Raw genomic sequence first — 53863 nt, forward strand, 5'->3', positions numbered from 1 at the left:
TGACAAAGGAGAGTATGATGACTTCTGTAATAGGGAATTGAAACCCGGATTGCAGAATTTGATGAAGGAAGAGGCGGCGGCAGCAGCAGCAGCATCATCTTCTTCTTCGTATTTGCCATCTGATAATGAATAGAGAGGGAGGAGAGAATGGGTATGCTTTTGCCTCTCTCCTTTTCTTTGCTACGCTTCTGTATCATATTCTTCTTTTTGATGTGCTTTTCTTTTCAGGGTGTACTTAGATCGGGCATTAGCTGTTACTACGTAAATTAAGTGCTATTCTTGTATCCAACAAGGGTAGATTGAAGTACCTCAAATGAATGCTCAACTCTCTTTTATCTTAGGCTCTTAACTCTCTGCAATGTTTGGCATTGGCTTATTTTCATATCAGCATTACAAATGGCAGGCACGGTGTATGCCATTTTTTGTATTCCATAATTACTGTGTAGTGGAAACTCTGGTATCTATTTCCGTATCAATCTGAAAGTAATAAACATAATCGCTAAAAGTCCTCTCCTTTGCATAAAATTCTCGAAAAAGCAATATGTTAATACTGCTCTACAGATCATTTTGCTATTGCGGTAATTTTCATTTGTACAGAACTCTTATTTTTGGTGTTTTGACTTTGATCAATAGGATTGAGGTAGTCAATGTTTAGACACTTTGGCTCTCCAGATATTTAGGTCCATGTAGTTTATTCAGTAACTTACTTTCTACCGCTGGAGTTCCTAATTTCCACTTAAACTTGAACACAAACATGTTCTGACCTGCAAAACTGACCTGAAAACTGGTGGAGTCTGGGTCTGGACGTTATCTTTTTCTGTGTCCACTCGCTACCTTTCGGAGTTTAAGAAGGAAAAGTCTTTTGTCTTAGCCTGTTGATGCAGTTGGCTATGCCTTACCTTCCATAGGAACAATAATAATGGCGATCCTGCCCATTTTGTTTTTCTCGCACGAATGGTGCGTAGAAGAAAATTGAGATTGATTTCCTTAGTAACCTCAAAGTGATAACCTCCTTGAATATGCTGAAAGTCCACCCATGTGCAGAAATTTCTTGAAAAGCATTATGCAATTTTCTATTCTGCAGCTTGTTTAGTTGTTTCATTAAGGTAAGTTCCTTTTGAAGTTTGGAGTACACCCATGTGCAGAAATTTCTTGAAAAGCAATACGCAATTTTCTATTCTGTAGCCTGTTTGGTTGTTTCATTCAGGTAAGTACCTTTTGAAGTTTGGAGTACACCTCTTATTTTTTGTGCTGACTTTGATAAGTCAGATTGAGTTAGTCAATGTCTAAGGTAGTTGCATCTTGGCAACTAGCTTTTAGGTCCATATTGTTTATTCGGCAGACGTGATTCAATGTGAAGTTTGTCATTTCCCGTCAAACTTACTTGAACGCAAGCATGTTTTGACATGTGAAATGGTAGAGGGTAGACATGGTGTCTGCGTCCATTTTGCTGCTAAAGTCTTTAAAAAGAAGATCCAACCACCTGCTTTGAGGTTCTTAGTTTAGATCATCTATGTTTCCTTGGACTTGGATGTGAATCTAAAATCAGGAACAAGAAAACGTGCTCAACACCGGGAAAGATCACAGAAAGCCCATACACAGGCAGGCATTGAACACAATTGAGCATTATAAAAAGAATTACTTTGGTTCAAAGGCTGGTTGAAAAGTTGAATTGAACGTCTGCATTCTTTTTGCTAAGATAGAGACAACATGAGAGAACGTGATAGAAAGATTTGAAATGTAAAGACTATGCACATGTTCATTTGTACCACTTGTTGAAATGGAGAATGATGTTGTTTTGGTAGTTATTAGCTTGGGCCTTTTTGGGCTGGTGGACTCTGGGCATTCCTATTGTGTGAAAGATCAATTTGGAAGACAATGATGTGGCGCCAGATTTAGGTAGACCCTAATATATAGAACATGAGCAGTCAATCTCTGCACCAAAAATTTTGGTGGGCTTTGATGGAGAATGAGAATGGCATTGCACAAAAAGGGCTATTTGGGAGAAATCTGTACAGTGTATCATTTTTTTTCCCCTTTTCCCTTCATTTGTTGGGGGCAAATTGGATTCGTTTGGAGTTTTGCATATCCTCTTGCCTGTCTATTAAATGCACATTGCCTAAACACGAGGACAGGCAATTTGGATCACATTGCAGCATGTGGATTTCCTACTTCTTTGTATTCTCCTTCCTATTGGACCATTGGAAGGACACGGAGTTTATCGACCGGGCATGCCCACGTGCCTTGGGAGTATGATGTCACGTCAACATGTTACGTTCATCTTTTCCATCACCATGGGCTGGCGGCTCATCTGTTTGGGTCGCAGTGAGGAACTGTACTAGGTTCCTCTTAGTGAAATAGTGGATCGCAACTCTAGAAGAACGAGGGAGATAAACGGGGAGTCCACCCGCCTGCCGCCTTGGAGCCAGGGTGGACAATTCATGTCGGGAGTGCCATGTTAATCGGCAACAGCATCAAATGTCACAATGAATTCGTTCTGAAAGGGAAAACGCGACCCATGATTCATCTCAATATGATGATTAAGGATGTCATCTCCGTGCACGGTGATGGTCGCCAGTTCTCCTCTTCTCCTCGGAAAGCTCGCAACAAATATGGTAGCCCTAAGGAAATCCTTCGGTAAATGGGGTGCACGCACCCGGTATGCATCTGTCCCTCAACATGGTTGGTTTAGGGCCATGCTTTAAGCTCTTCGAAAAATGGCTTCATGGTCCAGAGACTCAGTTTAGCTGTGATCTAATCCAATCTCGTCATATACTGTTAAGTGCCTGTGAAAGTTGAATTCCTACCGTTTCAATGATTTGTCGGTGGTCTTTTTCCTTTGATAAATCATTTGACGTTTACTATCAGTTAGTGGACTCTTCAAACTAATTTATCAAATTTCTAAGAGCCTGTTTGGCAACTATTCTGATTCTCTGCATATCTTCCCATATCCCAAAAAGAAGAAGAAGAGGAACATGTTTGCTAATATAAGGCTGCGTATGGTAACGCTCCAAAAAAAGTGTTTCTGTTTTCAAAGTGTTCTCGGAGCACTTTGGAAAGAGAAATGTGTATGGTAAAAAAGTGTTTCTAAAGTGTTTCAAGAACACTTTTGAGAAACGAAACACTTTTGGAGCGAGAAACAAGGAAAAAACAAAAACTTGCTTCTATGTTCTTGGAATAATTTTTAAAAACACATTTGAAACTTTTTTTTAGAAATAATTGGGAACAATTTTGTTTTTGAACACACTATCTTCTCTTTTGTTCTTGCACGATGTTAACATTTGATTTTTGATCATTTTATTTTATAAAGTTAATTAAAAATTCCAAAAAAATTCATAAAATTACAACATCAATCTTGGAAGCTTTGGCCAAGCCTTAGGAACCAATTTTGAACAAAAAATATTTTTCGTAATTTTTGACATTTTCGGATTTATTTTAATTATAAAAATATCCGAAAATCAGGAAAAATAGTATCCGTGGTCAGAAAAATGCGCAAAAATAGTCCATATTTGTATTTTAATTCCCTTTTCATTTTGGCCTCTTAAATTTTTAAAAATTCAGTTTGGGACCACATACCTCTTCATTGAACATAGTCCTAAATTGACTAAAAAGTTTCATTTTAAATTATTTTGGCCAAAATTTTTTACTTTTAGAGTCATGAAATGAGACTTTGATGCCTTGCATCTCATTTTAGTCTTCATGTTTGGAAAAATTGCACAATTGGACTAAAAGGACCTAAATGCACAAATATTTTTTTATTTTAGTCCACGGTTTCACTCAAAGTGCAATTAATATTTTTCTAGGGATCCCTGTTTAAAGGTAATCATATTTTTAACTACTTGAGAACATTTATGTATGACTCATAATTGTAATTTTTTCAATTTATAGAAAACATATTTGATGTTCTCGTTGTCCAATTCTAATTCGTCTTCTTTTTTAGTTTTATTTTTTAGTTGATCTCATCCATATTGTAATTTGATAAATCGTGTATAAATTACTTATACATATATTGGTCTAATTTGATTTAGTAAATTGAACAAATGAGATTTAATTTGATTTAGTAAGTTAAAAAGAAAATGACATCTTAATTTTAATATATATATATATATATATAGTCCCTTTAATTAAATGAAAAAATTAAGAGCAATTTTTTTGCAGCAACCAAACATGTTTCTTTTCTTTTTGTTCCAAGAATAGAAACTTTATGCAGCTACCAGACGCGTTTCTGTTCTTTTTTTGTTCCAGGAATAGAATTTTTTTGCAATTACCAAACGCGCTTTTATTCCCAAAAATCATTGTCGGGAACAGAAATAAGAAAAAATGTTTATGTTCTAAAAGTTGTTCCAGGAACAGAAACGTTACCATACGCAGCCTAGATGATTCTGATTATCAATTTCTCTAATTCTGTTTCTAGGAGAAGATTTGGAATAGAAACAAGAATAAAAAAAAGTTAATTCTTTGTTCCAAAATCACTTTTGAGAAATAAAAAGAGAATTACCAAAAAAGTCATAACCTATTACAATTGTGCCAATTCAGTCCATTTGGCCGGCCGATCTTGACGTGGCGCTTCGGTGCCAACATGATAATTTTTAATTATTAATTTATTTTTTGATAATTTTTTTTTTCTGTTTTGTGCCATTTCAGTATATTTAGCTGGCCAATCCGACGTGGCGCCACCGTGGCAAATTATTTAAAATATTTTAACATTTTTTATTTTAATAATATTTTGATTTTGATTCTTTTAATAATTTTTGTATCTTGTGCCAATTCAGTCAATTTGGTTGGCGGACGTTAACGTGGCAAATTTTTAGTAATATTTTAATACTTTCAAATTTTTAATTATCTTTTTTTCTTTTTCTTTTTCTTTTTGTTGGGGCTGGTAGCATTACCAACCCAGAGCTAACGATCTCCACTAGTCCTTGGGCTAGCATCGTGAGCCCTAAAAGAATAATTGAAAATTGAAAAACATAAAAATATTATTAAAAATTTTCCACGTGAGAGCCGGTAGCGCCACGTTAGCCTCTCAAATGGACTGAATTGACACAATTACAAAAATTTTAGGACTCAATTGGCAGAATAAAAAAAAGTTTAGGATTAAATTGACACAATTACAATAGGTTTAAGTTTTTTTATGGTAATTTCCCGAGAAACAAGACCAAAATATAAGTGTAAATTACCTATAGAGCTTGTGTTCTTTCTTAAGAATCTTGTATATGTATTTATGCTCCACGAAATAAATAGACTAATTATGGATTATGCATAATATGTATTCATTTTATTAGTGATAGTATATAGGTTGACTTTATAATGACAAGACGCAATTATTTAGCTTAAATAAAAAAAATTGGGAAGAAAAATTATTCTCGGGAACATAAATTTTATGCAGATATCAAATGCGTTTTAATTCTCTAAAACTCATTCAGAATTGGGAAAAATTAATTCTGAATATAATTGATTTTTTGGATCAAAATTATTGCCAAATGCACACTAACTTTAAAACGACGCCCACAAATTTAACACTACATGGATATTGGCGTTCACATAGAAAACTTAGATGTCATTAGCGTCCATGGTCTTGCTTTTGTAAATTGTAAGTTTTTTTTTTTTAAATGAGTAAAATTTGCTCCGCTTCATTGTTAACTACATAGATGCAGTTTTCTAGTTTACTATTTGTGAAAGATATTTGTGAAAGATGTAATCCCCCAAATCATTGTAAGTCTATGCAATTTTCTGGTTTCCAACCTTGCCTGGCCCATGGAATAAACTCATGAATACCGGAGACAAATATCCTATCTCACAAGTACGGCCACACTAGTCCTCAACAAGGAATTGCTTCTTAGTCTCTAGCCAACATGATTTTTTTTTATAAACCTCTTAAGTTGCAATTTTTTTTTTCGATCTACACGATCTACAAAGTGGTAATTGAACTCATTGATATGATCAGCATATGACACACTTCCACTCATCTTTAAGTTAAAGAAACGTCGCATCGAGTGGATCTTATTTATGGTAAAAGGCTTCTTGTACATGTCCAACGGGGCATTCAACAAATCCGTAGTTATATCTCTTTTACAAAGCATAGCTAATAAACAATTAATTGAAATTTATAGTTATTGACCAGCACAAAAAATATGGTATGAGCATAACAACCCTATTGTTCCATCGAAGAGAACTGATATTGATTCATACAAGATAAATCTAATAAATGATAATTAGGTGCATTCCGAGCTAACATCAGTAGAATAATACCGAACGGTTGTCTATCCAACAATTCTCCCTTCTTTCTGGAAAGGGCAAGTGTAGATTCCTTTGGTACAGAAAATTTTCAATTTGCATATTCCAGAAATTAAAGTCCAACCCATAAATCGGTCGATTTTCACTTTTTCTTATTTTGGCGCAATCGATTCGCTTCAGCTCGGTTAAACTTGGCTCTGATACTAATGGTTGTGGAAACAAGCGATAGAAAAATGAAATAGATAGAAAATATAGATCCGATACCAAATTTACGTGGTTTGGTCGACGTGACCTACATTCAGGGGAAGAACATAAAAAAAAAAAATTCACTATATATCAAGCGATATAACGAAGATTACAACGACACAAAATATTTACATTCATTATTTTTCACAAAATAATCTTTCAATCTTATGAAAGAATCACAAATCTCAGTCAAAAGATTTTATTGATTCACGAAAAAAATCGCCTCTCAGATGTTCTTCACAAGAAATCCACTTCATATGTATATATATACAAGAATGGGATCGGAAATAAGAAAATTATTCATACTAAGAAACCAACTCCAGCTAGGAAACTTATTCAAATTAGAAACTTTCATTTCGGGCTAAATACAACAGCGGGGGTGTTCTGTGGGGTTTTAGGTAGTTGGTGTATGCATTTCTATCCTTCAATTATGTAAGTACTTTTAGACCAAACATGTCGAGCCACCACCCATATGTTGGGGATTATCTAGTCAATGTCTGGACAACAAGAAAAAGAAAAGAAAAGAAATCCTATTATTACGTGTCATGAATTCAAAAGCTGTTTTGAGTGCATCTATTCTATTTCACCTCTGCAAATTATTTTCAGATTCAGAAACGATGTTCTCTCCTTTTTCAACAAAAAGACAAGGATTATCATGCGGTGGACACGCGCGTATTACAGAAACCCCAGCTCTGCACAGATTTGCATTTTTGGGAGCAGATGCTGTGTCCCGCCGTTTTCTATATGAGGAAATGACCAAAGAGAGAAGACAACAAAAAGAGCTTACGGCGCAGCAAGAACAAAGAGAGGCCCATGTCCCCCATCACCGTGCGCGTGTAGCACCTCGCGTCCCCACCCGCTTCTGACGACGGCGGCGACGAGGGGGAGGACGTGAGACGTTATGCCAAACGATCCGTATTCTGAACTGCGTGAGGTTTCGGTTGGTGGACATGACGAGGGGTCTCGCTTGGTCTCAGCAATATGAACAGCTATGGTCGTCCACCATTGTTCTTCTTGTCCAAGGCGTCAGATTCGAGAATGATACGAATGACTCGTGCGGTCGATGTACGGTGACTTTCGACTGCCTTAGATTATAATATGTACTTGCCGATAGGTTTGCTGCACCGATCACCAAACGCGATGGGGAGTGGTTGACAGCTCTGCACGTTGGCTTGTATGCATAGGAAAATTGTCCAAAAAGTCATAAACCATTTCACTTTTGCCGATTTGATCTCAAACTTTTAATTTTGCCAATTCAATTCTAAACCTTCTTACTTTTTATCAATTGAGTCCTATTGCGCTGAAAATCACTTACGTGGATACCAGCTGTCCTACGGGACACGGTCGATCTTGACGTCGACAAATTTTAATAATATTTTAATATTTTATCTAATTTTGTTATAATCTTTTATTTTTTTTTTCTTTTTTTTCTCAATGGCATACGAGAGTTGCCGGGCCTTTGTCGGGCACTAGGTGAGGGTTTGCCTGTCCCTCACCCGGCCTCCCCAGATTTGGGAGAGGCCGGCCTCCCCAGATCTAGGCAAGGCCGCCTTGCTTGTGGCTTGGGGCAAGGTTGCAATGGTCTAGGCTAGGCCAGCCTTGCCAGCAGTCATGATGGCCTCACCCAAGTTTGGGCAAGGCCTAGCAAGGCATCGTGGTCCTCGCTAGCTGCTGAGAAAAGGCAAGAAAAAACAAAGGGAAAAAGGCCAAAAAAGAAAATAATAATAACAATACATATTAAAATATTATTAAAAATTATCAACGTTAGCCTCGATCTCGCCATGTAAGACAGCCGGCGATTCCATGTTAATGATTTCCGGCCACTAGGACTCAATTGGAAAAAAATTGAAAAGGTTTAGGACTGAATTTGTAAACATAAAGGTTTATGACTGAATTGGTAAAAAAGTAATAGATTTAGGATTTTTTGGACAATTTTCCTGTGTTTAAGCCTTTGACGTCGAGTTCAAGTTTGGCCTATCAAAGATTGCTCATAGAATACATTATCTCATAAAAGGGTTCACGATTCATCTTTTCTTTCTAACAGAGTTGTCGAATCCTTCGGCACATTTACACATAAACCACATCATGTGTGCATCAGCTAACGCACCTCTTGTCGGATGGTGAGTGTTGCCTTCGAAATTACTCTGAATAAGAGATACTATGCTTCGGAATTTGCAATCTATCCTGCACAAATCAAGCAACGAAGTTTGAATTCATGAAGCATCACATGTTGCTTAACCAAAGGGAATTGAGGAGTAGTCATATCACCATTTGCAGCAGACACTGTCTAAGCAGATCAATTGGCAAATGATTTCATCTTAGTTTTGGTCAATTCCAGCTTCCTGGTGCTAATCCTAATCTGTGTGCGTATTATGATGGTTACACAAAATTCCTGTCAAATTAGCAAATTCTTATGCGCTCATTCTAACAATGCGGTCGATAGAGTCAATCACTGTTGATTTCAAGGAACTGGAAGGAGAAATGCATTGTCCATATCATGTAGTTTTCTAGGTCTAGCGGAATCCGGTGGCAGCGGTGGTGACTTCGCCATGGATTCAGCCAGAGTCAGATGGGGATAGATTGTTTGTGTGGCATACGACCATCCACAAGATGTTCTCCCAACCTTCCATTTTCCGAGATATAACTCCAACTAATATGTCGCCTAGTGTTCTGGTGTCTTTCCAAGAGTAAAATGTGGCCATTTCTTCTCAACGAAGTCTCAAGTGAGTTTTGTCTCAAGTCCCGGGAAAATATCGAAAAAATTCTAAATCTACTGCATTGGTGCCAATTCAGTTCAAAATTGTTCGATTGTGTCAATTTAGGCGTAAACCGTTTTGTACCAATTGAGTTCATCCGATCAATTTTAGCCAAAAATAGCTTACGTGGATGTCGGCCATCTTATGTGACGTGATCGATGTTGACGTGGATATTTTTTAATATTTTTTTCTAACAAAAGAATTAACTACTTTTTTCATTTTTTTCTCTCTCTTTTTTCCTTTCATTTTGGCCGGTTAGGGCCTTCGTGGCGTTGCTCGTGGGTGGCGAGGCCTTCGTGGCCTCACCCGCGGCCGACCCGAGGCCATCACGGCCCCTTTGGCTGCAGGTGAGGGCCGCGATCCTCGCCGGGGTAAGGGACCCTTGCAAAAAAAAAAAAAAAAAAAAAATAATTAACAATCTAATTTTTAAAAAATTTAATAAGAAATATCTAAGCTAGCGCCAATCATGTCATGTAGGATGGACGACGTTCAAGTCAGCAATTTCTGGTCAAAATTGGTCAAATGGACTTAATTGGCGTAAATACAAAAGGATTATGACTAAATTAATATAATTGAAAAAATTAAGATTGAATTGGCATTAATGAAGTAAATTTAGGACTTTTTTTTTTTATACTTGTTCCTTGGATATCGAGCTTTTCGAATAAGCAAAGGCCAAATTAGACCGAGCATTCAACAAGGCAAATTCACTAAACGAATTCAAAAAGCGACTAAAATGGGAATTATGTGGGTTTTTTTTTTCAATTTAATTTTTTTTAAAAAATATTTACGAAATTATTTTAAAAAAAAAACGTATTTAAGGATTTGGGCCTCACTTGGCGGGTGGTGTGCCGAGCTCGGCCCGCTCGGCGGCCGGGCTACCGAGCAAGTGGATGGATGGGCCCGCCCCCCATCACTTGGCGGTCCAACCGCCGAGCGAGAGGGGGGCCCCCTCGCTTGCTACCGCCGAGTTTGGAGGGTCCCCCCGAACCGCCGAGAGAGATTGCCCTCTTCCCCCCCTATTTTGCACACTTCAAGACCAAGCGCCGCAGGCTCACGGGCGTTGCGGCCTCTACGCCTATCCCCCCTCTTTCCCCTCTCCTTTTTTAAGATTTCATCTCCCTCGTTCTCTCATCCTCAAAATTTTCTCTCTTTTCCGAACGCTTTCTCTCTTTCCCTCTCCTTCGGACGTTCTTATTCCACCTCAGAATGTTCTATCACTTATTCTATCCTTCGGACACTCTCCTTCTCTCCTAGACACTCTTGTTGTCCTTCAAACGCTCTTCCTTAGACGCTTTTCTTTATAATTAAGTATGAATTTTTATTTATATGATTTATATGTTGTTAGTAGTACTTTTTTATGTTAATATTTTCGTAATATTTAAATTAATTTGGTACTTTCTCTTGATAGTTTGAACTACTTATTTGGTGCGTGCGCTCTCTTGATAATTTAAGGTAAATTTCATTGTAATTATTTTTTACAGTTTCGTAAGTATATATTTATTTATGTGGTTATTATTTATACCTGAATCATCTATGTTACCTATGGGTTGTTAGTAATTCGTTTTAAATTTTTGCGAATGTTTTAATAATAGTTATAATGTTTACGAATTTAGATATTCTTTAAAAATATTTGTTGTTTTAGGAGTTTAAAATAAAATTTTGGAAAAATAACAAAAAAATATCATCAAATAGCACAACACGAGAAACACGGGCCGGATTTGACTTGATTAAAAAGAAAATCAATGAGATTAAGGCGAATTTTTTTATTTACCCTATCTCCAAGTACGCTATCGTGTTTTCCTTCACGACTTTCTCTAGCGGCTCTATTTTAAAAATAAAAAAAGTTAACAGCTAGAGCCGCCATAGAAAACCATGAAGGAGAACACGATAGCGTACTTGAAAATAGGATAAATAAAAAAATTTTCTCTAATCTCGTTAAAATTTTTTGGTACTCATTTTCGCAATTATATCCATATTCATTTCTAGGTGATTAGATAGCTCGAGAATCGCAGGCCGAATTTGACTTGGTCCAAAAAATATATTTTTAAAATAATTTCAAAATTTGAATAATAAAAAAATCAAAGGATAGAAAATTGATTAAAAAATATTTTAAAATCATAGAAAAGAAAAAAAATCGAAAAAATTCATTCAAAACTCGAAAAAGTAGTAAATGATCACAATCAACTGACCATGGATTATTGTGGATATTTGGCCCCCGATTTTTTTTTTTAAATAACAATTTTGCCCTATTGGCAAAATCTCTCCCAAAAAAATTAAAAGAATTTCGAAAAATCCCGAAAAATAGGAAATTGCCACAATCAACTAGCCAAATCCTAATTTGGGTAATTTGATTTTTTGTGCTTTCGAAAATGATTATTTTGTCCCTTTTGATAAATTGGCTCTCGAATTTTCTCTATTTGCCCATGCACTTTGATTACACTTTCTCTAAACCCTTAGGGCTATACCATACATTTATTTCATTTGATATATTGATTCTTATAATGTTAATGTTGTTAATGTGTTCGGGACAATGTTTACTGAATTGTATGTGCGAAATAATTTGTAATTTCTTTATTTAGCAGAATGTCATCTACATTATTTACTATTGTATATTGGGGAGGTAGAATAATGCAAAAAGAATATGGACATGATTAAGAAGGTAGACAATCTACCATGTTGGATTTTGCAAACATATCGACATTTGATGAGTTACGTATTATGATAGAGAGCGTGTTGAATATAATACCCAACCAATATATTCATAAGCCGATATATAGATTCTCGATTTTAACACGGGATTGTGTCATATATGACATTACGGAGGTGCATGATAACTATACCATTAGAATGATCCAGTAATTTGCACTTCAAACTGGTGCTACGAGATTTTTACAATTTTATGCAACCGTAGCTGAACATCAAGTGATAAATGATTCAGTTGGGGAAGGTTTTAATGTTGGTGAAGATCACGTTGGTGTGTATAATCAGTACGTGGACTCCTATCATAATGATGATAATGATGGAGGTGATAGCGATGAAGAAGATGATGCTTGGATCGACACCGATGACAGTGATGAGGAATATGTCGGAAGTAACAATATGGAGGCTTACTATAATACCCATTGTAGTAATCCCATCTTACCATTGGTACATCCGCCGCCCTATTCAAAGATCGACTTTGATATGATGCAAGCGATACAAGAGCCAAGCCAAGGCACATGTTATTTGATCCATCAAAAGAATTTGATGTTGACATGTTATTTCCATCACCGGACGTGTTATAGTTGGCTGTGAAAGAGTACTATCCGATAAGAAATCATTATTTTCGTAGCGATATCACAAATAAGTCACAATATGTGATAAGGTGTGGTAATCGAAATGGACCGTGTGATTGGAGGATTTGCGGGTCTAATAAAGCAGTTACCCTATTTTGGAAAATAATTAAGTAGAATGGGTCATCGGCAACTTGATCGGAGATACATATGCAGCCGGATAAAAGCAATGGTTATCGCCCAACTAGATTTCGGAATCAAGACAACGATGGCGGAGATTCAAGACAAGCCGCACTTCGAACCTAGTTACCGTTAAACCCGGGCAGCTAAACAAATGGCGATTGCCGAAACTTTTGGAGAATGGGATGAATCATACGGTATGTTGAGAAAGTTCATGAACGAAATGACGGTAAGGAATCTAAGTTCTTATTTTGTGATCGATGGTCACATGAACCTTGATCAGAGCTGCATTGTTTTTAATTGGATGTTTTAGACTTTAAGTAGATGATTGAAGGCTTCGCAAGTTGTTGGCCTGTGATATTTGTTGATGGTACTCATTTGTACGGGAAACACCGAGGAACGCTCCTTCTAGTGGCCTCACTTGATGGCAACAATCATATATTCCCGTTGGCATTTGTCGTGGTCGATCGGAAAGATGTTGATAATTGGACTTGGTTTATGACTCTGTTGTGGAAATATGTTACTAGTAGGGACAATATTTGTGTAATATCATACACGTATATCGAGATTAAAAGAGTAATGGAAACAGCATGGTGGCGTCCTCCACATAGCCACCATAGATATTGTGTTTGGCATCTTGTAAGCAACTACAATAAACAAATTAAAAATGCCAAAGGCAAAGACCTTATTGAAGAGGCAGGTAAATTTTAAAATTTTAAAATTTGAGGAAAATATGTGTTTATAAATTTGATAACGAAGTACTAATTATTATTGTAATGTATTGCTTAAGCGAAATCAACAGTGAAAGTTCGATTGCATCATGAATGAAATTAGGGGTATGGATGCACGTACACCTGCATGATGTGACCAGATTTCAAGGGACAAATGGAGGAAGGCTTATGATGGAGAGAGAAGATATAGATAGATGACAACAAATTTAGTTGAATTAGTCAATGGCATACTAAAGGGTTATTGGGGTTTGCTAGTAAAAGTTATGGTGGAGAAGATATTCTATCGGTTGGTCTACTATTTTGACACGAGAAGAACGATGTATAGGATGCAAAAGGACTAAGGACATGTATTTACACATTTTGCGGGTTAGACGCTTGAGGAAAATAGTCAACGTGCAAATAGGCACGAAGTGACATGTTTTGATTCTGATGGAGGGATTTTCGAAGTTAAAACTGGACTCGACAAATCCAAAGGATTAGTGGGCCAAAAATAGATAGTGCGCCTCGACTTGCGAACATGCACATGTAAGAAATTTTAAGGGATTAAAATTTCATATTCCCACGTAATTGCAACTTGTCGAGCATATGGAATTGATTACAAGGCGTACGTAGATGAGTGGTACATGTTGGGTAAAACCCTTCAGTGCTATCAGTATATGTTTTATCCGTTAGGGCATGTTGAGTACTAGTCTAAACCCGACATGCTGTCATTAGTGCCGGACTCGAGTCGCATTAGGAAGAAAAGAAGGTCCTGTACATCACGTATACGTAATGAGATGAACTGGAGGACGCCGAGCAGTAGCACTTCCCGTATCCATTGCGCGATATGTGGAAAATCGGGGCATAACAGGATTACTTGTGCATACAGATCGACCTAAGAACAGGTCACAGATCGGCAAATTTATGTGAATTATGTAAATTAGCTATACTGATTTTTTTTTGTGAATTCTATAAATTAGCTATACTGAATAATGTGTACCATTTATATATTAATTTGTTATGATGTTATAATATCATAATTGCGCCATATTTATTTGTTCATTTGTTCCATATCTACATTAGATATGTCAATTTAATGATAGAGATAATATCACAATTGTATATATAGCACAAATGACTCACATTCGGTTGGGACCTCAAGATGATTCACTACTTGCACAGCAAGCCCGACATAGATCGGAGACCGTATGGAACGCTTAGGTAATTGAGAAATTTAGCGGTTCTTCTGTCATTCATAACAACAATATCAAAATTGAGGATAAGTACACTATCAATACCATAACTTTTGTACGGCGTTCACTTGAGTGCCATAACTTTCAAAACGTTCACTTAAGTGTCATTATAACTTTAAAAAATTGTTCACTTGAGTATCATCGCTGACATGGATGCCGAAAAGCTAACGTGGGCGCAAGAAAGCTGACGTGGCATGTCGAAAAGCTGATGTGGACGTTAGAAAAGTTGACGTAGCACTCAAGTGAACGATTTTTGAAAGTTATGGTACTCAAGTGAGCATTTTGAAAGTTATGGCACTCAAGTGAACGCCGTACACAAGTTATAGCATTCACTGTGTACTTATCCCTCAAAATTGCCAATAATAGTTCATATCACATTTCACAGCCAGATTAGAATGCACTCCTTAGATGTCAACGATCGATGTTGCACGTAGATGAACTTGATCTACGCATACTCCTGTATCTTCAAGCTTCGAAATTTTACGGAGTTTATATAATGGAATATTTCCAACTAGATTGGCATTTGATTACCGCGTTGGTCGAGCGGTGGAGGGCCAAGATCCACACTTTTCATATGTCGGAAGGTAAATGCACAATCACAATTGAGGATATAGTGATGCTCACGGGGCTTTCCATCGATGGACGTGTAGTTATTGGCCATACCGATTTCAATTGGAGCACTTTCTATGATGATCTACTTGGTGCTCGCCCACTCAATTTGCGTGGAACGTAAATAAACTTAGCTAGCTAAGAGAACACTTTGATGATTCTTTCTCCAAATGTCGATGACATCATTATAGTACAGTATGCTGGGGTATTCATTCTTTGCATGATTGGAGGATGTATTTTTACGGATAAATCAGGGACATGGGTTTGTTTACTATTTCTTTTACTATTGACGAACCTCAACATTCCTACGTAGTACGGTTGGGGTTTGGCAGCGCTTATGTGATTATATCGGGAGCTATGTAGTGTAACCAATCCATCAAAGCATCAAATCGCGGGTGCCCTACATGTATTGTAGATTTGGGCGTGCGAGTGCCTCAAATGTGTCTCCCCATCCCTAGCAGACCATCATCCTTTAGAAGATGCACCTCTTGGTAGTCGGTATGTGATATATTACTTTTTTAATTCACGAGTCATTAATTCTTTCCAGTGCATATAATATATGAAAATCTCATTTTTTTTTTGTTTATGCAGCTAGAGTCAAGGCCTACCGACAACGGAGGTCCCCACACATACGTTGTTACATTTACGATACCAACTCGATAGAATGAGATTAGAAGACGTAAGTAATGATAGAAAACAACAAGTTTAATATAATGTTAGTTTATAAATTGATTCTTGATTTAATTTGATATGTTTTATTACTATACCATATTATTTGGGAGCCTTACCCCGATGACATTTTGGAGGCTTTACCATATTATCGCCGGTAGGGACAAGACGGTTGGAGGGCTCGTGTCCCACTCATTTATTACTGAATAGTTGAGTGGCATTATCCAGACCGAGTACTTCATCGGTTCGGTATGCAGCAGCCAATACCTACTTGTCCGTGTGATCATACGGCCTTGCATGATATTGAATTAAAGCCGGTTGGGAAAGATTGGGTAGGTAAGCACAGACGGTGAATTGATATGTGGGATCGTCATATCGATTATATAGTCAATGGCGATCTTGCAACGAAGGTACTTCATTATTATTCGGGATATATGGTGTGGTATCGTAGACATACCCGGAGGTGGATTTCCATTCCGGGGGCCGCAATGGGTGTAGCGGTTCGTGCAAATACTTTCAATTTAATTCATTATTTTTTTTTTCGTAACATAACTTATTATCATTTCATAACTTTTGTTAATTTTGATATCATTACCAAGGTGATGGCGTCGAACAAATTTTACATATCATAGATAATTTCAATCCATCTCGTCAGTCCTGGATAGTTGTAGGGGAATATAGCTAGGCCAATGCTATATGCCTAGAATGAGGAAAAACGACTAACAATGATGCCATCACCCTAACCAGCAACTACAGCAGCAACCGTTGGGCCGCAGGATGAAGACTAACTTGAGACTATTCGGACGACTCGGAGGACTACTCAAGCTTATCATATGGTGATGTCGTCCCCTACCCATTGGAGTACCATACGAAAAATTTCATTCCGGGATTCACTCTAAGGTTTAGCCAGTCGGATTTCAATGTAGGGTTCGCACGGTTTACCGGCCCATCTCACGGGAGATCTACTTTTGAATTTCTTGACAATCCATTACCCTAGACTTCAGCTAGTTCTGCTAATACATATGGATCCGATTTCTCTCCTTTTTTTCAATACCCTCATACGGTAGGATATGTAGCGTCTGGGAATGGCATGTTTTCACAAGGTATGCCTTCGTCATATATACGTCCCACTCATCCGGATTCTCGTCCTCCTCCTCGGTACAATACTAGATTTGCTGAACAACGGAGACAACCCGCTTGCGGAACATGAGGTCATATAAGAGGACAACATTATTAGTAGATATAATTGCGGTTGATGATTGTTATATATTATGAAAATCTCATTTTTTTTTATATATCTTATCAATTTTATTTTATGAATATTTTTAATTAATTACATAATTACATCATTATTTATTAATTATAGATCTTAATAAATTTTTACATTAATTATTGCTAATTATGTTATAAAGATAAGCTTCACAAGAAAAAATTTATAAATAAAATTAATATTATATGTATCAATAATTAAAACATGTTAAAAAAATACGAAATAAACTAAATATTATCAGTATCAATAATTAAAAAACGTCAAAAAATAAAAATTTCTTTAAAAAAAAAGCCTCCCGCTCCTCGGTGGGACTACCGAGCGAGGGGGTAGGGCCTAGCCCACTCGCTCGGTAACCCCATTTCTGAGCGAGGCCTAAATTCGTAAATATTTTTTTAATAATTTATTAAATTTTTTTTTAAAAATTAAATTGGAAAAAACCCTAAATTATGTCGTCTTCGTTTTAGCTCGAAAGCCACATCTTGTTAGCTTTAGGTTTGGCCGACAAAAATGTTACTCTAGACATCTCTCCTCCAGGTGGTTCGTACCACGAGAAGAAGTACATTGGTACCATTATAACATGGTGTTAAAAGCTTATGAGACAAGATTGCACTCGGGCTTGGTGACGGCAATTTTAACCGAAGCTCTATGTGCCACCTTCATGTTAAGATATACGTATGAACAATATCAGAAAAGCTCAACGTCGAAGAAGTGATTTGATATGGGGTAATTAATATACATCTTAGTTGACTTATAATTTATTAGCTTAAGCTTTTTGAGTAAAGTTGCATCCAATCGGATATGTTGACTAGCTCAAATTTGGGCTCTCTCTTAGCGATTTATATTGAGCTTCTATTACTCGCATCCCAACAAATGGTGTCATGATCGATGGTCAATTGGTGTGCCCCCGATCTGCTTTGGTGTTTGGTGAATATCTCAAGAAAAAAATCTAGTAACTAACGCGATTTCTAGGTGATGGACGTTGTGGTGTAGAAAGTCCAATGGTAGACTACATAAGTTCGGCCTAGAGAAAAATATTGGAATCAAGGGGGAGCAGACATAGCACAAAACTCACACGTGAATGGGAGATTGTTGAGATACATGTGTAAATAGTATTAAAACAACCTCACATCGAAGAATTGGTGTGGTGTGGAGCGGTAATAATGATAATAATATATATATGCTACTTGATTCATAACTCGTTAGTTTAAACTTTTGAGTGAAAGTGGGTCCAAATAGATATGTTGACAGATTCGAACTTAGACTTCGTCTTGATTATCTCCTCATGTGAAAATATCGAGCTTTTGTTGTATATCGTCCCAACACTTTAGATGTATGGTAAAGCCATGGAAGAAACATGTGTTGTTAATACGTCAATTGATGAGCTATTGCGTCATGAACCGTATATTGTACTCGATCGAATATTGAAATCTGCCAACACCCCGTGAGTTTATTACCTATACTAAGGTCGTGAAATAATTTCTCACCATTATACATCTAGTTCGATTCTGAAAGCACTTTCCCCATAGATGCAAGCCCTTCTGCACCGTCCCCATAGCCCATCGCCGCCACCACAACCGCCTTGCATTCCAGTGGAGAGATAGAAAATTGCAGGCAGAGAGAGAGAGAGAGAGAGAGGGTGGAAGGTTGTCGAGTGACGAGCAATGACATGAGAAAAGATGTGGATACATTAAGAATATGTATGATGGTGTTACTACATGTGTGAAGGCTTATAATGGCACATCAAATTATTTTCCAATCACAGTAGGCTTACACCAGGGTTATGCTTTGAGTCCTTAAATTTTTGCCCTAGTTATGGATGAGCTAACAAAAGATATTCAAGATGATGTGCCGATGTATGCTATTTATAAATAATATTGTGCTTATTGATGAGACCATGACTGGGATTGGTGCTAAATTAGAATTATCGGGAAGCACGTTGGAGTGTAAAGGATTTACGTTAAATCGAAATAAGACCGAATAATGAAGTGTGAGTTCAACACAGCAAGAGGAGGAGATCAAGAATCCATGAATATGCTCGGATAGGAGGTACCCAAGAAAGATGCTTTTAGATATTTAGGATCAATATTACAAAATGAGGGAGAGATTGATGATGGTGTAAGCCATAAAACCAAAGTAGGTTGGATGAAATGGCACGGTGCTTCAGGATTTTGTGTGATTGCAAAATCCCTTTTAGGCTAAAAGGAAAATTTTATAGAATAGCGGTAAAACCTACAATGCTATACGGAGCTCAATGTTGGCTAGTACAGAGGCAACATAAGCATAAAATGGGAGTAGCGAAAATGATGATGTTAAGGTAGATATGTAGTCATATAAGGATGGATAAAATAAGAAATAAAGATATTCGACGAAAAGTTGAAGTAGTACCGGGGGCAGAAAAAAAATGAGAGAACATAGATTGAGATGGTTTGGGCATATTCTCCCTAGATGCTCCGGTAAAAATAGAAGTTTGTTACCGATAGCATGACATGAAGAAAGGAAAGAGGTCAGCTGAAACTTATCTGAGGAAAAGTAGTAAAACAAGATTTAATAAAGTGGGAAATAAATTGGCGTACGGTTTGTCTTAGGACGGAGTGGAGGAAAGCTATTAGCATTGTGAAGGGATAGAATTCTTATGTTCAAGACTGTCCTTTTTAGTCCTTTTCCCCTATATATTTATATATTTATTTTAAATTTTATATAATTATTTCTTTTCCCTCTATCGGTTTTGCTTTTATTTTATTTATTTTTAGGTTCATCGACCGCCGACCACAACTAATTTGGAGATAAAGGTGATGTTGATATTTGTGTGATATGGACATCATTCATCTCCGTCGGGTAACGACGAGAACTAAGAAAAAAATGTTTAGATCACCCCGATTCCATATTCTATGGGTGATGTGATGAATATAATCAATTACAGTGAAGAAATTACTCATGTTTTAGTAAAACACGATCTAGTAACGGATCTCACAGAAAATTTTATGAAATTATTGACCCCTACTCGACAGAAAATGAAAAAATATCGAACCCTATAAAACCCCACATATCCTTGCCACAAACCCAAAGGATAAAGACAGACAATAAAAACATTACACTCACAAATGGCAACCAGCGACGGCCTCCCTTCAGACCAACAACGTTCCCGTTGCTGCTTCCTCGAGTGGATGAGGCTCCAGGAGTCCGACCTCGCCGAGCTTCTCGAGGCTCTCTCTCTCCGCGACGACCCCGGAGACCGCCACCGGAGGCAGCTCATCGGGAGGAACATTGAGCACTTTGAGGAGTACATCGGGAAGCGGCGCAGCCTGTCCCAGGAGGACGTGGCAGGGTTCTTCGCCCCGGCATGGAACACTGCCATAGAGAACTCGATGATGTGGCTCGCCGGCTGCCGGCCTTCCATTTTCGTGCGGCTCGTGTACGTGCTGTGCGGGGCCGAGGTGGAGGCCAGCCTGAGCGAGTTCGTTGAAGGGGCGAGGATGGGGAATCTGGGGGAGCTCACGGCGAGTCAGCTCGCCGGGATCAATGCTTTGCAGGTAGGAAGGCGAGAATTGGCTCTATATTTTCATGCTGAAACTTGCGAAGGCAAAAAATTGGGTAGCCATGCACATGAGTGCGTAAATTTATTAACCTAGATTCCTAAATGGGTAAAATTGGCCTACTATATAAAAGCTTTCCTAAATTATGCATGGCATAACTTTGGCATCTATCAGCCCAATAACGAGCAGCTTTATTTGTGAACATCTCTAAGCTCCGTTGGTTTCGCAAAAAATGAAAAATTTAAAAACATTTTCTTGAAAATTATCGAGCATCACTTGAAATAATTAGCCAATAGAAAATATCTTAATAGCAATTTATGTGTATAAATTATCGTGAATGATGAAATTAACTCTCGATCAATGTTCATCTTTGTAGGCGATACAAGCGATCGTTTTCAGGAAAGTGATTTCGAAATTCATTTTGCGCGTAACGAACGAAGTCTCAGTTAGTTGGATTAAATTTATATGTGGTTTAGTCAAAATTAAAGAAAAAAAAAGTTGTTATGGGTTTAGAGTGGCAAACTTCTCTCATCAACACACTATCCATGAGTTAATTCCTTGATGCTACCTATTTTTAAGACCAAAATTTGTATGCAAAACTCCTTTTGTTAACATGGAAGAATATGGCTGTTGTATTTTAATTCTAAAATTACATCTTAAATTTGAAAAGTCCCCGATGTCTTTCTTTGTGTTGACATGATTCTGTATAGTCTTAATCATATACAAAATCACATGTCATGAATATTATTCATGTTAATGTACATAAATTACGCCATTACAAGGCATTATCTTCCGTTACTTCAAGAATTTTACGTTTTGGCCCAAAAGTAGTTACTATTGTTGTTATTGCTCCCAATTTCTTTGACTCAATTCATATGTATTTAGCACACGTCGGATTAGGTTGGGTCTGAATCGGATTGGCTATGAATTACTACACACGTATTTTTTTATAAAAATAGGTTGATGTGAATTAAATGAGTTAATTTGGGTCGGATAAACTTTCCATCCAAATCCGATTGATCCCACCATGCATCTCACCAAGCATATATACTGCATGCAGGGTAGGACAATCGGAGAAGAGGAGAAGCTGACGAGCCGGATGGCGAGCCTGCAGGAGAAGATCGCCGACCAGCCGATCGTGGCGATTGCGAGGAGGACGAACCAGGGGGTGGAGCCGGGCTCGGAAGCCGATGCGGCGCTCGATGAGTGCGAGAGGGAGATGCTGGCGATCATGGGGGATGCTGACAGGCTGAGGCTCAACACCCTCAAGGAGATGGTCGGGGCGCTCACACCGCCGCAGGCAGTCGACTTCCTTGTGGCGAGCAAGAAGCTCCACCTCTGCATCCACGAGTGGGGCAAGCGGAGGAACCACAAGCACGGCAGGGACTAGGGAAAAGCTTCATCCCCTCCTCCGCACACTCCTGAGGTTCAAAGTCTCTCCAACAGAATCATGGAGCTCTCTTTTTCTTCTGGTTTTCCATGTGTAACGTAGCGTCGAAGTATGCAACGTTTTGGCCCCTTGCCTTAGCCCTGAGTTTTTGACTGTGTGATACGTGAATAATTGGGTCTGTCGCCGCCGGCTGCCGTCGTGGCATGGGCGGCAGGCTAACACGTTGGCTGTGGTTGGAGGAGTGTAAGAATCGGGACTTTGGAATTTGCTTCCTGAAATGCGAGCGCCTGGTAGAACCGCCGCTTCCTATAGTCAAAAACGTTTGCCAAGTGGCAAACCAGGAGCCAACCATCATCCGCCGTCTGGCTCATAGAATTTTGGCGTGAGTCTACTTAAGATTATGCCCCAAGCACCACCGATCAATTCGCCATCAAATCCAAACTCCAATGCCGAGCGACTGCTGCCGGCACCCGGCAAACAGTGCAACCATAGCGCTTTCGACTGTCACTGTTGACAAGCTCCCAGCCGATTGCTGCACCGCTATTTAGACAACAAACAGAGAGAGATGGCTATCGGGGTGGCATCAGTCCCGCCACCTTCGCCTGCGTTTTCGGCGGAGGACGACATATCCAGCTTTAAGTATGACAGAATGAGCAGAGAGCGGAAGGTATAATCAATAGGGTATGAGATTTAACTGAGTACGGTGAGTCTGACCGAAGACAGGCACATTGTTAACCAAGACACTGCAACACCAAATATTCATTAGATAACGAAAGTAATCATTCAAGAACTTCGAATATTTTGCAAAAAATAAATAACATAAAAATTATTTTAAAATTACTTTTTCAAAAATAATCTGTTATATCACTTACAGATAAAGTCATTTTTAAGAAAATATTTATTAAATTATTTATTTTTAAGCAAAAAAGGAGAGCTAAAAAGCATTTTAACTATGATTATCGCATCAAGGCCCAACGAGTCACTCAAGTCATAAGCTTATTCATACTTCTCAATATCTGTTCAAATCACTGAATTCCACTCGCTTTGGAGAATCAACCAAGACAAACTAGTAACCTGCGGCTGTGAGAAATTGGACTTGAAAATCGGACAACAAGAACGAGAGACCGAAATTGAGACCTCTGGCGCACTTTCGTGCCAAAATGCAGTAGTAGAGAAGCTCTTTATTCACGCTCGAGTGACGATACACAATACAAGACCGGCACAGCAACAGAGGACTAACCACTTAAACGAAACAGCACGATTTCTCCAAATCCGGATTTTGCTTTTGACCCTCCACGGTTTCGTGCCAGATCTCTTGAGAAGAGAACAAAATGCTATGCATAAAAGATGAAATCAACTCCCCAAAATTGAGTTGTAAATATAATTGAATGAACAATGTCCCCAACTCTGTAGGCAAATTGATCACACCATCAGTCTATCCCTACAGGCTACAAGCAAGCCCAGCGTCAGGAGGTTAAAAAAAAAAAAGTAATATGCAAAGATAACAGAAGATGACTCATAATCGATGCTGACAAAATTTGCTATTTCCTTCTCACATAAAACATAAGTACAGAATCGAATCTTCCCCTTATTTTCGTGACGTACCGAGAAAAATCATCTGCAGATCTGTCTACTGACCAACTTCAAGAACTGAACAACCTCCCTCAAATCTAATGGAATCCCAGCAAAGCCTGCAGTTATACACGTTGCTTGAACAAAGTATTCATTCACTCTATACTCGGGACACGGAACAAAATGATCATTCCCTGACAATTAAAAAAAAAAGATTTCTCATTATCTCCAAGAGAAGATAAATAAACCAAAGACAATTGTGCAAAAACATACATACTCTACGGCATCTCAGTACTCTACGGCATCTAAGAGAACACACTGATGCTGCAATGAAATTCTCAAAGTTAACTTGGCAAATTACTCTTGAAAACTCATTAAAGAAAAACAATTAACCAAACAAACTTTAAGTGACATCTCTTTAATGACAGACGAGACTCGAAAACAATTGCTGGCAAACTAGCAAATATAAAACCCGTTTCCATGTTTCAACAATGTAACAACTTTCAACAAGAGCGTTCAACAGCAATGGACTTTTGCAACTTAAATAAAGATTCAACAGAAAAACTAGAAACACACAGTACAAGTATTATTGATGAACATGAGAAAACTAACATAAACACCTATTATCCTGCACGAAAGATACCTGTACTTCATGCATTCTGCTGGACTTGGCGGTGTATCTGAAGCACCCAATCGACATAACCATTGGTGCCGCCCATCTGGTCTTCAACCAGGTTAGCAAGGAGTAGAAACCCTTCTCTTGGCTGCTCACCTTGTCTTACAAGATGACACAATTGGTAGTATGAAGGATCAGTCTCCCTCAGTTTCTTGAGGAGGGCAAAGAGCCTTTTAGACATTTCATGGTTGAGTTCAGTGAAGTTGACCTGAGTTTGGTGATAAAAACAAAAGTTCAAAAATTAAGAAGAAGAAGAAAGAGAAGCCGAAGACCAATGCGATATTATAACCGCAGAACCAAACAAGGGGCACCTAGAGCACGGAGTAACAAATTTACATTGAACCTATCTGTTAAGAGAATTGACCACGCATATCTGCCTCACAAGGTACTACTTAGATTCAAAACCAAAATTAAAAAGAATAATCCGCACGATGATATATAATCCACACATTCACAAAGGTGTAAAGTCAATCTCAAGCAACAAGTACCGCTCCCACTTCACTCATCCTGGGAAAAAAAAAATTCATTCATCCATTTGAAAGTCTCCCACTGTTAATTTTTACTTAGCAATGAATCACAAGACAGCCACAGTAACTAAAATATTCAAGACAAATTACACATTGTTCTACTCAAACTTTATAACTCATTTTTGACATCTGCAGAGAACATCTGTTTAGCACCAATTTCAAGGATTCCCACTTTTTCCCCAGGATTGCTATCACGATACCACTCTGTGATTTTGGATCTCCCAGACCATTCCAGCAGGAAATATCACTCTGATTTCAGTGCCTCTCAACCATTTAAATCCCGAACATAGCACACTGACGATTTCAGACATAAAATTCCTTTTATAAGTAACCAGTCTGCATATATAACTTGGCACTTTTCCTTCCCTCCTTTCTCTTTTCCCCTTTTGGCATGGGGAATAAACCAGCTCAGTAATTAGCAATAGGCCCACACAGAAATGAAACAGTGTACTGTTCGTAAGCTCTGTCAAAGCTAAAGCCCCAACAGCTTGCACTTGTCGGTGCAATTTGCGATGGAATTCTTCTTAGGAAATGATGTAGATTGAATTCATGGTTAATAAATTATCTATCAGCAAAATCTTGAGTTGATTCCCTCCTCTCATCTCTTCCCATTTTTCACAGCTGCACACCCCAACCCCCCCAAAAAAAAAAACAAAAAATTAAATAAATAATAAACCAATAAAAAGAATGTGGCTGATCCACTCCTGCATCCTGCCTCAAAATTTTATTGCATCTCTATGTCGGCAACTGCAACTTTTTTTTTTTGGTTGAAGGCAACTGCCACTTGGCAATGCAGGAAATGTTCATTTCTCATTTCCTTCACCAAGCATTGATCTTTTGCGTGAGTACCATTCCATTAACTGTTCCACTGATCTTTTACCAAAGCTAGTCCACCAAAACATCAGTCCATCACGTATCTCCAAATAACTATGTTTCCTATGAGACAACTCAGTCACCATCTATCCTACATATACATCACAACTTTTAGAGAGTATCCAACCAATAAAACTTGCAATTCAAATCTTGCAGGTCAAGAAACTGACCATTGCTTACATCCACAATCCTAAGTTAACATATTCACTCGATAGCCACACTGAATTTCTCTTTGCAGTCATATATTTAGGGTGGACAAGGGAAAAAAAAAACATCAATATTACGCAAATAAGTATGGCTGAAAAACTAACCCTTGATAAATCAGCTGCAAAATCTTTCCCCAACAAATTCATGGATAAATCAGGTGAAAGCATTCTACCAAACCATATAATAAGACGAAAGCCATCATTAAACAAATAGAGCCCCCTGGAGTCTAAGCTCTCTGCAGTCAATGGTAACCTTTTGATTGTGTTCTTAAGCTCATCATCAAGAGAAGATCCCTGCAAGAATGTTGCAGACATAGTATCAAGTACTTTCAAGGACCTACAAAGTGCTATGAGGAAAACACAATGCAATCATGAGATTTTGGAGGACCATTACCTTTATCAGATACTCATCAAGCCTAATTAAGTCTGGATATAACATTTTTAACAATTTTTTCACAGGCAACGCCATCATGGTGAAACCAGCTGCACTACGTTCATCAAGTGGCACATCAGCATACCCTCCTCTTAGGGCTGCAGATTTACAAAGGGCCAAGCCATATAAAGGTAAAAACGTCAAAGATTCTGGATATATCATCCTGCCTCCCAAACGATGCTGCACTGCGTACAGATTTCTATATTCTCTGAGTGCTTTGACTATCCTTAGCTGGATAGAATTTCGCGCATCCTCCAACTTATGAGTCAGTGTCTTCTCAATTGCTACAATCCATAGACCAAGGTCAGAAAGTCGATCCTATATTTTACTTAAAATCAAGCAGCAGAAGTCATTCACAGCATGAAACTCTACCTAGCCTACTGAACAAAGATATAATGGCACCCGTGTCTGCCTGGCGGTACATTTCTCCAAGATCTGTTACGGTGGGAGCTGCGGCTGTGTGTACTCTAATACGCCTTTCTCCACAAGATGCAGTGTATCTTTGTTTGTCAAGGGCTTCCAAACCTAAATCTCCAAGATACAACTAAAATGCCCTAATTCCAATTGAAGTAGCAGTGCAAGGGCATGAGATTGTATAAATAGTACCCAGAAGTATGCTGAACCATGTAAAACATGAATAATTATGATATGACAAGAAAACTATCAAGAAGTATTCATCAGAACCCAGGAAAGTAAGCCACCTATGACAAAAAAGCAGATGTGAACTTCTCAAGTTTCATGGTAACACGATGGAACATTTTTGGAAGTGACTGTACATCACAAAGTAAACATTACAACTGGAAGTTGACTAATGATCACTATTGTCCCGCTCTAATCTTTCAACTTTAATCTGAAAGTAAACATAATTATGTGGAGCGAGGAAAAGAAAACGCATTGAACAAGATTTACACAAGGGACTGTATAGGAAAGGAAAAGAGCATGAAGCAAATGCAGGTACAAATATGGATACAGTTGGAGTGAAAAGAAAATTGCAGATAAAGAACCATCCTCATTGAAGGATACAGCAAAGCAACTTGGAAATATACTGTTTGAGTTGTCAGTAGCGTATCTTCAAGAGATAGCTGCATTGCATATGCTTTATCACAATCCACAGCTGGAAGTGCCAATAAGTCAGTGGATCTTAACATGAAATTTCCATGGTAAGAAGTGAAGCGAATTCCTACATGTCCCATCAAGAAACAAAGTAACTACATGTTACCCAAAAGCACATTAGCAACCTAAACCGCATGATAACCATTGAACATCATCAGCAAACCTTTTCCACATCTTACGCGCATAACTGCCTCCCAGGCAGTTTCCCTCGTGAGATCTCTGGCTAACTCGTGTCTCAGCTTCTCTCTGTGAATATCTGATTGAAAGCTGGGATAGTAGTAGACTTGACCCCCAGTGTATTTTGCGAGGGTTCCTACATTGATATAATGTGACAAGCATTCATCTTCTGAATAATGTATGACACATCAGATGCATCCATCAGCAGCTATATGTTATTGTGCGCAGGAAATGGTCAGAAATATGCCCTCATTGGATGTAAGCTAAATCTAACAATCATCATTCCACATAGAAGACAGCTACTGAGGTCTTTATAACAGGACAAGGGCCGCCCAGTGCATGAAGCTCCCGTGCTACGCAGCCTTACCTTGGTATTTTTGCAAGGGGCTATTTCCACAACTCGATCTGTTACCTCCAGAAGGTCACATGGCAACAACTTTACCGTTGCCCAAGGCTCCCCTTCCAGGTCTTTATTAACAATATAACAAAAATCTACAATCAATCAATAGAGGACAACTGCGAAGCTCGATATAAGAGCAACTATACTTCTATGAACTCCAAGGTCTTCCTTTGAGAAACAATATTTTTTATGAGCTTCAAAATTAATATACTGCAACTATAGATAATCCAAGAGCATAAAATGTTTCTTAACAAATTCAAAGTAAAAAAAAAATATCAATTAATCTATTTACTTCCTTTCACCCAGTCCCATGCATTGTATTAGACAGACAACTAATGATATTTAAAGATTGTTCCAAAATTTTAATGTGGCCAACAGTCATAGCAACCCTAATAGAAAACCATCTTATCTATAGTTATGCTAATAAAAACTCTAAATAATCAGCCATTGACATATCCAGCACTAACGTCACTCAATCAATTTGTCAATTATAATTTTGGCATATAGTTAGTGAAGCTGAGGATATACCTAAGGAGGCTATATCACCATACTTCTCATTGAATGCATATATATTAACCCCTATCTGGTACTTAGAGAAATCAGCAGCCATTTGCTTGTAAAAGGGATCTTCTGGTACTCTCAGTGTATGTTCTTTATCTGTTCCATAAACACGAACATCATCTCCCCGCAACTTCAAGCGGCCAACACCAAGAGATGGCAGCATATTCTGGAAAATAAGTAATTTTCCTCCAAGTTGACTCTGCAGAGCAATGAAACATTCATGAACAGTGAATGAATGATTTGACAGGAAGAAAAGGAAAATTTCACAATATATGTTCTAACTATATGCAGAATTTGAGAGAATTCTGATAAAGTAGGCACGAAGAAGGAAATCGTAGCGTACCATAACCATAAATGCAGCCTTGAGAGCTGGACCAAAAGCAGATTCCACATTCATGTTGTTCTCAAACATAGATGGCAAACTATCAAGGAAAGTCCCCACAACTTCTCTGGACTCTGACAGGTTGACTAGGAGGTCATCTGGCAATGGGATAAATATATCATCAAGATCCGAGACAACCATCATCTGAGGTTGGGTCAAGGATGACTGCACAATTGAAAAACCCAGTGTCACAAACAGAGTGATCAATTACATGGCATGAAAGTGTCCTGAATGCAAACAGAGTTCCTACACATGTAGCACATAGATGTCTTACCTTCAGATTATAAAAATGTATAGTGCTGTCAAAAGTTATGAACCCAATCTGTGTCCTGGGGAAGCCCGGAAGACTATCTAAACACGACTTTATAGTCTGGGCCACGACCTGCAAGACATTAATCCTTCCTGAGAGTCACATTACATGTATATCATGCAAGAAATTGAAAGAAAAAGCCCTCCAGGAGACAACCACCTAGCAACAATGAACTTATTCTGCCTGACTGATCTTTCAAGAGCTTACTTCTTCAACTGAACTGAACAAGTGCCAGTTAACCCTTTCAAGTAACTCATTTAATCTAATGCTTAGCTGACATGCACAGTAAATAGTTGCACCCACAGACAACTATAACCAATCAAAAAATTGCAATATAGATTGAGATGCAACAATCACGAAACACATAGCCATTGTAAAAAGCAGGACGAATGGCGGCACGACTACTGAAATTTTGTTTCATGCTCACCTGTACCATGCCATTTCTAACTGCAGATATTGAAACATCGATGAGGAAAAAGTACAGTGGCGGCATTGGTGGCCGAACCATATATTCAGTTGGAGCTACATATTCTACACTGCCCTTCGTAAGCTCAGGTCGCTGATCCAGATCAATTCTTCTGCCAGTAGAGTCCAAATGGGCAAAGTAATCACCGAGAACTGTAGATGCAAGTAAAGATGGTAGATCACACTAATATGAACCATAAGAGAAAACACTTTGCAAATAAAATCATGTACTTTCTTGTTGCCACACAGTTTACAAGCTGTAAATTGTATGGTGGTGATATGTACTTAGCAAATAACTCATTAATGTAAAAGACGTCATCGTGACAGCCTTTAAAATGGGAGACAGTTCAGGGGATCATTGTAGTCTACCCAGGAATATACCATAAGAAGCCACAAGACTCAGTTATAGCTAGCACCAGAACCCAAAAGCACTATTGAAGGACCTTTGAAAAAATATTGCCCCAGAGAGAAAAATGTGTAAAATTGTGACAATATTTTGATGATGCTATGCATATTGTCATAATCACACCACTGAGCCATGGTATTTTAATTTTAGACAATGCGCATAGAAATATTGGCAGGGAAGAAAAAATGTTAAATACTTCTCATTGCACGCCCACCTTCCAGACAAAGAAAATTCAAGGAAATCAAAGGTCATAGAAAGTTCACAAATTATCGCCATCACGATAGCAGCTTGATTGGTCTGAATCCAATTTGTGAAAAACATCTTAAGCATCTGAATCAACTTCAAGCTGATGTCGAGAAGACTAAAGGTGTCAATGCAAAGAAAAAGACAGTGGCTGATGCACAGGCAAATATCATGAGCAGGAAAAGGACAAGTTTAGAATCCAAGCAACGTTAGAAAACAACACAACAAAAGCCTAGGCAGGCACTAGCACAACTTCTATGGAAAAAACAACACACAAGGCCAAACATCCAGAGAGCCAATAGTCTGAAAATTTACCCTCATTCAATAAGGAGCAGATGTTGCAGCGCCACTTTCTCCCTGCATCAGTAAAAGTCACATATGGATTGACATAGGTGCGACATCTCCTGCACCGAATAATGCCAGTTGAAGCAAAATTCACTATAGGAACTTCTTCCTGAATAACAGCAAATAGCAACAAAATAAGGTGACTATGTGATTCGACATATAAAACTGATTACAGTTGCAGAAATAATTTAAGCTTTTCAGCTCAAGGAACCTCACCCCATCAGGAGATTCTGCCAGAGGACAAACAACTGCTCCAAGAGGCAAGTGCCACCTCGAGACCAAAGATTGAGAATTTGGTATGGCACTAGTTGTAAGCCTAAGAAATCTAGAATGACAATTCATGGGAAACATTTCAGCAAATGACTTTGGCTCCGCATCGCCATCCAATGGTCTTGGCAAAGATTTTGACTCAAGTCCAGGGTCCAATGATCCAGGTATGGACCCAAGAGAGAGGGAGCTGAAATCTTCAAGCAGACCATGCGTGGGACCTGTGGGAGGTCCAAATCCCGGATGCTGTGCTTGCAGGGCCCCTGGAGCTGCTACTGGTGGAGGTGGAATATAACCTCCTTGATGTGCATGCAAAGGGGGAGAAAATACTGGTGGAGTTGGCACATAACCCCCTGGGGCAGTAGCAAAAGGAGATTGTAAAGTTGGAACCGGTGGAACTGTTTTAGACTGCTGAGTCACATATCCAGGCATATGGGGCGGTCCACTTGGCCTGGCAGCAGGATACGATGGGCTCGCCTGGGGCATGTTCCCAACAGGGGGCATAATATTTGTTCTTGGTGGAGATCCCATGGGCAGAGAAGGTACATGTGTTGGCGGACGGAAAGATCCTGGCTGAGAATATAATTGAGTAGTAGGAGATTGAATTGGTGGCTGTCCAAGAGGTGGAGCTTGTGTAGATGGTGGTTGTGCTGTCCCAGGGAACTGTGGTGAACTAAAACGTTGGAAAGGTCCAGAAGTGGGAGGGGCATATGAAGTTGGCGGAGATGGTACTGATGGATCACTATATGTAGATTGTGGAGGGGGCCGGAAACTAGATCTTTCTGATCCAGCTGCAGGAACAAAAGGTGAACGAGGTGGAGCCTGAGGAGGAGTAGCTGTAGTTGGTCTAAAAGTGGAGGCCCTTGATCCAACCACTGGATTTGTTGATGAAAAAGGTGTCGCAGCAGGAGGCGAAGATGTAAAAGGTGAAGAGGGCCTGCTAGTGAAAGCTGAACGACCTGGATTTTCAGTCCCCATGTAATTGATCTGACTAATCAACTCCAAATCCCTATACTCCCATACATAAAACCTGATGTAAGAAGATATTTTAGGATTTGAACATGCCAGTAATGTCATCCAAAAAAGAAAAAGAACAAAAGTAATAAGGAACAGCAATTGAAATTAAAGTAACATGTAGAATGCTACAACCATAACTCCTGATATGCACAATCTTTTAGTATCTAAACCAAAAATATTGCAATTCTTTAGTCAGTGACCAAGCAGCAAGCGTCTAGAGCTAAATTGAAGTGTAGCCAGTGAAAAGATGCAATACTATGCATCAACAATCCAAGTAGACCCTTATAAGAGAGAAACACAGGATATGAAACCAACACTGTGGTCAACGACTGCACGAACCTATTCTCTAGACAATCCTAGGTACAAGAGAAGCTCCAAGCTAACCTCTTTCCTCATAATAGACACATTCCCCACATCAACCAATCCATTCCATCGACACAACCACGTCACGGACGCTTAACTATTCCAGATCGTTCAATCCTCCTCCTAAAATCAAACCAAGGAGCGAAATTCTACACAAGCGAAGCCACCGCCGATCAATTTTGACCCCGTATTTCACAGCCAGGAAGAGGAAAACCCCCTTCTCCCCAACACCCGGGAAACTTTACGTTTCGCCCCGAAGCTTACCTGATCGGTGAACCCCAGCGAGATGGGCCTGGACGGCACTCGCTAAAACCCTAGAAAATCGCCAAGGACCGAGAGGGGGGGGGGGGGCCGAGAACAGTAAGCTTCGGATTCCCCACAAAGATCGGACGACGCCGGAGAATCCCTTGGAAACCAGAGCTTGCAACTGTAGTAGCCGAGAGAGATCCGAGAGTGATCGGAGGAGAGGCGGAGAAATTCAGATCTTCGTGTGTCACAGAGAGAGAGAGAGAGAGAGAGAGAGGGAGAGAGAGAGAGGAGAGGGACGAAACTGAGAGAACGATCAATATTCGGAGCCTGAAGGAGGAGGACTCGAACGGTAGATCCAGGCCCGTGCTTTTTTTTCTCCCCTACTTTGTTTCTTGTATTGTCCTTGCTCCTTTTTTTTCATTAATAAAAAGTATATGTTAATGTCACGAAAAACTATAGATTAGTACGTTTATAATAAATATACGTGATAGTGGACGGATATATCAATTTGAGATTTTATCCTTCGATTGTCACAGGTATACTGATTTGAGATTTTTAGTGGTATTAACTTTACTTACCCAAAACTAATGAAGGCTAAATTTGTCATAGATGTATCAATTTTGGTGGTTTTGATGGTCAAAAAATTAATTTATGATGAATTTGATACATGTGTACCAATTTAGGATTTTTTGATCAAAAAATTAATTTTGGATAAATTTTCACAAATATATCAATTTAGATTGTTTCGTAGTATTAATCCAATAGTAAAAGACAATCGAATTGCTGAATTTCTTTCTTTAATTTTGAGGCATCATTATGGCTCCGCAGGCAAACATTTGGCTAATTTTTCGATGTTTGGATTGTTAAGGTAACGAGTTAATGGAAAACCTATGCTTGAATTTAAGAAGATGACTTTCTCTTAAAAAAAAATAAAAATGAAATTAAAAAAATGGGATTAAACATCGATACTTGGACCAAAAACTTGCTCTTGAATATGGGAACCCCAACACTCGCTCCTAAGTCCTTTGCAATAAGCTCGATTAAAAGAGCCGAGTCCGAGACCATGAGCATGGACAATTCTTTAACACCCAAGCCCATGTCCACAAGGGCCTACCTCGGGACACCGGCGCTTGAGCTCGAGTTCTCGGCACCCAGAGCTAGGGTTCCATAGAGAACGGCTCTAGGACTCGGGTGCTTGTCCGCCAAGGCCGGGTCAATGACCACAAATGCCCATGCTTGGGTCCTCGGCACTCGAGTCCATAGAGACCGAGCCAAGGGCCTAGTGCCTTGTGCTTGGGTACCTGACGACGGAACTCGGGTCCATCGACATCGAGCTTGGGTCCAAAGAGGTTGGGTTCGGGATCGAAGTGTTTATGCCCGGGTTTCCGCTTTAGAGCTAGAGTCTTCAAGACCCGCACTTGGATCCATTGAGGCCGGGCCATGGATCCCGGCTCGGCCTCCTTGAACTTGAGCCCAAGCCTTGAGGATCCGGGCATGGGCACCAAGGTCCCAAGCTTGACCTCTATGGACACGGGCCTTGCCGCAATGGACCCGGGCACGATACCATAGAGGTTGGGCCCCAATGCTCATGCTCGATTCCCCGATCGCTAGTGACATCGTGCCCAAGTCACTAGCATCCGAAAGTGCATGTTTATTTAGGTAAATATAAATATGTTTTCTTATCAAATAGCGGAAAATAATTTTCAATTCATTTTCAGATTTTAGCTTAACAAAAAAAAAAAAACATTGTCATTTTTCTCTTGGAGAACATTTTCCTAAAAACACGGAGAGTGACGCTCAACTTTTTCCGGAGCAAATGGTAAAAAAGATCTTCTGCTAATATATTATAGGAGTATTCTTCCCTAATGAATGCCATAGATACATAGATATATTCCTTGTACTGTATAAAGAATGAAAAAGAATGTCTTCCATAATGGTTGTATTAAAGATCAATGCCATATTTGTTGATGAACATTGAAGTTCTTGATTGTGCAAGAGAATTGTCGATTCAATAAACAAGTTGTCGAATTCATGGTTGTCAATGGATTAGTTAAATGTCGATTTACAAGCTTGTTGTCAATTCCAAACTACTAATCGACTATCTAGTGACCGAAAGCTATTTTGGACAATTTCTTTTGATGTTTGTGGATCTTTTAAGGTGTCTATTGAGCTGCCCAAGCTAGTGAATAGATTTCATGTCTAAGTGTAATTACCTTGCATTTGGTCAAGTATCTTTAATCTCAATTTTACGAGTCTTAAATATGTTGTAGATTTAAAGAATCAAAGTTCAAGTCTTTAGGTGTTTTAATACATTTTCTAATTACTAGATCTTTATTGTGTGTGTGTTTTTTTTTTTTTTGTTCCTATGTCATTAGTGTTGGTTAGTTCTCATGTCTTTAATATATGTATATTTCCATGTAATAATCCCTCTGTATAAAGAGGTGAATCTCAAATGTAAGACATGACTTGAATATTTAGAATATTTGAGATATGTAAACAGATATCTATCCCCGATATCTATATTCTTAGAAGTTGGATTCTTCCTTGTGGTGAATCAAGAATCACCATAACCTCGACTAGTGATATCATATAGGTCTTAGTGGTGACCTTTTCCTATCCCAAAGTCATGTATTCGCGGCTTGTGATATTCTATAGACCTTGGTGGTGTACTTTGACAATTCCGATCGTGATCCTCGATTGGTGGCACGTCCTTTATGCCATGGTTCTAAACTCACTCCATCCCGCATTTACATTTACCCGCCGACATCCATCCCATACACTCTGACATCATCGACAATCACTCAAAACATCATTCGCCCATCCCATACTTGTATCTGCATCAACATAGGACAACCGATGCCATGTCAACGGTTTTTGTTAAAATTGATCAAATGGACTCAATTGACAAAATCTGAAAATATTTAAGACTCAATTAGCAAAAGTAAAAGGTTTATGATTGAATCGGCAAAAACGCAATAGGTTTATGACTTTTTGGATAAATTTTCCCATGTTAATCAAAATAATGAGGGAGAATTACCAAAAAAAAGTCCTAAATTGCAATTGTGCCAATTTAGTGTTAACCTTTTTTTTTCTCTCCAATTCGGTCCCAAACCTTTTGCAATTGTGTCAATTCAGTCTACTTAGCCGGCCATCACCGACGTAACCCAAACCCCCTCCCCCCCAAAATGGTAGAAAAATTTATTTAAAATATTAAAATTTTGCCACATCAATGCGAACCGGCCAAATAGATTAAATAAGCATAATTGCTAAATGTTTAGGATTGAATTGGAACAAAAATTAGGACTTGATTGGCCAAAAAAAAGTTTTAGAACTGAATTGGTACAATTGCAATATGTTTAAGATTTTTGTGGTAATTATCCCAAACAATGATGACAGCCAAACCTATAACTAAACTTACACATACCAACATACCAACATTCTATTATAATTCTAACCATCACAACCAATCTAAAGCTCCAAAACCCAATTAGAACAAAGCAATCACAACCCCAAACTCAAACCACATCAGTCCGCACATCTTCCTGCATCTATGATTGGCATCCCATGATCTTAAACAAAATAATATCATTAGGGCAGGAAATGTAAATTATATTACCAGCCATGAAATGATCAGTACCCCCAATCGAATCTTCTCTATATCTTTGCTTTGTCAAAGGCCGGCTTTAAACACTCCTTCCTTCTAAATTCAAAAACCCCAAAGTTGAACAAATCGGACCTAGAGATAAGCGGTTTCAGATTCTGTACAGGTTTCACTTGAAACCTGGAATTATCCGTCGGAACAAGTTCCTCATTTTTTGGAACTTGGAACCTATTCTATCACAAGTTCCAAGGTCGGCTCTAAGATCTATATATGTTTCACATATATTCTTAATTGAACGATTACAGTGAACCATTATTTTTTATAATCATAATTTATTGTTATAATCCACTGATCACCACTTATATTTAGACTTACGAATAAATATGAAACATTAACTAAGTAAAAGTCTCGGTCATAAATATTGTCATAAATGAAAACTCGGACTAGTGGTCTCAAGATAATACACTAATCACTAGACGCTATGGAATACTGTAAGATTGTGTAAAGACATATACAAAAAAAAAAAAAAATGAAAACTTGTGACAGATTACATTTCGGGTTCCACCTAAAACCTACCTGTTGAAACATATTTTTTAATTTTTAAAACCTAGGACCGAGCGGGGTTACATACTTATTAGAGGAAAAGTTGGATAAAGAAAAAAGAACGACGGATATGATTACATCCTATCGATTACGTATGAATTTAGTAAATTTTAATTGAAATTTTATTAACTGAGTATTTTGGGATGCTCGATAAATGTTCAAATAAAGTGAATATGTCATGTTAAAAACATTGTTATTTTTCCTTTTCTGACCCGTGGAAAAGGTGAAATCAATAATTGTCCATTTTAAAGGCTGTCCGAGCGACATGTTGTCCAAGCACGACAGAGAGAAATCAAAAGGGAGGGAAGGGAAGGCGGAGCAAAACCTATAGAAGTGACGCAGGTGGGGCATAACAACGGGGGACACCTTGTGGGACCCCGCGCAGAGATCTCATCCCCGCGCGCCACGTGGAATGTCGGGCCACCCCATGGCCTCCACCTCTCGCGTCCGTCGGATCTCTACGGCCACCAGATGGTGCGCGCCCAGCGTGCGCTTGACCCTTCAAACGGGGTCAAAGGTTGAAAGACACCCCGTGGACCCTTCGCACCGCACGGGACTCGCGATGCGTAGCAGCAAAATTCGTGTTGTGTTTGTTGAAATTTAACGTGCGACATAAACAGAAATTGTGTTTTTGATCAAATGTGTTTAAAAAAAAAAACTTGTGCGTGAAAAGTGGTAATGATGGGTCAAGAGCGATTTACGGAACATAAGAAGATAGGGGATTTTTAAAACGAACGAAAATGTGCTGCACCCTATTAAATTTAACTGCAGACCAATCTTGATATACCTAATTTTGAATACATTCGAGCGATTCTTATGTCTTTTGCAACTTCAAGATGGAAAATGTAACGTTCCTTTCGAGAGTTACGATAGTTTTTTACGTTCAATCCGTGCGGATCTTATGTTTCCATAAGTGATAAGGTGCTTTTTAAATATCTCAATCGAACCGTTCGTTCGGGTAATAGCGATTGATTAAAAGATTTGATCGAGGATGCGCCGAACCGGGAGAAGCACCTTACAGAGCAGCCAGGCAGATGGCCCCCCTTGTGGGGTAAAGCAAAGGCGGAAGTTAACCCGTGGGACGCGACCAAGTTCGCGACGTCCCGACTTTTGGCCCCGGGTTCGCTGCGCGTAGGCCATACACAAGAGCCACGCACTTGCCAAAACTCACCACTTCCTCTCTCCTCGTGGCGTCTCCATCCACCCTCCATCTGTTCCTCTCTCCCCCTTCTCCACCGTCCATCTCTCTCTCTTTCCCTCTCTCTCTCTTCCAAACCACCATCTCGGTCTTTCCCCTTTAGATCTTTTGCTTCAAGAACCTCTTTCTCTCTCTACCTCACTATTTTTCTTCTTCTTCTTCTTCTTCTTCTTGGTCTTGCTCAATGAGAACCCAAGAGGGGGAGAAGTTCACGGACTACTTCGAGAAGTGGGTGTGCCGGCTCGAGGAGTACTCTCAGCAGCTCCACAGCGCGTCCAGGGAGGCCTCCATCACCGAGCAGGAGCTCCGGGCCCTCGTCTCCAAGCTCACGGCCCACCACAAGGAGTACTACACCACCAAGTGGGCTGCGGCGGCTGTGGGGGGCGGCGGCGACGTCTTCGCCTTCTTCTCGCCGCCTTGGTCGACCCTGCTCGAGAACGCCTACTCCTGGCTCACCGGCTGGAAGCCCTCCGCGGCGTTCCGCGTCGTCGAGGCGCTGCGGGCGAGGGGCGCGGCCATGGCGGAGGACCAGATGAAGAGGATCGAGCAGCTGAGGGCGAGGATCAGGCTCGAGGAGGAGAGGGTGGAGCGCGAGATGGAGCGGCAGCAGGTCGCGGTGGCGGACCGTAGGATGGTCGAGCTCGCGCGCCTCGCGGGCCGGCGGGGCGAGGCCTCCGCCGCCGCCGCGGCCACTGCTGACAAGGTGGACGGGCTCGTGGACGCGGCGGTGAAGGGCCTCGCGAGCGGGCTGGAGCGGATCATGAAGGCCGCGGACTGCGTGCGACTGAAGACGCTGAAGGGGTTGCTGGACGAGCTGAGCCCGTCGCAGGGCGTGGAGTTCCTGGCCGCCATGTCGACGCTGCAGGTCCAGGTGCGGCGGTGGGGGAAGAAGAGGCAGAGCCAAGCCGAGCACAAGTCGAGCGAAGCACACTAAAAAAGCTAAAAGCTTTCTGTAAAACCGGCATACCAAAGCGAAAAACGTCGGGAAAAGCTCAGTTTAGAGGCGGCGGCGGCGGATCATCCTTAAGTTTCATTTGGATTTTCGTAGGCAGCTTCATAGTTATAGGCGTGACATTAAATTTTTTCCCTTTCTTTTTTGGTCGATTAATCTTTGTTTTGTTGCTCAGTTTTTAAGCTTTCCTATGTTAGAAAAGCCTCCCTCTTGTCTCAAGTCAACCCATCTGCATGTTCCGAAGCAGTTCAAGTAAGGAAATACAAAGAGTCAGTGTGCAAAAATAAGATACATGCCCATGTATATCCATTCGAATGTCATGAGATTAGTTTAACATTAGATTACATGTGCTCTGAAAAAAAAATCGAATTTGATTAAAATTTTGATTCCTTGATTACCAACTGAATATCATGCTTATTAGACTTAAAACCAAATCGAAAAAGCGTACCGATGATTCATACACATTCGATTGATAATTCATATACATTCGATAAGATACCAGCCGAAACGAAATTAAGAACTTAAACTCGAGATTATATATGCACGGACAACGAAATTTGTATCAACCCCTTAATCTAAAAATTTAAAATTTTGATTCCTTAATCACCAGGGTGAATTTTACGCTTAAAACCAGGCCGAACATTTGTACTGTCCTAAAGCAAAAAAAAAAAGGTTGTATTTTTTTTTTTTGTCTTTTCCTTATTATTTCCGTGGGAGTTAAATTAAATAAATGGTGATTTTTATGGGGGAGAAAAAGAGGGAGTTGGATTCACAGTGGTACGGAAGGAAACTGCAAACTGGCTGAATTCAGGAGCCGTGTGTAAGTCATGCACGGTCCCTTTCACGTTGGGTCACGTCTTTGGTCTTCCTGGTTGGGAAGTCATCTCTCTCTCTCTCTCTCTTTTCGAATGCATGTTTTTTGGAAATAAATACAAAAGTGATAGCACGACAGTTTGATTGTATTATCAATTATTTTTTACCACATAATTTCTCAATCAATAAATAATTTATGTAAAACACGTGATGATAATGTGTGAATCTACAATTGAGATTGCACCGTCCCCGACAGTATTGCAGTGAAATATTTTCCAAATAAATAATAAAAATAAAAGAAGAAAAACATTGTGATAGAGTGAGCTCCATGCTCTAATGTTGGTTAGGAGCTCAATCATTTTATGCAAAACATACGGTAATGGTGTGTGAATCTACGGTTGAAATTGTATCATCCCTAACAATATTGTCGGAGAAGCATTTCCTAAATAAATAAGTAAAGTTAAAGAGAAAAAAAAACTCGATAGAAAGAGCTCTCCATGCTCTAATGTTTATTAGGAGCTCAAGCATTTCATTAATACAAGTTTAGTGGTTTTAACCATACACATATATTGAATTGTTAAGTTGGGAAAGCTATGTGATCAGATTATTGAGTGAATTGGCACAACCCATTTCAAATTAAATATGTTTGAAGTGTTGGATGAGCTTTCGAGAGCCTTGTCCACGATCTATCCATTAATTGTGTCAAATGGGTCATTATGATTATGAAATCAGTAAGTTTTTTTTACTCACCAAGTGTTTGCCCAAATCAAAATTTTGGGAGGAGGGGGTAAAGGGTTGGGATGAACCCTAGTGATATGATAAAATGAATTAGCTAATAGATATATTAGGTGTGTGTTTGGTATGGTTTTATGGCGGCCACTACAACTATAAAATAGAGTGCTTTAGAAAATGCTTGGTAAAAATTCTTACAGCGGTAGCTTTTTCGCAATTTCAATATTTCCATGTTAGAATTATGTGCACAAACACAACGGAGTAGAGAGTACAAGCAAGAAAGAGAAAAATCAAGATATACGATTTATTTTGGATCACCTTTAAATTAGGGTCATATTCAATAAGTGATTATACTATACTTAGCACTTCCTACCTTTCTTTCACAACTCTCAATTACAAGAGAATTTTCAATAAAATACGAATTCAAACTATAAAAGCTCTCTGGATTTTTGGGGCGCTATTCTCTAAGACCCCAAAAAGCCGGAGAGCTTCGCCCTATAAAGTCATAGAACGTTTATAGTTTGAATTCGTATTTTATTGAAAATTCTCTTGTAATTGAGAGTTGTGAAAGAAAGGTATGAGGTGCACAAAGCTACAAAGCTACCTATTTGAGGAATTGTAGCTTTTAACATAGTAACTTTTTTTGTTGTTGAAATTTTGAAACAATAACAAAGAACATTACCACAATTATTTTCCTAAAAGAATAAAAAAGCATAACAATTCCGACACATATATAAGAAATAATATAAAAAGGAAAAGGTCATATGGATGTTATAGCTATCAATAGACGACAATGATGGTGATTATTATTGTTGTTATGCTATTATGGTAAAAATGGTGTGTGCCAAAAACTTCAATTACAAGCACAAAAAAAATTCATCAAACGCGTTAATAATTTGTAGCCCATAACAAGGGAACTTATTATGTTAACAAGTAGAACTCACAGCCCATAACCCGCCAGATCAAGCGGGAGTATACGGAAAAAAAAGAAAAAAAAACCTCAAATTGAAGGTAAAAATCCTCACAAATAGAATAAATTGATCAAGCTTCAGGCTCTCGTATATTATAATAAGACGTGTTTGAGATTCCTATTTAGAATTCTTACTCAAATTTGGAATGGGCTCGATTTCCATATAGGACTAACCAGTTTCGAGTTTGAAATAGGGTCAGATCTCCTAAATTCACCTCGTTGCAATCACTAAGTGGGATAAATTAGTAAAAATTATAGGCATTTCATGCTAGAGGGGAATGAATAAATTACTTTTAATTCAATAACTCCTACTTATACATGTCAACCAGCTGACTTCAAAGTCCACATATTAATGGATATATACAACAACATTGTTATAAAAAAAAACATTCCAATACACCAAAAAAAAAAAAAAAAGCAACGATTTTTTAGACGGTCTACAGCGTCGATGGGACTATAGAGAAAATGTGTTTATAGGGTGTGTTTGTTTCACGAAAAATCAAAGATTTTGGAAAATATTTTCCAAAATATTAAATGCTTATATCTCTTTGAAAAATTAGTCAATGGAAAATATTTTCATTATCGATAACAATTTATGCCTAACTATTTTCGTGGGTGATGAAAATATTTTGCATTTATCCATTTTTATGAGTGATGCAAGCATTTATTTTTTGAAAAATGTTTTCCAAATATTTGATTCCGTGAAACAAACACACAATATTGCTTGGAATAGTTATCCAAAAAATCTTAAACTAAATGTATGGTAGCAAATTCAATCTTAAAAACCTTTTGATTGTACCAATTTAATCCTAAACCTTTTGATGATTACCAATTTGGTCTTTTTAGTCAATTTTGACTAGACATCACTAATGTGGATGCCGATCATCTTTCGTGGCATGATCGGTTCTCGACATGGACAATTTTTATATTCTTAAAATTATTCTTTTTTTTTTCCTTTTCTTTTCCTTTTGCCAATGGCAGGTGATTGGCCACATACAAGGACTTGACCCTTGCAGATTGGGCAAGGGCTCGACCCGGGTGGCCCTCGCTAAATGCAGTGAGGGCCACTCTTATTGCGGCCCGAGCGAGGGCAAACTTCACCGAAGGTTGGTCGCCCGCTCACAATTGAAAGGAAAGTATAAAGAAATTTTTTAAAATTTTGCAAACTTATCCTCGTCAATGCCAATTATGCCATATGGGGCCGTCGGCATTCACATTAGTGATTTCGAGCAAAAAATGTTCGGAAGGACCAAAATATGCCGGTTATGACTAAATTGACAAATCATAAAAAATGTTTAGGATTAAATTGAAATCGGATTGTGGTCTAAACTTTTTGGACAATTTTCCATCTTTTCCCTCCTCATCTTGAACTTTTGTTTTTTTAAACAGATATTGATAGTATAATCTGGCAGGTGTGCAATTGCACCGCAATCACGCATTGAAAATGAAAAGGGAAGAAAGTGCCTACAATTTCGCTTTATCCTCGTTTGACTACCCTTTTCATTTCTTTGCTACATTTTCATCGGAGTATATGCTAAAAGTCTGTTTATCTAAAAAAAAATCAGTAAGAACATAATATCTATATACATCTAAATTAATTTGTTGATTAACTTTCTTATTTTGGGTTTTACCACAATGATTTTATCTATGAACATCCTCGGATAATTTTGTAAAGCATCTACACGCACAATAAATAGTATTTTTCTCGTAAATATCTTGATGCGTTCATTTTCGGTTAACCTCATGAAATTTGATTTGGGATGACTTTGCCATTTTCCTTTTGGCCTTAAACTTACATTTGCATTGAAGAAGACTTCATCTTATACTAAATACATTAATTTCTATTCTTGAGAAAGCACCTCAATTAGATACGTACATCTACCAAACTTGAATTGTCACGTATAATCATTTGAAATACATATGCATTTTATGTCCTCGTATTATCTAGTATTCAAATGTTTACTTATGACAATATCAACATGAGGAAACCAAAGTTGTCTCTACATCGAAATTAGTGGACCCTCACTTAGTCTATTTCAAATGGTTTATTTACCTCCAGACATATGAACAAGGAGGGTATAAAAATTAATGAAAACGTAACATACTCGTTGGAAAGTTTAGCAAGAAAAATTTAAGTTAATAGGTGGAAGGAAATCGCGTATATCATATTATTCTTAATGGCATCTCTTGAGGGAGAGGCTTCTCTGATAGAGTCTCTTGGTGATGTTGCCACCTCTGCCCTGAAACTACAGGCACAAAGTCTATCAAAGTTCCGGAAATGCGTCGGAGCAGTGACAGGATATCGGAAGCGGTATGGTTTGCCAGGATATGATTCCAATGCTCACCATAATCGCCGATGAATTACACCAACCATACATTGGAATTGTACAGAATTGATTCCCGGCGGAAATCCGATTGCATGAAGAGTGAGGAAGACAAATTGAGCTTGACATAAGGACCGGACAGTGGCGGATAATATGCAATAGAAGGTATCCAAATGAAGCTTCAATCAGAACTGTGAAGTGCTCCTGGTCGAGACGTTTGTAACCCGATTAGAAATTGAAAGTAACAAGTTCTTTCGGTGCCCAGAAGTACGAAACTTTCCTTATCACAGGTACAGTATAAGAATTGCATCAGCAGAGCCTTCGGAACATCGTACAACCGGAAACTCGGGTCATTATTCGTGAAGACGCCACCAATCAAGCATGATCTATTATCAGACAACAATTTGTTTCAGATACATCGTTCAGAGAGAGGAAAAAAACGATCTTTTCCATGTGTTTTGCTTTCTTTGTTCCGATAGTCTGCCTCGGTACAAACGTGGAACCTATGAGAATGTGCGTCCAAGACAGGAACAAAAGAATGCCCGCCTGGTGAGAAAAATGAAACAGCAACCAACAGTGAGAACAACCTTCAAGCTCTAGGAAACACAGCCCGGCTTCGATTCACGGGCTTTCAGCGCATCGCGGCGGCAAATCGGTTCCGCTTCCACTGTAGAGGATGGTACGACTTCTGGGTCTCTTCTATCTTGGTCCAGGGGAACTTGTGCTTCGCCATCTTTCTCCTCTTTGCTGCTACTCCCAAGTAATCTCCCGAGTTCTGCAATAACAAGGATGCAAAGATTAGCTACCCGAATTGTTATTATCTCCGAATATCACTCTAGGATATGATTACGGTTTGTTAGTCTCGTATGGTTCACAATGTTTCCGTAATGAAATGGTTGGACAAATCGAGCTGCTTGCTACAGAAAATTAATCTTCTTCCAGTTAAAGTTCAGTTGATGCTATGCAGGGGAACTTGAAAAACTTTGGAGACTTCCATACCTGGAGACAGAGTCCTTCATCGACATCGCAGATGGGATAATCACTCGGACAACAGTATTCGGTCCCGGTGCAGCAAACTGCATCCTCATACTCACAGCAACCGTAGATCAAGCAATAATCGAAGAACTCGAAAATGCAGCAGCATGTCTCGTCGGTGGGGCAATAAGAGAAGTCTCCACATTCGCTCGGTGAGGGCGAGGGAGGTGGAGGTGGAGGCGGCGGAGGCGTCACGGGCGGGGGCGGGGGAGGCGGCGTTGCTGGGGAAGGTGGGGGCGGCGGGCTGGTTGGAGACGGCGAAGGAGAAGACTCCTTGGTGGGATAAGAGGCCATCGCATTTATCGCACAGACGCCGTATTCTATGTCGGTGTTCCTCAGGATATAGAAGTACCCGTCGATCCCCCAATCGGTGCCCCACGAGTTCTTCACTATCCAATAGTCCTCGCCGCTTTCGGAGCCATACCCGACTATCAAAACTGCATGATCAATGTCGTTAGGATCATCTGAGCAGCTACCATCATAGATCCCCTGTTTCAGTGATCACATTGATGAGTTCATTAAGAACAAATGATGCAAAAGTTACAGAATTTGAAGACAAATCATATGAGACATACTCCTGTGTACAGCTGGAAATCTATTGCTGATCCATCCATTCCCACGCTTATTGGCTGTTGAACAACTGCACAGAGAAGAGCGCTGTCGGATTCGGCCACATCTTCATAACCATCGATGCTCACCACTTTGTTCTCCTCCTGAATCACACAATAGGGACAGATCAATCGTATCAGAATCATGTCTTATGAGAGGATTTTAGTCTGGAATGATGGCGTGATCGCGGAAAATCTCAAGTGATTGCAAATTCGCTACGCCCTCTAATGTTCCTCGACCTAATGAAAAGGGATGTGGACCTTCGAGGTAGTGCAAGTGCCGGTCTCGCCGTCGATGCTAGTGTAAGGGTAGTCGGCCTCGGAGTCGATGCCGCCGTTGTTGATGACCCACTCGAACGCATAGTCCATGTAGCCACCGTCGCACCCGTCGTTGGTGGTGTCGCAGGAGACGAGCTCTTGCTCCGAGAGGCTCACGAGGTCTCCGGTCACCAGGGCGTTGATTCCTTCCATGGCTCCCGTGGAAGAGAATGCCCAGCAACTTCCTGCGAAAAACCAAATGACAAAAGGGACAGATTTCGTGAGAAATCTCGTCACAGAGCATTTCTATAGTTTTCCTCAATCACAGGAAGTACCAGAACTACAACTACTAGGAATATTTTGCTTAAATTTGCATCAAAACCTGCTTGACCGTGTGCATCAGAAATCTTACACTTGATTTCGGTACACTGCCATACCAGCTTGTCAATCATATCGACGACACATTTCATCTCGATCCGGCATAATCTAGTTATTTCGATCACATTGCGAACATTGATCAGCCACGCATCGAGCGAAAACATCTACAAGATGCCTGGATGTATCTTACTAGTCCGATTTCAAACTGAATTTAGAATGTGCAGCTAAACTTTTCGATCAAAAAATTACCTTTAGTATGAAAATTAAGGATCTACCTTGGTCAGCGCAGTTACTGATTAAAGACAAAAGTTACATATGCCGGGTAGTTTTGACTTTTCTTACAATGATTTGAACATAACTATACTGGTGAAAAAAAAAATGTGGCTAAGACTGACTTACCGCACTCTCCTTGATCCTTGACACCAGTGACGATCCCATAATTCCTCCAATCCAGCGAAGAAGGAGCGTCACAAGTCTTCATTTTCCCCTTCAAGCTCATCTTCTTGTGGTTCCACTTCTTGCTCGCCGGCTTCTTCACCTTGGACAGATAAACCTCCCGAAACTCCTCGTTGCTCAGGTCCGCGAACTTGTTCAGCCCGACCCGGGAGGCCGTCGGGGACTTTTGCCTCGAGCTCCTCTCGATCACGTGCCTCAGATTCCTCCTGAAGTTCTCCAGCCTCTTCTCGGCCTCGGCCGCATGCTTGTACACCTTGTTGTGCTTCTCCTGCCATCGCCGGAACAGCTCGAGCACCCGGCCCTCCTCCGGGAGTAGCAGGCTCTTTTCCGGGTTCTCCCCGACGATCGAGTACTCGCCAGGGAGATCCAAAGTCGAAGATAGGCAGGAGATGGATGCCCAGATCAAGAACACTAGGATGAGGTGATTGGATCCCATCTCTGCTGGCCCAGTCTGGGTGGTCTCAGCTACTGAGTGTTTTGGTCCATCTCAGCTACACAAAAACTTTATAGGGTCGGAGAAAACCATCTGCATTGCCATCTTCCCGCCTACCAGTCAAGCTCCATGAATTCCAGCATTTATTTTCACCGGCCAAAATGATTTAAAATCGGTAACATCATGAGGTCTGCATAGGAAGAGACCAAAATGACATTTTACACAGTTGAATTTCTGGGACTTTTTTGGGGGCACTTTAGTAGTTTAAATTCAGTTGTGCTGTACTAGTAAACATTGTTTTTTCGAGTAAATTCAAGTGGTCATACGACGAAAAGATCGCTGAGTCAATTTCCTTGGAAGTCTCAAGATTTGTTAGCTGGTGGTCTGTCTACTAATCAAGCCTCTCGGGAAAAAGTTGACCTACCGGTCAAAACTGTTTTGTTAGATTGGACCATTTCGCAATTTTGTGATTAAATGGTGTTCTTGATCAAATTTTCGGTGTCTAATCTGGTAAAGCTTTGGAAATGAGCCACGTACGATGTTGTGACGACTCGTTCCACTAATTTCATGAGCTGTTAATATGTATTAGAACAAAAATTAAAGGACCTTGATCAGATCCCACTAGTTTTAACATAGACACCTAGAGAAATTAGGTTAACTCTAATTAATTGAATAATCATAACCCTTTTATGTGCCACACGTGCATAACATAAAACATGCACGTGGTAGCATTTTTTTTTTTAACTCCACTCGCAATTGAATGTATTAAGAAGAAAACACAAGTTATTTATGATCCGGTCTAATTTGGAAGGAAAATATTGAATTTTTGTGAAGTATGAAAGAGTTAAACTAACTAAAGATAAGAAAAATTTGAATTGAATATTGGAAAGTGTAAAAAGCGCACAATTTTTATTTGAATTGTTAGAGATCCGTGTAAATTTTAGGTTACGATTTTATGTCTCGTTTAATTTCCTATTATCAGAATCCACCATGGAGTTTTTGGTGTAATTTCATAGGAAAAGTTTGAGATCGAAACCATTTTTTCAAGTACATTGTAATGTAAATAGAGTAAAATGTGTCTATTTATGTACATGGTAACTCTACTTGGCGACTCAACATTGGAGAAAGTCAAAGGAGTGTTGCATAAAATTTTCTCTGCATCATTCGGGCAATGACTATGTCCTTATTGATTGAAACCTTCATTTGTTCATCAAATTTATTTGTGCTAACTACTAAGATAACAAGTATGTTGCATTCTTCTTTACTAGCTTAAACTATTTAAGAAGATAATGACATACTCGACTTCAACATGCTATCACAAATTCGATTCTTCATAATCCCATCAATTATTTGCAATGGTGGGGACTATTTTCGAAGAACATTAGTTGGACACCAAATTTTACAGCTGGTCCAAGATAATAATAAAAATAATCATAAAGAAGTCCACACTATCTGGTCAATAAGGAAAAGAAGGTGCTTCTTGATGAATGTGTGACAAAATTATCTGATTCAGTATGGGCCCCATTCAGCTGGCCAAGTTAGAAAATGCAAGATTGGCATTTGGGTGATGATCTTCATGGATTGAAACAGGAGAGAGAGAACCTCCCTCAATCAATCAGGCGAGAGCGACAGAGACTAGAAACTCCAATAAAAAAAAAAGAGGAAAGAAGAGAGAGAGGCAGCATAAGTGTTGAAGACTTGAAGTCATTTAAATTTCTACAATATTTAAATAACTTTGGAATAGTAAGGCTTTTTAGGGTTCTAGCTTTTCTGGCAAAATCTCTTCAAGTGGGGTTTGAGTGGATTGGATGGTCCAAATATATGGAGAAGTGTTACCTTTAGGGCTATGTTTATTTCACTATCAATGAATGATTTGAAAGATATTTTTTTGAAAATGATCACTTGTATCGTTTACAAAAATGAAAGATTTTTTTTTCACCGTCCGTGAAAATATCCAAACATTAATTATTATCGATGATGAAAATATATTTCATTAATTATTTATTTTTTAGCGATCATTTTTATAAAAATATGTTTCAAACTATACATTTTTTGGAAAACAAACAGAGCCTAAATGATGTCCAATTTTCTTCATAATTATAATTGACGTATATATGTTATTTATTGGTATTCGACCAAATCATTTATGCCGTTCTATTTATTGTCCATTCTCTATATAGATGAGCGGTTCCAAATTCCTTCTAGGTTCTACCTAAAACCTTAGGAATCGGTTCCCTATTTTTTGGAACTTGAAATTAGAAGTGTCAAAATGGGTTGAAAATCCATTTTTAACCCATGTACAATGAGATGGGGCATGTATGGACTAGTTAAGTTTTAATAGATGGGTTGTTAATGGATTGGAGTTATAAGTCTAAGGGCGCGGATGACAACCATTTTGTTTTTTATTTTTTTTTCCAAACTTGTTTGCGAAACAAGTTTGGAATAGAAATCCATTTAGCAACACAATTTCATTTTTCTATTTCTAAAACAAAAATTTGTTATAGGAATAGGTTTGGAACATAAATGAGAAGTTAAAATTTTTAGTTTCTTTGATTTTGAAACAAAAATGAGAAATAAGAATTATTCTAATCGCTCGACTCCCTCTCTCTTGTCTCGGTCAACGGTCCGCCATTAGGCGCTTGCCGGTTTCGGATCGTTAGTCCGCTAGTCGCTAGTTCTCCGATCGTCGATTCACCTGCCGGTTCTCCAATCATCGATTCGGTCGCCCCTGGCGGTCCCCGATCGCCGTCCCTTAGGTTTTTCGTCTTTAGGTTCGCGGTCCTTCGATCACCTCCAAGGGTCACCTATCCGTGGTCTTGCCCTCCATCGACCCCCGATCGCTAGTCCTTAATTGTCGTTTGCTCGGTACGTCCACCTATCCTCGATCATCGATTTGCCATTTGCTCGTTCGCCGGCCCACGAGCACTAGTTTGCTGGTCCATTGTTCGCCAATTGTTGGTAACTCTAGAAATTTTATATTGTTATCAAATGACTTTCTGTTATGGGAACATAAATTTTTTGTCGTTATCAAACGCATTTATTTGCTTAGAAACTCATCCAGAAACTAGAAATAAAAAACTATTTTTGGAAAGAAATTAACTCTAGAAACAAAATGGTCATCATTCACGCCCTAAGTATATGTGGACCGTAAATGAGTTTAAACAAATGAGTTTGTTCAAACCCATTTACAACACATTTAGCTTATCAAAGTTATTAGTTGAGTCAATGAGATGTCTTTAAACCCATTTACAACTCTTTAACGGTTTTTATTATTATCTTATTAATTTATTTTTATTTTTTTATTTTTATTTTCCTACAAAACATGCGAGGGTGCCGATCAATAAGAGAGGATCGCGACCCTTGCCAACCACCGACAAGGGCATTGCAACCCTCACTTAGTGGCCGACGAGGGTTGTCGGCCCTTACTAGTCTTCGAAGAATAAAATCGAAAAAAATAAATAGTAAAAAATTCAAAAATTTTTAAAGGAAATAAAAATAAAGAAATATGATTTTATTAAAATTATTAAAATTATAAAAATTGTAAAAATTTTCCACAAGGATTTAGTAATATAATTTTTCAAAAATTTATAAGTAATAACTTTTGTTACATTGGATTAAGGGATAAGTATTGAACTTTTTAACTTGAGTGTTATTATTTTAAAAATGTTCACTTGAGTTTCATGGTTTAAGGTAATATGTTATGACACTATGGTTTATCTCTTCGATTAATAAGAAAGTATTTTAGTAATATGGGGGGTCGAGAAATTTGCACTACGCATAAATGGGTCATAAATGGGTTAATGGGTTCATTTTGGTCGGACCATTTGTGACCCGACCTAAGCCTATTCCATCGATTTGATAGGGCTACATGGAACCTACTCAACATACCTTAAAACCTAAAACCTACCTTGTCACGGGTTTGAGGTCAATTCTAGTGTCTAACCCAGGTTCCACCTATATTCATAATTGAACTATCATAGTGAATTATCATTTTTATTAACCAATATTTGTTGCACCAACCACAACTCATATTTAGAAACACGAACAATATGAACTATTAACAAAGTAAAAGTCTCAATCATGAATATTGCTGAAAATGAAAGTTGAGATAATGATTCCAAATTTCGCACTCATTATCGGACACCATAGAACATCGCAAGATCTAGCGAAAAACATAGAACAAGGAAAACACAAAGATTTGTTCTAGGTTTCACCTCCTTGGAACTCTAAACACGCTAGTCAAAAATGGTTCCCTAAATTTTTGGAACATGAAATCTACTTTGCATACCTTTGAAACCTGTCCGGTTCTCTAGTTCCGGGTTCTATCCCAAAACCATACTCATCCCTAATTCTCTCAAGCCCGACGCCTTTGTTATTTTTTTCATTAAATATTGCATATTATAAAAAGTTTGAACATCATTAGGGATGGGCACAGGGTGAGGCAAGGAAGGGATACCTCCTCGGAGCGACTGTACCAGTTATTATGAAATAGTAATTATAATACTGCTACAATAATAGAAAATGCCTTATTAATATATTTTGTGACAAATTTTTTTTTTTTTTGGAGTCAAGAAGATGGAAATATGGGAAAAAGAAACTTATTCCATTCCTTATTTAGAGACCCTTCCCAACTTGCATCTCCCATATAAAAGCAAGGCCTGTAAGAGAAAAAGTCGTTCAAGTCTTTTCCATATGTCGTTTCATATGCTCATCATTTTCATTATTCCTTATCGCAATAAAATAAACAAAATGAAAGAGTCTACACTTTTCAAAAAAACACACAAGAGGGACGAATTCACGGGGCGGAACAGGGCTAATGCCTGCCTCGTGCCTCGCCCTAAATGCTTCGGAGGGTATTGTTTGCAAAGAAGATGTGCCTCCTTTAGAATAGTGTTTCCATGAGGCATGGAATCGCTGCACCTTTGCTCATCCCTTCATAAGCCTAGTTCCCTAGTCCCAAATCTACCCATGTGTTTGAAAATCACCACTAGTTCCTCCAAAATTATCAACACCAGGGCTAGCTAGGGGTTCATTATCAAAACTTGCATCTTCCGCAATACTCCCCACCTTTGTTTGGAATGACAACAGCCACCTCATGTTGCTAATCTTGAAGAAATCGACGACAGTTTTTGAATGTGTGGATAGCTTTGGAATCAGAGTGTAAATTGAGGATTTTTTTAAAAAAAAAAAAAATTTCGGGGAAAAATTGAAACTGGACCTAAACTTGAGATTTTTTTTTTCCAAAGAATTAGCCCTCCCTTAATATGGTAGCGCAGGAATACCCTTGTTTTTGGAGAAAGACCCTTGAACTTAAAAGATGCCATGATATCATTCTACAACATAAAGCAGGGGGACGAGCTACGAAAAAAATAAGACCGCTAGGCATGTAAATTGTTTACCATGATTTGTGTACCAAAATTTAATAATTGTCGGTTCTACATGTCGGACTCATGATTACGAGAATTAAATTGACACGATTATAACCAGCATTTTTTTGTATTAAAATACACATATGTGATGTGTTAGAAAAGTCCGATATTCGAGAATTTATGTGGTGTGGAGCAATTAATATATCTAAGTTGACCCATAACTCATAGGCTTAAGCTTTTGAATGAATGTGGGTTCAATTGAATATCTTGACGAGTTCGGACTTGGACTTTCTCTTGGTGATCTTCCCGAATGAATGTATCAAGCTTCTGCTGCACGCTCCATAACAGTAAGGATTTCGTATAACTAGCATTGCTGTTTGTGTGTATATAACCCTAAATATTGAAACGAAAGAATTTTTATAAAGAATAATTATATCAGTTTTTTTTTATATAAATTACATTTTAGTTAGAATTTTTTGTTCTGAACCCCTATCCTTGAAATTCTCGGTCTGCCATCGATGCCATTTGATAAATTAATTGCACTTTAAGTATCCAAAATTTGTATGATTTCCGCGTGATTCATGGGATTAATTTTTTTTTTAATTTTTGCTAAGCAGGTAGTAATCTACCTAAAAAAAATATTTAATCGGCCACTACTGCACTAAGATATTGTCTGGCGACGTGGCTAAAATATTTATTTATCTATCTATCTATCTATCTGTTCATTTATTTCATAAGTCCTTTCCTTTTACAATAATTTTTTTTGTCGGGTCATGCGGAATTGGTGGTCTCGTGATCTCGTCTCGTGGGGCAAATGGATAAGTATAAAAAAATAGAATTTAAATCAAGTCAGAACTAGAAGCTCTGCTAACCACTAGTCAGGGTCACCTAACCGTTCGGTTGGGAAATAAGGCCCAGCAAATTATGGTCACAAAATTTGAAAACAATAATTGCTTTCGATATCATCGTATTTTAATTCAAAGCCGCAGTAGCAAAATTATGTTGAGTACTACAATAATGTAAACTTGTCGTCGAATCGTCTACGAGTTTCGGTATGTCTATGAAGGCGTGCTTCGATCTTTTAAGACGTGCAAGATGATTTTTTATGAAGAAGCGAATCGAGGACGTGGATATGCCAACTCGAGACCATCTTACCTCCACTCGACATCAATTTTGGACCATGGCAATCCATGTGAAATCCTAAGTTGGGGGTAAGGCCTAGTCGGGCAAACATGTTTATGAGTTCTGGCAAAACACCTACAGTGTGTGATTCTTATGCAAAGATATCAATCATTTAGCAAATAAAATCTTATCAAGGAGAGAAGATATTTCACGTGGTGGTAGAGGTTGCAAAATAGATCTAGTATCCATATTTTAACCCATTTTAAATGGTATGGGTCATAAATGGAATGTCCTAACTATTAAA

The 53863-nt window shown here is 38.8% G+C and overlaps 5 protein-coding genes across 8 annotated transcripts in view; 3 read left to right on the top strand and 2 right to left on the bottom strand.

Annotated features, from left to right (window-relative positions):
* The window catches only part of LOC115752936 (CBL-interacting serine/threonine-protein kinase 12-like), a 1676-nt gene extending 1317 nt beyond the window's left edge, over positions 1–359 (top strand). Inside the window, exon 1 of the mRNA XM_030691372.2 lies at positions 1–359. This exon is cut by the window's left edge and continues 1317 nt beyond it. Within this exon, the coding sequence (XP_030547232.2) occupies positions 1–133 (133 nt within the window). The 3' untranslated portion in view covers positions 134–359.
* A 19848-nt stretch (positions 360–20207) lies between these two features.
* LOC115752953 (protein DOG1-like 3) lies at positions 20208–22451 on the top strand. Its single transcript, XM_048284808.1, has 2 exons — positions 20208–20729; positions 21748–22451. Exons 1-2 carry the CDS (start codon positions 20301–20303, stop codon positions 22120–22122), a joined length of 804 nt encoding a protein of 267 aa, XP_048140765.1. The 5' UTR covers positions 20208–20300; the 3' UTR covers positions 22123–22451.
* A 1011-nt stretch (positions 22452–23462) lies between these two features.
* LOC115752929 (protein transport protein Sec24-like At3g07100) lies at positions 23463–33042 on the bottom strand. 4 transcript variants are annotated; one of them, XM_030691352.2, is made up of 14 exons: positions 32723–33042; positions 31028–32087; positions 30782–30920; positions 29780–29970; positions 29317–29424; positions 29004–29207; positions 28628–28859; positions 27686–27835; positions 27433–27589; positions 26782–26909; positions 26371–26693; positions 26082–26270; positions 24338–24584; positions 23463–23888 (listed from the first exon to the last, which is right to left on the bottom strand). In XM_030691352.2, the coding sequence occupies exons 2-13, from the start codon at positions 32054–32056 to the stop codon at positions 24345–24347; spliced, it is 3090 nt and encodes a 1029-aa protein (XP_030547212.2). In that variant the 5' UTR covers positions 32057–32087; positions 32723–33042; the 3' UTR covers positions 23463–23888; positions 24338–24344. The 4 variants fall into 4 exon arrangements, with proteins under 4 accessions (XP_030547212.2, XP_030547215.2, XP_030547213.2 ...); XM_030691355.2 differs by having other exon boundaries at positions 24338–24578; positions 31028–32108; XM_030691353.2 differs by having other exon boundaries at positions 23463–23813; positions 31028–32108.
* A 5193-nt stretch (positions 33043–38235) lies between these two features.
* LOC115752965 (protein DOG1-like 4) lies at positions 38236–39186 on the top strand. Its single transcript, XM_030691398.2, has one exon. It carries the CDS (start codon positions 38294–38296, stop codon positions 39041–39043), a length of 750 nt encoding a protein of 249 aa, XP_030547258.2. The 5' UTR covers positions 38236–38293; the 3' UTR covers positions 39044–39186.
* Positions 39187–44156: 4970 nt separating this feature from the next.
* Positions 44157–47112, bottom strand: LOC115752933 (low-temperature-induced cysteine proteinase-like). Its single transcript, XM_030691367.2, has 5 exons — positions 46579–47112; positions 45805–46046; positions 45511–45648; positions 44900–45424; positions 44157–44675 (listed from the first exon to the last, which is right to left on the bottom strand). Exons 1-5 carry the CDS (start codon positions 47069–47071, stop codon positions 44532–44534), a joined length of 1542 nt encoding a protein of 513 aa, XP_030547227.1. The 5' UTR covers positions 47072–47112; the 3' UTR covers positions 44157–44531.
* Positions 47113–53863: the final 6751 nt, after the last annotated feature.

Source organism: Rhodamnia argentea, chromosome 9 (genome assembly GCF_020921035.1).
Source record: "Rhodamnia argentea isolate NSW1041297 chromosome 9, ASM2092103v1, whole genome shotgun sequence".
Taxonomy (NCBI): domain Eukaryota; kingdom Viridiplantae; phylum Streptophyta; class Magnoliopsida; order Myrtales; family Myrtaceae; genus Rhodamnia; species Rhodamnia argentea.

Excerpts from the sequence above, each read along its gene's own strand:
- LOC115752965 (XM_030691398.2), top strand. The coding sequence starts at position 38,294 with ATGAGAACCCAAGAGGGGGAGAAGTTCACGGACTACTTCGAGAAGTGG.
- LOC115752953 (XM_048284808.1), top strand. The coding sequence starts at position 20,301 with ATGGCAACCAGCGACGGCCTCCCTTCAGACCAACAACGTTCCCGTTGC. Across the intron at positions 20,730-21,747 it reads CCGGGATCAATGCTTTGCAG|ATTGATCCCACCATGCATCT; the intron begins GTAGGAAGGCGA and ends CATCCAAATCCG.
- LOC115752933 (XM_030691367.2), bottom strand. The coding sequence starts at position 47,071 with ATGGGATCCAATCACCTCATCCTAGTGTTCTTGATCTGGGCATCCATC. Across the intron at positions 46,047-46,578 it reads CAAGGATCAAGGAGAGTGCG|GAAGTTGCTGGGCATTCTCT; the intron begins GTAAGTCAGTCT and ends GGTTTTTCGCAG. Across the intron at positions 44,676-44,899 it reads ATGAAGGACTCTGTCTCCAG|AACTCGGGAGATTACTTGGG; the intron begins GTATGGAAGTCT and ends TTGTTATTGCAG.
- LOC115752929 (XM_030691352.2), bottom strand. The coding sequence starts at position 32,056 with ATGGGGACTGAAAATCCAGGTCGTTCAGCTTTCACTAGCAGGCCCTCT. Across the intron at positions 26,910-27,432 it reads TATTTCCAAGTTGCTTTGCT|ATACACTGCATCTTGTGGAG; the intron begins GTATCCTTCAAT and ends TGACAAACAAAG. Across the intron at positions 24,585-26,081 it reads TTGCAGCTGATTTATCAAGG|ACTCAGGTCAACTTCACTGA; the intron begins GTTAGTTTTTCA and ends TTTTATCACCAA.